Source organism: Vombatus ursinus, unplaced genomic scaffold (genome assembly GCF_900497805.2).
Source record: "Vombatus ursinus unplaced genomic scaffold, bare-nosed wombat genome assembly UNPS02007284.1, whole genome shotgun sequence".
Taxonomy (NCBI): Eukaryota; Metazoa; Chordata; class Mammalia; order Diprotodontia; family Vombatidae; genus Vombatus; species Vombatus ursinus.
In genome coordinates, this window is record NW_020947062.1 from 8,282,595 (window position 1) to 8,354,683 (window position 72,089).

Sequence of the window (72,089 nt, forward strand, 5' to 3'; positions counted from 1 at the left end):
AATGAGAAAATATTTGTAAAGCACTTAGTACAATGCCTAGTAGGCCCTAATAAATGCTTGTTCTTTCCTTCCTTCCTTCCCTTCATTCTCTTTTCTTTCCCTTCCTTTCTTTGTTCCTTCCTTCCTTCCTTCCTCCTTTCTTTCTTATATATTATAGATCTTAAGATCATAGACATAACTGAAAAGCACCTTAGATATCATTGAGTCCAATCTCCTTGTGTTAAAGATGAAGAAACTGAGGCCCAAAGAGGTTACGAGACTTCCTCAAGGACAGTAAGTAAGTGGCCGAGTTAGGGCTCTTTCTGCTACGCTACACCATGTTGCTCATCAAAAGATTAACATTGGGGGCAGCTAGGTGGCGCAGTGGATAGAGCACTGGCCCTGGAGTCAGGAGGACCTGAGTTCAAATCCAGCCTTAGACACATAACATTCACTAGCTGTGTGACTCTGGGCAAGTCACTTAACCACAGTTACCTCACCAAAAAAAAAAAATAATAATAATAACACTAATAACATTCTTCAGGTCTGGCCTCACAGTGGGAAAAGATCTCACAGGTCCTGGCAAATAGAAAACCAAGAGATTCCAGTGCTCTGAGAGTTTGAATAGAACCCTTGACCAATGAACATCAGAATAGAGAAGTATCCAGTATCTTACACTGGAAAAAATCCTGGATTTTGAGTATGAGGATCTGGGTTCAAGTTTCAACTCTGTCCCTTACTAGCTGGGTGACCCAAGTCACTTTTCCTCAAAGAACCTCTGTTTCTGCCTTTAAAATATAGGCATATGAGTTCCTGCATAAAATGTATTCTCTGTTTTATGATTGCTAGTCTCTTCTACTTCTCACATTCTAGGATTCTACATTCCAAAGTCTACAGAAATAGGACTGAAACAGAGGGTCAGCCTCATGGACCCTCACAGTCAAGGATTCTAGGGAGCATCAAAGGCTTGTGGAATAGCCTGGTTGTCCTCCTTTGTATCTGCTCCCATAGGCTAAGGTTAGACTCCCAAATCTTATTTTCCTAAAATGAATAGTTTAGACTCTCAGACAGGCTGAATTTAAACTATTCCAGAGAATTGCCTACCCTTTCCTTAAAAGCCTCTAAGGAAAGAGATTCCATAGCCTCCCTTGGCAGAGCATTTAAGCATTTTAAAGTACTCGAATTTGAAAAGAAACAGAACGTGGCTTCAAAGACACTCAGAAGCAAACATAAAACAACATGGCTTCGATAGCTCAAAAAAAAAAACTGTAGGGAAAGTGAACAGATCTGAAACAAACTGAGATAATATGATGTCAGGGGAGACAAAGAATTCAATCACTTAATCTCTTTGGGACTCAGTTTCCCCATCTATAAAATGAGGGAGTTGAAATAGATGATCTTTAAGGTCTTTCCCCAGTTCTGGAGCCTAAAGGTGCTCATCCAACTAAGAATGTGCACATAAAATCCCTCCAAGTACCCCTGACAATTGTGTCCTCCACTTAAAGACTTCTTGTGATGGGGAATTTATGACCTCCTGAAGCATTCCCTTCTATTGAACAACTCTGATTGTTAGTGAGTTCCCTTTTATATTGAGCTGAAATTTGCTTCTATTCATTGGCCTTACTTCTGCCTTCTGGGGCCAATGAGAACAGGTATAATGCTTCTTTCTTCAGAGAAGTAAAATTAGCACTCATGCTCCCCTTTGGTTTTCTCTTTTCCAAGCTGAACATTGATAGTTCCTTCAACTACTCCTCAGGTAGCATAATTTCAAGTCACTTCTATCTCAGACTTTCCCAGTTGTACTTATCAGAATCCTTCCTAAAATGTGATATCTAAAATAAAAGACAATATTTCAAATGTGGACCAATGAGGACAAACAACAGAGGGACCATGAAGTCCCTCAATTTAGAGATCATGGTTTTATTCATGAAATCTAAAATTACATTAACCTTCTGACTGTTATGTTATACAATTTAATAAGATTAAGCCTGTAGTCTGCTAAACCCCTACATCTTTTTTCACACCAGCTGTTATCTAGTCATGCTTCACCATTCTGTATTTGTGTAGTTAATATTTTTATTAACTCATTTACAAGATTTTAGATTTATCTGTATTAAAAGTTATATAAAAGCAAAAGCCATTTTACAATAAATAAGTGGCCAAAGGATAGGAAGAGTTCTCAAAAGAAGAATTGTAAACTATTAACAGTCATATGAAAGAAAGCTCAAAATCACTAAAAAGAAATGAATATCAAAACAACTGTGAAGTTTTACCTCACACACAGAAAACTTGCAAAGATAACAAAGAAAAGAATGGTCATTGATGGCAAGGTTACAGAAAGACAGGTGCACTAGCTGAGTGTTGATGGAGCTATGAATTGGTCCAACCATTTTGAAAAACAATTTTGGAATCATACAAAAAGAATGTTGAATATGTTCCTACTAAATAGAGATTCCACTAATAGACATATAACCCAAAGAAGGATGATGACAAAAAGAAAAGGCACATATACACCAAAGGATTTACGTTAGCACTTTTTGTAGTAGCAAAGAACTAGAAACAAAGTTGATTGGAGAATGACTGAACAAATGTCGGTACATGAATGTAATGGAATATTACTGTGCTGATGAAATGATAGATTTGATCACTATAGAGAAACAAGGGAGGGTTGGATGAAATGATTGTTGATGTTGTTTGTTCTTTGTTCTCGAAAAGGACCATGACATCAGGGAGATGATGCCATGACACGCAAGTGAATTGGATTTAAGTGAGGGAGGGCTGACTGTGCAAAGTCACCAACCTCACTCTGTCCTCTGGAGACATCTGGGTCCGGTGGCAAGATATAGATCAGGATGACTGGAGATGGCCCTGGATGCAGTGGGAGATCCTGACCTTTTTAATCTAACATCTTTAACAGGTCTCAACTTGACTGAGGCAATGCCCATTCAGTGATTAAGGCTTAGTAAGAAATGGGGCAGATGTAAAATGAAGAAAACAGAATGAAGAAAAATTACATATGCAGTGAATGTAACAACGTGAACGGAAAGGATGACAACAAAACCATTGACACTGAATTCTGTGAAAATACCCCAAGCTTGACCCCAAAGAAGAAATATGGGAGGGCACCTCCCCCAGTTTCTTTTCAGTTGTGGAATGTTATGGGTCCAGAACACTGTATTTAACTTTAGATTTCATCAACATTTTTGTTAGTTCTACTAAACTTACGTTGTTCTCTTTTTTATTCTTTGTTAAAAGTGATGACTCTCTGAGAAGGGCAAAGAGGTGGGACGCATTTGGAAATGTAAGTCATTTAAGTCATATAAAAATGAAAATTTATCAATAAAATTTATTTTTTAGAAAAAAGTATCTTATCATATTTGACCCCTTGTTCCAAGTTGTCTTGGTCTTTTTATGCAATGCTTCTGTACTCTAGCGTGTTAGTTCTCCTTCTGAACTTCAAGGGATCAACAAATTTGATGAACATGTCATCCATACCTTCATCTGACTCACTGATAAAAACACAACATAGGACACCGGAAGAATAGGATCTCATAGAAGAATAGGATCTCTAGCTAAAAGAGACCTCAGAAGCTGTCCAGCCCAACGCCTCCTGATATGGTGCCAGGAAGAGAACAATTATTTTGGACGTCAGCAGATGCGGGTCTTCATCTGGATTCTGCCGCTTAGCTGCTATATAACCTGTACAACTTATTTGCCTCAGCTCTTTGATATGCAAAATGAGTAGACTGGACTAGGTAGGCTCTAAGATCTCACCCAACTTTAAATATCCATTTTTCATGATTTAAAGCCCATTTAATTTTGATATTTCATGGTTAGGAAACAGCTGGGCATAGGGGGAAAAACAAACCTTGATTTTGTATTCAGAGCAAATTCAAACCCTACCTCTGATATGTACTATGGGAATGGCCATGAACAAGTCATTTAAACTCCCTCACCCTGTCCTCTTATCTGTAAACTGAGAGGTTGAACCAAGTCTCTCAGGCCCACTCCACGTCACTCATTCCAAATGCTCGAAAGCCATCTGTTCAATCATTCATTTTTTATCCTTTTTGCTTGTGTGTTGCTATTAAATTAGCAGGTCTCTAGTTTTTGTAATCTGCCTATTTTCCTTTTGGAAGTCAAGGAAATGTTTACTGGTATTCCTCTCTTTTGGCATCCTGCCCATTCTCCACCTCTTCTCAAAGGTAACAATGATCATATGTACATGCACCCACTTGGATACCAGCCAGGTCACCTAAACTCATTAAAAACTCTGAGATGCTTTTTTTTTTCTGTTTGTTTGTTTGTTTGTTTGTTTTTTGACAATCTCTTCACTCATCTTCTTCAGCTTTTTGCAGATTCTAAGATGACAAAGTGACTTCACCTGCAGTTCCAGTTGCTTTTAATTCAACAATTAAAGCCCTTTTGGTCAGGTTTACAGCTCTACAGGAAGACCAGTTCTGAGTCTTCAAGGGAGGCATTCTGCCTCTAGCCAAGAGCCCTTTGTTTCCATATCTTAAATTTGTTCTTTGAAACCATCCATGTGGCCAGCCACTGGCTTCCCATCTTGATAGCCAGCCAGGAGTTGGTATCAGAAATGATCAGATTCTGATTGTGGCTGTGCAGCTGGAATTTATCAGTGAACCTTCTCTGAGCTTCACTTTCCTCAAACGTAAAATAAATCAAAGTGTATATCTAACAACAACCTACAAAGTTGTAAATATGGGCTTTTGTTATCTTTATCTATCTCTTTCTTATCCTAAGTCACAACCTACAGCTGAGAGAAGCAATTAAATCATCACCCCCAAGTCTCCTAGTTTCTTCTTGAGGACTTTCAAGAAAGTAGAAACACATGCCAGGCTTCCTCCGGTAGAGTCATTATTTCCCACATGAATTGGCAGGAGTTAGTTGTGCTGGAAAGGTAGTGTGACACAATGGAGAGAGAGCTAGCCTCAGAGCCCAGGTAGACTTGGAGTCAAGTCTCACCTCTGATACATACTGGCTGTGTGACCCTCAGTGAGTCAGCCTCTCAGTGCTTTCTAGGCAACTTCTCAAGGTTATAGGTTGCAGAAAAGATGTTGACCTATTTTGGTGGGAGGTGTTTCCTCATCCTCATCTGTGTCAATGAAATCAAAGGTCCAAGCCCTACTCTTATCACAAAGTGGATAGTATTTTATGCATTTAAAATAATATGAAAGAATGAATAAATGACAAAAAATGAAGAAGCAGTTATTAAACTCTTACTCTGGGTTCAACACCATGCTAAGAACCAGGGATACAAATACAAAACCTGAAACTTTCCTTGCCCTTAAGTAGCTTATATTCTAATATATATGAGACAATATATATGGAGAAGTGATTGCCAAAGAAAGGAATTTTGCTCTAGGTTGTCATAGGAATGGTAATTGCTATCCTTTCCAAAAGCAGTGGTACTGTTGATGTGATCACTGCACCTAGAGCAAGATGTGGAAAGCATGGAGTATGATAACATGCAAGCATGTATGTGATATACATATTCTCCACTAAAGTTCATCTTCCATGCATCATAATAGCATAGGGGAGACCCTGAGCTATGCCAGCAGAACTTGAACCTTGGCAGTCCTAAGGTCCTACCAGTTTGGAAAGGTTTCAAGTATGAGTGCTGAGGAAGACTAAGTATTATCTAAAGACCAGTGTAGCTCGCTGCAGAGAGACTCATTCCTAGAGAGCTGGCCAACTACTAATGGATTCTTTGGCTAGAGAAACTCATTAAACTGCCCACTAAGGGACAGATGGGGTGTTCTCTATACCAGTGGTAGGAGGACCCAAATCAGTGAAATCAAAAGACTTCTGAAGTATTGGAAAAAGTATGCTTGTACTATGTTTTAGGAGATGACGCGGCTGCTGCAGTGGTAAGCATGAGAACAGCTCAATACTCTTAACCCGGAGGTGCGTTGAAGAGGCAGGAGACAGCAAGATAGCAGAAGCTCCGTTTATTAAGTGCTAGTAGCTTTCTTTTATTTCCCTAGTAATACATGATCAAAGCATGATCTCCATGTGATAGCCAATCATCAAGTCTGCTGGACACATGCAGCCCTCGTGTTCAGGGGTATGAGTAGGACTTTTCTCCCAATGAGAGGAGAGCCGAGCCAACCGTGGGAGCTGCATGTCAGCAAAGGAGAGGTCTTGTGAGACTTCCTTGTTTTTGCCACGCAACAGGTTGTGACCCTCACCTTCTGCTGAGAGAAGCTAGAACTCCCATGAGAAAATTACCCTAACAAGGATACTAGTAAGGTGAAGTATACTTAGAAGAAGACCAAGGCACAATAGTGAGATGGCTACAAGCATATTATGTGCAGAAAACTTGAGGTAACTGAGGATATTTGACTTGGGCAAGAGAAAACTCATAAGAGCCTGATAGAGGTCTTTAAGTATACGAATACTGTTACAGGGAAGAATTTGTTATGTAGAAATAAAATTAAACTTGTCTTGCAAACAGATAGAGTAGAACTAGGACTTAACCAATTTAAATCAACAGATAGTTATTAAGAACCTACTATGTGAAAATCACTGTATCATGTACTGCAGATACAAAGACAAAAAATAAAACACTAATATCCAACTTTATATAGTACTGTAAGGTGTGCAAACAATGGACATATATTCTCATTTGATCTTCATCTCATAACACTCCGATGCCTGCTGCCAAAGTGATTTTCCTATAGTGCAGGTCTGACTATGTTACTGCCATGCTCAATAAATTCCAGTAGCTCCCTATCAAATACAGAATTCTCCATTTGGTGTTTAAAGGCCTTTTTGACCTATCCTTCCCCTTTCCTTTTTCCTTTTATACCTCATACCTCTCCCACACAGTGTTTAATCCAGAGGCACAAGCCTTTTTGCTGTTACATGGGTAAGACGTTCCATCTCTTGACTCTCAACATTTTCTCTGGCTGTCCCTCATGCCCAGAATGTTCCTCCTTCTCATTTCTCCCTTCTGTTTCCCTGGATTCCTTCAAGTCCCAGCTAAAATCTTACTTTCTACAAGAATCCTTCCCTAATCCCTCTTAATTCTAGTGACTTCCCCTTGTTAATTATGTATATATATATATATATATATATACACACACATATATATAAAATGTGTATATATATATACACACACACACATATATATATACATATATATACACACACACATATATATGTGTGTCTTACTTTTACAATAGAAAGTAAAAGAACTAGAAGAATGCCTCTCCACTCTCCAGATGACAGATGATTAAGGAGTATTGAAACAAAACAAAACAAAAAAAACACAACAACAAAATAAAACAGTGAAAAGAGACCTGAGAATGCACACAGGAACTTGACCTATGTTAGGAAATTGGAGTTGGAAATACGTAACATAAATGCAGAAGAAGAACAGGACCAAGGATGTCTTGAAGTCATTAAATAGATATGAAGTTTGTTCTACAGATGGGAGAGCTAGACCCTTTAAGGGAGGAGTAGGTCCTTATGGTTAAAGGGATGTCAGTAAGAATCCACAGGTGGTGTCATATGTCATCCAGCAAGGGCCAGAGGAAGAAGAATATTACCTGTTGATGACTCCATGCTGAGGGGTACTAAAGCCGATATTTGTCAAAATGACATTAACAGTACAGAGAGAATGGAAAATGTGCCAGTACTTGCTCAAACCTGACAACTTCTGTCTGTTGTTTAGTCATGTCCAATTCTTAATGACCCTATTTAGGGCTTTCTTGGCAAAGATATTGGATTGGTTTGCCATTTAGCTCTTTTTACAGATGAGAAAACTGAGGTAAACAGGGTTAAGTGACTTGCTTAGTGTCACACAGCTAGTAAGTATCTGAAGTTGGATTTGAACTCAGGTCTACCCTGACTTTAGTCCCAGTGCTCTATTCACTGAACCTCTTAGCTGCTCCCTGATGACTTCTAGTAATTAATTAACACAGGCACAAAGATTACCCTTAAAAGAAATGTAGAAAATATTACTAAGAATTATTCAGTCATGGCCAAGAACAGAAGACTTTAGATACACAGGTGTTGAAGGCTTAAGAAGAAAAAGGTAAATGCGGAAAGTGGAAAAAGTAGTTTAGGGGCAGCTCGGAAGCACCAGTGGGTAAAAGCACTGGCCCTGAAGTCAAAAGGACCTGAGTTCAAATACAGCATCAGACACTTGATACTGACTAGCTGTGTGACCCTGGGCGAATCACTTAAACCCAATTGCCTTGCCAAAATAAAACAAAACAAAAAAATAGGAAAAAGTGGTTTAAAAATATGAACTGAAGATGGGAATCATCATTATTGGAAGATAGACATGCTAATGCAGTGTTGTTGAAGTTGTGAATTGATCTGACCATTCTGAAAAGCAATTTGGAATTATGCTAAGCAAATGACTAAAATGTGCATACCCTTTGACCTAGAGATCCTATTGCTCATTATATATCCCAAGGAGATCAAAGACAGAAAAAAAAGGGGCGGCTAGGTGACGCAGTGGATAGAGCACCATCCCTGGATTTAGGAGTACCTGAGTTCAAATCCAGCCTCAGACACATAATGTTTACTTAGCTGTGTGACCCTGGGCAAGTCACTTAACCCCATTGCCTAGCCAAATTTAAAAAAAAAAGGCCCTACATCCACCAAAATATTCACAAGAGTACTTTTGTAGTAATGAAGAACTAGAATTAATACGGATATCTATTAAATGGTGAATGCCTAATGGAATATGACTACAATGTAAGAAATAATGACTATGAAGGCTGCAAAGAAGCACAGAAAGACATAAAAATTATGCGAAGTGAAGAAAGCCCACCTGGGAAGTGATATACATGACTAAAATAACGTAAATGGAAAGAACAAAGCAGAACCGAAGGTTGTGCAATCATGATAACCAATCTTAACCATTAAGTAGAGACGTGAAAAGGCACCCTTCCTCTTTGCAGAAGTGAGGAATTACAGGTATGGAGCACTTCATATACTGTCACAGTGGATTGATGATTAAGGGATGTTTCTGCGGGTAGGGGAGGAGGAAGGATATATTCAGAAATGAAGGTAATGTAAAAACAAAATAATAGTCTTACGTGTATACAGTTTTTGGAGGGTAGATTTCAAAGGGTTTAGAGAAAAAATAAATAGGATATCACGGCCTAAAATTCTAAAGGAGAAGTGCCTGGAGGGTAGAAAATGCTTAAGAATAAAATGCTGAAGACACAAATAAATAATCCCAATAAGGTGGGAAAAAGGGACAGTTGCCTAAGAAACCAAAGCAGATATACCGGGAACTCATTAAGCAACTTGATTTAAAAGATAGATAATAAAAGAGTAGGGTGTTGTTGTTTTTCAGTTGTGTCTGACTCCCTGTGACCCCATTTAGGATTTTCTTAGCAAAGATACAAGAGTACTTTGCCACTTCCTTTTCCAGCACATTTTACAGTTGAGGAACTGAGGTAAAACAGGGTTAAGACACTTGCCCAGGATCACACAGTTAGTAAGTGCCTGAGGTCATTTTGATGATTCTTTCTAGTTCCAAGTAGAGTGATCTCTCTACTGCCACTTCTAGCCATCCTGAAAGAATAGGGTTCAGAGGGTGAATACAAAAACACGGTGAGTTGGAAAGAAATAGCGTTAAAGGTCAAAGTTCAGAATGAGTTGAGAAGGGTGAGGAATGATAGGTTCAATAAAAGTGTGTGTGTGTGTGTGTGTGTGTGTGTGTGTGTGTGTGTGTGTGTGTTTAACTAAATTGGAGAGGGTAGAAGAGTCTAACAAGGAATTGGACTGCTGCTCAAGGTCGATGTCATAATGACAACAGACAAGAGGGAAAAAAAGAAATATTCTATTTTGGTTCTATTTTCTCTACTAAAAAGAATAAACTTTGGATTGGAAATGACAAAAACAAGAATTACTAATAGGTGAAATCCAAGAGAAGGAGAGAGTTCCTCTGGTGAAACCTCTCTATTAAAAAAACAACATGATGAAATGCAAAGGATACTGGTTTTGAAGTCAGAAGTCCTGAATGGGGATTTACCTCCCCAGCTCTCTAGCTTTATGATGCTAGGCACATTACGTCTTCTCTAAGCCTCAGTTTTCTCCTCTGCAAAATGGAGTTAGTAACACTGGCACTAGCTACTTCCCTGTGTCCTTATGAAGAAAGACCTTTGTAAATCAGAGAACACTACAGAAATATCTACCATTACTGTTCATTCTGGGGATAATATAGCACTTCGAATGACCTTTGGATCATTCTTGATGTGCTAACCCCCCCAAATTCATGGTGGATTGGAAGGTGGGCTGTCCCCAGGGGAAAAAGACTCCTAAGATTTTCCTTTAGGACTAATATGCAGATTCTGAGAAAATCACTTCCCTTTCTGGCCAAGTGTTGTGGTTGTTAAGTCATTTTTTCAGTTGTGTCCAGTTCTCACTGATAGTGTTTGGAGTTTTCTTGGTACAGATACTGGAGTGGTTTGCCATTTCCTTCTCCAGCTAATTTTACAGATGAGGAGCTGAGGCAAAACAGGCTTAAGTGACTTGCCCAGGGTCACACGGCTAGTAAGTGTCTGAGGTCAGATTTGAACTCATGAAGATGTGTCTTCCTGTCTCTAGGCCCTGCACTCCAACCACCGCACTACCTAGCTGCCCTCTAGCTGCATGCCAGCGATGTAAAATTGGGAATCTGGGGAAAGATGCAGGAGTGTACTGGATCCAGCTCAAGCTGGTTCCAGATTATTAAATTTTCAGTATGAGATAAGCAAGTGTTACAAATCAGGCCTTGATTTATTGTTTTGTTAATTATCTAGACTTAAGAAAATAATGAAGACAAATGTAAATAATGCAAATTAAACTTAAAATTGTGTCTTGGTTCCCAAGAGAGATAGTTGTTAAAAATTTACCAGCACACTGCTGGAAGGAATTCTAAAGAACCTGTCCAATCCCTCCCAGTTCTAAATTCTATAATTTTGTGGTGCTATGTCTTCTCCAGGCTTCAGTTATATTTACTGCTGTAGATGTCAGTTTCCTTCTCTATAAAATGAGAGTAAGGCTATTTACACTCACCTATTCATCGAGTTATTGTGAAGAAAGTGTTTTGGGAATTATAAACCCTTTAATACTTCAATAGATTCATGATCACATTGAAGTAGGAATTCTCTATATTGATGCAAATCATGATCTGTCTAGGCTTTCTCATCCTAAAAGATTCATGTCCATGTTCTCCTATAGATGCTCCAGAGAAGACCTACCTATCATGCCAGAGCCTTTCCTATATGTCTTAATGTATTCCATGGATTTCTGCACAGAACTCAGGTTCTCTACTTGTTATTCTGCCATGACACACTTCACTTTCATATCTCAGTATGAGATATGAAACTCACAAAGGTGAGTAAGGGCATTGGGTATTTTACTGATGAAGAAACTGAAGCCTAGAGAGGTTAAGTGACTTTCCCAAGGTCATACTGGTAGAAAATATCAGAGGTAGGATTTGAATCCAGGTCCTCTGACTCCAAAGTAAATACTCTTTTTCCCATACTTTGTGCTGTCTTTCAGCCAATCAAATGGCATTTTCCAAGTACCAACTTTGTATTCAGCACTGTGCCCAACAGAATCCCAGATTTGGAAGCAACCTCAGAAGCCATTTAATGTGACTTATACCTGGACAGCATGGTCCAACATACCAAATGATGGAATGTTAAACTTTGCTTAAGGAACTCTAGTGAAAGGAAAGACTACTTACTGAGACAGTCATTTCACTTTGGATAGCTTTAATTCTCAGGAAGGCAGTAAGACTGAGGGAGCTCTGGAAAATTCTACCAGATTGTAAACTTCTTGGTACCTGGTATCTAGGTCTGGCTGGACTGTTTTTACACACTAGGGGAAGAAATGCCTCAAAGTAGAGTGTCAGACTTGGAGTCATGAGTCTTGAGTTGAAAATGTGGCTTTCACCCTTGCTAGTTATATGACCCTGGTCAATTTATTTAACCTCTCCAAGACACTGCTTGCTCATATGTAAAATGGGGGTATTAAGCACACACTGCCTAGCTCTTAATTTTGTTCAGTGAATTAATTTTTATTGAACAAGAATTTTTATTGTTACTGTTTTTTGTTTTTATATTTCTTACATATCTCAGCATCTTCCTCTCCCTTTTTTCTCCTTTATAATGAAGAATTTAAAAAAAAAGATGATTTAAAAAAATAATTGTTCAGCTGTGTGTGGTGATGCATTCCTGTAATCCTTGATACGGGAGAGCCTAAGGCTAATGGATTAGGGAGTTCTGAGTTGCAATAGGATGCCTTTACTACATCTGTTATCAATATGGAGATTCCCCCAATGCAGGATGCTACTAGGGGGTCTAAGGAGAAGCAAAGTTGCCCAGTTTGAAAATGGAAGAGATCAAAGGGACTGTGTCAATCAGTATTGGAATCAGGTCTGCAAATATCTGCTACACTTCTAATCTGAGCAAAACAAGAAAATTTAGAAACAAACAAACAACAGCAACAACAAAAACAGTTCAGCAAAACTAAACACATCAACTAAGAACAACATTATAAAAATATTCTATTCCCTCTGGTCCCTTACCTTTGCAAGAAAAGTAGGGAAATGCATTCTTACAGCTCTCCTTTGGAGCCAATCTTAGTCATTACAACTGATCCTGGGCCATCACCAGTTGTCTTGACCTTCTATCGACTTCAATGACTCTGGAGGACAGAGAGACTGATGACTTTGCAATTCTGCACCACTTATATCCAATTCACAAGAAAGTCAAGACATCACCCTTGTAATGTCATTGGTCCTCTTTGAGAACAAAGGATCGACAACAACAGTCGTAATAACTTCATGGCATCCAGTTTAGATTGTTCTTTCAACATTCATTTGTTAAGCAAGTGGTACAATAGATAGAGTGTCAGGCCTGGAGCCAGGAAGACCTAAGTTCAAATCCAGCCTTGGATACTTACTAGCTGTGTGACCCTGGGCAAGCCACTTAACCCTGTTTGCCTCAGTTTCCTCATCTGGAAAATGAACTGGAGAAGGAAATGGGAAACCACTCCAGTATCTTTGCCAAGAAAACCCCAAATGGGGTCACAAAGAGTCAGACATGATGGAATCTACTGAACAAGAAGGTACTGAAGATATAAAAGTAAAAGCAAAAAGTCTCTGCCTTTAAGGAATTTTCATCCTATTGCTGGGGAGGCGTATCAGGCATACAACATAGATGCTCTAAGTAAAGTATGATAGAGCAAAGGAAAGATAGAGGCTAAGGTCTCTAGGAAAATTCTAAGACAAAAGCTTTGTCTACCTTAGAAATGTGAGATATTGTTATTGTTATTATTATTATTATTATTAACAGACAGGGTATCTCAAGTCTAAGTTCTGGCCTGACCCAGAAAGTATTACTGTGGCCAATAGAGGGCAGGAAGCATAGATCCCAAGCAGAGAGCAGAGATGAGTGTTTTTGCAAATTCCCTTTGCTGGGATTTAATCTATAGAAGCCAGAGGGGAACCTCTATGCACGTGCACAAAGAAGAAGCCTGGGAGTCTGCACAGATTTTCTAAGCTCTAGGTGAGGACCAGAGGAGGGACACGAGAGCCAGAGGGAACAGTGAAATACAAGAAGCACTTATTATGTGCCAAGAATGTACCGGGCACTATGCTAGGATAGCCCATAGATTAGCTGCGGTAAAAATGCTTGTTTGCCCAAGGCCTCCTGGAATTATAGCATCATAGATTTGGAGCTAGAAGGGGCTCCAGAGATGGTTTATAACCTTCCCATATTGCAGATGAGGAAAATGAAGAACACAGAATTTAAGCAGCTTGTTTAGGGATCACAGAGATGGCAAGTGTCCGACATGGAATTCGGATCCATTCTGTCTCCAAATCCAGAGTTCTATCCACTACACCACACAGCACAGGCTGCTTTCCCATCCTATGCTGGCCCCGCATGGGACTGATAAGCTTCAAGTTACACTGATAGCAAACATTTCGATCTCATATTTAATTTCATGGGGCTAACGCAGGATGGAAAGGACCTTTAGAGACCATCAAGGCCAATCACCATAGGAGCATATATAGCACAGAGGGGACCCGACTTACCCTGGGCTATATTGCTATTGACCAAGGAAGGATTTCACTCAGGTCCTCTGATTCCAAGTCTGGTATTCTTTTCACTAAGCCACTCTGCCCACACGTGCACGTACGCACACACACACACACACCCCAAAGTGTACATTTCTTTCACTGAGTAGTAACATGCTGGCCTCCAGGAGATAGTTAAATAATTTGAACAAAAGAGCTATAGTGCCTTCCTTCAGTGAGTTTAGAGTCTGTTTATGGAAACACTAAATGAACCTGGATAATAAGACAAGGAGAGGCAATACATATATTACATATATATAATACGTATAGAGTACAGGGGAAAAGAGTTCTGAATTTGGAGACAAAAGATTCAAGTTAAAGTCCTGATCCTGTCACAGAAATGCAGAGTCTCTGAATAACTTTGGACAAGTCCTTTTCCCTTCCTTAATCTCAGTTTCTTTATCTGTCAAATAGGAATAATAGCCTCTGCCCTGGCCTTCCTCACAGGTCTGTTGTGAATGATAGAAATAACAGAAAAAACTGATGCTGAAGAGCTTTGCAAATGACAAAGTTCTTAAAAAAACCTAAAGCATTTTGGGGCACAGATGGCAAAGTGCTTTGTGAATGGTAAGCCCTTCCTAAAGTGGAAGCTGCTGAATGCATAGAATGGATTGCATTATTACCTGAAACCTGAGCAGTGAGGAGGAGGATGGCCTGCTCTCCATACCTAGTCCACATTTCCTCTTTAACACATATATCCCTAGGCCTCAAGCAAAGTATTTATGTTCACCAGAAGCTGTAAACTATTATCTGTGACAATGAGGTCAGTTTGAAAACAAACCTCCCTTCTATCGTGAAATCTTTACCATTATCACATGATGCACAGACCTTAAATCCATTGTCTGCTATGCGGTCAGAGTCTTGTGGGGTTTGGTGTGTGTTTGTGTTGTTTTCTTTTTTTTTTTTCTTTCTTGCCTCGAGGAAGTTAAACAAGGTCAAAAAATTCATAGGCAAGTTGGAATGTGTAATGCACAAAATTCTTCCAACCATTTTTTTTCCCCTGTTAGTAGCTAGAAACCAACTTACTACACTTAAGAATGAATGTACCCTCTGAAATCTTCCTGGAGGTACTCCCCCCGGCAGCCTCTTCCATTTTCCCCTCCCCATGTGAACACCTTGACTTGATCTAGCTGGCCCACTGAGGCATCTTAATAGTTCCTGACATACTTTGTAGAAGTCTTATATTTTGCATATAGTCAGTGCTTAATAACTGTATGTTGAATTTCATTGGATTTAAGATCACAGACCACAGACCAAATGACCTGGATGGGACCTTAGAATCATAGAAAATAGAATACCTGAGCTGGAAAAAATGTTAGAAATCATCGCTCCACTAACCTCATTTTGCAGAGAAAGAAACTGAAAGGTTAAGTCACTTGCCCAAGGTCACACAGCTAGAGAAATATTGACTTACTGGAAAAAAAAGTCATCATGACTATAAATTCACTATACTTTCTAGTATAATGTGTTATCAAACCAATTCTACTAAGCAATAAAAGTCTTAGGAGCAGAGAGCATGTCTTACTCCGTACATTTCCCAAAATTTACGGAATGCATTTAAATCAAAATTAGGTGGATATAAGTATCAGTGTGCAATAATAGAATGAGCATTGGGTCTGAAGTCAAGAGACTTGGGTTCCAATCCCCACCTGTGGCACTTACTGATTGGGTGACCTTGGACAATTAATTTAATTTCTCTTAGTCTCAGTTTTCTTCTCTATAAAATAAGGGGGTTAGATTAGATTGTTTCTAAAGCCCTCTGTAATGCTAATGTTGTATGTTCTATGATCCCAAGGCTCATTCCAGCTCTGACTGTCTATGCTCTAAGATTGTGAGGTTTCTTCCAGCTCTGACATTTTGTAACCTATGCTTCCAAAATCTTTATTGTATGATTCTAAGTCATCTTATATTCAAAAAGAATTTGAGATTTGATATTCTAGGACATTAAACCTTTTTCCTGTTACTCACGGTTTCTCATGCATCAGGCTCCTTGGGATAGAAGTGTTTGAGTAAAACACACTGATCTGTCAAAAAGTGTAAAGCAGATCTCAGTTGTATTTTCTTGTGCCTATATAAGTTTATTTAAGGAAGTCCCTGGAGATGGAAGGGGTACTATGGTATGAGGATAGCAGGTACCTCTGAGAAAATGGCCCAGCCATTGTTGGGAGTAGGACAATTGGTGACATGGAGGCCTGTCAAGCTACAAGAATCAAGCCATGGACCAGAAAATATCAGACAGGGTCATTCCCTCCTACTCCCTAGTGTGCTACCGACTGAACCATAGTAGGCATACAAAGGAGAAATGGCAAGAGGAGAGGTCTACATGGTCGAGGAGGGCAGATGATGGCTCAGATTGTTTCTGGCTGTGATATTCTATGTATTCTATGAGTATGAGTCTTTGAGAACCAAGCATGGACAAATTCCCTGACTACACAATCTAGAAGTCCCTTCATTGTACTGAATGCTTTTTTAGTACAAAAATGGGGTCACACTCCACTAGGGGGCAGAGTTAGCCAGACAAGGAGAGGCCCTGATCTTGAGTTTAAAGTGGGGGAGGGAGGAGTAGGGAAAAAAGTCCAGTCCAATTCTCCCCTGAAGCAACATTCACTTCAGGTCAGCTTGACCCTCCCTGAAGGCCTCCCCACTTAGCCAAAGAACTGTTGGATCCTACCTGTCTGGTAGGCAAACTTGGTTCCCAGTAAAAAGCAGATACTGTGACCAACTCATGGATACTATGCTTGGGAAGGGCCTGGACTATCTGGGAATGATGCCCACTGACTGGGAAAATCTGCAAGGGTTAAATCTTACATCTTCCTGAATTGTCACATTTTCTTCCAGCTGCCCTTAATAGAGAATAAAACCATCTTTATTGTATGTCAATAATAGAAAATAGTATAATGGTAGTAGTAATGGAGTTGAAGTCAAAAAAGGCCTGGGTATTTGTATCAGATCAGCCACTAACTTAGGGTGGTACAGAAAACCAGAATGTCAGAAAAGGAGAGTACTAAGGGTCATAAAACAAGAATGTCTTAGCTAAAAGGGACCTTCCTAATCATCTAGTCCAACTCCCTCATTGCATGTTTACCAGAGAAGCTCTGGCAGCCACCAGAAGATAAATAAGCCCTGCCTTCCTCTTGTGTCTCCTTGTCAAAGTAAGCATTCTGTAGGAAAAAAAAAAAGTTAAGTCCCCATGTCCTGAGTTTGGTCCCATTGATTTGATGAGTCCTTGATTATGGCATTGACTCAGGTTCGTGGCTAGTTCACACACCCAAGTCAGGCCATTGGGCTGGGTCTTTCAAAAGGGATTCAGACAGAGCTATCCGTAGCTAGAGAAGTCAATCAGAATAGAAAAGAGACACATACAGACCAATAGCCCACTAGGAAACCATGTTTACTGAGAAACTTGCAGAACACAGAGATACAGTTTGACAATGAAGGAGAAACTCCGACATGTCCCTTCACTTAAACTGTTAATTATGTGGATTGAAATGTTATTTGACTCACTACCAATCTGGTGGGCTGGCAACAGCCAGGGTATTACTGTGAAGATGGAGGACCGTACAGATTGGGGAGGGAGGGTGGTCATGGAGAGGATTCTTACCAAAGCAAGGGACTGGGGGAAGGACTAATTATTCTCATTGGTTAAAGGCTCAGGCACAAGTCTGTTACTCCCCACCCCCCCCCCCAGGTTAAATATACTGTAACCAGGGTTTTCTTAGCCTAAGGTCCTGAGGGAACCTTGCAGCAATGGTACCCTCCATCATCACAAAACCCTGGAAGGCAGAAGACCCAACCAACTAGTATCAAATGACTAAAAATCTGCACCTCTTTTCCCCTTAATCTAAGTAATCCAGACTCCCTGCTTCCTTAGATTTACTTGACCTTAGCCAACTATGAGAATAGTCTTGTCTTGCATTTCACCATCACCCACAACTGCCACTTCCATCATTTGAATTCAGGAATCCCCATCTTTGTTCATAATTTTCTTTCCTTTTATCTCTCCCTTCCAAATCTATGTTGTTGTTGTTGTTTTCATCCTTACTGTAACCTCCAGTCTCTTCATCACTCCCTGCTATCCCAACTTATCACTCCTATTCTGGCCTTACTTTCCTCTCTTCACAGTATTGACCAGTTGGCCAGTTCAATTATGCATTGTCCTCCACCCACAGCCTGCTGTCCTAATGACATTTAAACAAGCATCATGCAAACCCCAGAACCTGCCTTTTCTGCTCATGCTCTGTGGTGCTAAATGAGGCTGAAGGAAGCCACAACACTATATCCAGAGTCCACTAACGTTCAAGTTATCTAACTGGGCACTCACTGTAGCACAGCAAAATTCACACTCTTCTTTCTTTGACTCTATCTGACTTGCCTCAATAGTTGTTATAGACAGTATTTTCTCTCCTCAAGCAAGTAATGCCTACTCTACCTTCTCAGCCACACCCACAGGATAACTTTGCCTCCTACTTTTATAAGAAAAAAATGAAGATATCTTCTGAAACTTTCCTCTCTTCCTCACTCAATCAAAACTTGCCTTTTTTGTCATCCACTCTGTCCTCTCTTACTCCTGTCTGTGAGGAAAAGATGGCTTTTTTCTTTCTTCCAAGACCAAATCCTCTTTTTGCCCTTGATCTCATTCTTCCTTTTTTATTTCATGAGCGTAACCAACACATAGATCATTCCCTATCCCTCTCTCTTATTTTAATTTTTTTCCCCTACTTACTGCTTCTTTACCTGGCATCTACCCACATACCTTGGTCTATCTCTCTCATTTAAAAAAAAAGAGAGATTCCTTACTTAACCCATTATCCCTGGCAGCTATCCAACTCTATCTCTCCTTCCAATTAATGCTAATTCCTGTAAACTGGCTTCACTGCCTCACCACCCACTCACTTCTTAATTCCTTATAATCTGGTTTCTAGCCTCCTCACTCTACTAAAACTTTTCTCGAAGGTTCCCAACAGACTAAATCAGATCTGCTAAGTCAAATGACCACCAATTACCCACTTACCCAGGTTTAAAACCTCAAAGTCACTTTTGACTCTTCCCTCTTCTTCATCACCCTTATCAAATCAGTTGCCAAAACCAGCTGATCCTACCTCCACAATATCTCTTATCTCATACCCTTTTTCTTCACTCACACGTCTCCCACCTTAGTTCAGCTTTATTGCCTTTCATCTAGACTACTATAATAGACTCTTAACTTATTCTTCCTCTTCTAATTTCTCTCCTCTCAGTTGCTAAATAACACTCCAGAAGCATAGGTGTAAATTTGTTACTCCTGTGATGGGAATAAGAAAAAAGAAGGAAAAAAAATATTTCTGGGTTGTTGTCAATTAATCAGCATTTATTTTCTCTCCCTTCCTCTCTCTCTCGATTAAAAACAAACAAACAAAAAAGAACACACGTAACAAATATGCATAGTCAAGCAAAACAGATGTCCACACTGTCCACATCCAAAAGCATTATACTTCAGCCTAAATTTTTAATCTATCACCTCTCTGCCAGGAAGTGGGTAGGGTGGCATAGTACATCATCAATCCTTTGGATTCATGGTTGGTCATTATATTAATCAGAATGCTTAAATCTTTCCAAATTGTTTGTCTTGGTAATGCTGTGCTCACTTCACTCTCCATCAGTTCACTCAATTATTCCCAAATTTCTCCAAAGTTATCCCTTTCATCATTTCTTGTGGCACAGTGGTATTCTGTTGTAATCCCATATCATAAATTGTTTTGCCAATTCTCAATTGATGGGTACTTCCTTGGTCTCCAATTCTTTGCTACTATAAAATAAGAGCTAGTATAAATATAAATAGTTTTGAATGTATAGTCTCTTTTCCTCTTGCTTAGACCTCTTTGGTGTATAGTACTATTCATGGCTTTAATAAGTCAAAGGATATCTATAGTTTAGTGATTTGGGGTGCATAGTTCTCGAAATGGCTTTCCAAAATGGCTAGACCAATTCACATTTCTACAACAGAGCTTTAAGGTGACTGTTTTCCCAAAGCCCTTAATGCCTTCATTTACAGGCTACACATTGCCTCTAGGATAAAGTGTGAACTCCTTAGCTTAGTCATTTAAGGCCCTCCACAATGTAACTCCTACTTACCTTCAAGCCTTTGTTTCATATAATTCACCTTCACTAACTACATTTTGGTCAACCTGGTCTGGTAAGCATAATTCAATATTTCATCTCTGATTTTCCTGCATTTCCACAACATGCCCTTTGAGTTTTTAGGCTGGTACTTTAGGCCTTATCCAGGCTACGTTTAGCTTCTTCTAGATCCCAGTCATTCCACAGCCTTAGGCATGGTGACTGAAGGTCAACCCCTAGGGCAGAATTAGTCCTTTGCCTGAGGCCTCAGTCTTTCTGGCTTGAAGAAAAGGTTGGTAGAACCTGCATCAGGTCTTTGTTGAGATCTCTGGCTTTATGATGCTTGGCAAGATAAATGAAACATATGCAAGAATATTCAGGGAAGGAAAAAAAATATACTTGTTTTTTTTGTGTGTTTGTTTTGTTTAGTTTTTTGCCAAGCAGACTAATCTTTGGCCTGGAAAGAGCACAACAGAAATTGCTTGGAAGGAGTTAAAACCCAGGATAATTAAGGACTTGATGAATTGAAGTCACCAAGGCCCAAATGAACTATGCCCCAGCATACTGAAAGAACCAATAAATATGATCATTCAGTCACTGCCAGTGGTAGCAATGGTCTTTGAAAGTGTTGAAAATGAAGTGGAACTTAAGGACCTGTGAGGATCAAGTGTTGTCCTAACTATTTAACAATGAGAAGAGAATGGAGTTGGAATTCTAGTCCAAAAAGTTTGACTTTTAATACTGGCAAAATTTTAGACAGTTATGAAAAGGATGGACATTGAAATCTAGAAAAGGAAGCAATGAGCACAAAGACTCAATATGACTTCATCAGTAATAGGCCACGCTGAACTAGGCTGAAGTTCTTTGGATACATTTGCTGGAATAGAGCAGATGAGTGCTACAGACACAGTTTACCCAGATTTAGAAATGTATTTGACAAATAATTTATCCTATGCCTTTGGACAGGAAGGAAAGATAGAGACTTGCCTGCAGTAAACTAGGTGGGCTTGGGACTGGTCAAGTACAAAGCATAATAATTAGCAGTTTGATGTCAACCTGGTGTAGGTCTCTGGGGAAGTGCCCAGGGATCTTTGGTTGGCTCTCCACAGTTTAACATTTTTATCAGTGACCTGGATCAGGGCTTTAAGTCCATTTTGGAAGCTTTCTTGCCTTCTCCAGGTCAAAAACCAAAGTATTTTTAATCAGCTCATCAGTAACAAAAAGCCACTATCAACAATACAACAACAAAAATAAACTGTAATACACAAAAAAAAATCCTTCAACTACTGCACAATTAATGATGTATTTAAGGTTGAAAATTAAAATACTTGGGGCATTTTCTCATTTGTTTCCCTTCAAAGCTAAGCTTCACAGAAATTAAGGGTGTGATTGCACAACAACACAATGGCTAGTTAACTCAAAGAAAAATCAATTAAGCCAGTTTCAAAATAAAATTAGTGAAACTATAAAAGCTGTTGTTTGGTGTTATAAAGACAATATAATATATAAAGAGTAAGTGAATTTTCAAATTTATAGCTTCATTCTAGCATTGTATAGATAACAAAGTAATAGAATTCAGGTTATGTTTCTTATGCTCTTTTTTAAAAACTTTTTTTAAGTACCACTTTCTGGTTTTCAAGGCAAAGAGGGCATGATCAGCACATTTGCTGGTAACCCAAAGTTGGGAAGGAATAGCTAATGGCCTGGATAATAGTCTGGATTTTTAAAATTCTTGGCAGGCTTAGACATTGAGCTTAATCTAATAAGGTAGAATTTAATAGCAAAAATGTAAAGTCTTACACCTGGGTTCAAAAACGTAACTTCACAAATATAAAGTGGTGCAAGCATGGTTAGATGACAATTAATCTGATATATATATATATATACAGCTTTAGCAGTCTTCAAATTCAATATGACAGAATAAAGTGATATGGCAGCCAAAAATATTAAAAAACTATCTTAATCTTTGGTTATATTGAGAGTTCTGGTGTCCAGGATAAAAAAAAAAAAATGATGGTCTCATCATCCTCTGGCCTGGTTAAGCAAGATATGGAGTTTGGGGAATCTCATTTTAGAAAGGACATTGTAAAGTGTATCATAAGCACTTAAATGCTCGTAGACTTGATTTGACATTGATAAGCTAAAGAATGTCTAGGAAGAGCAATCAGAACGGTGAAGAGTCCTGCAATTATGACAAATGAGGATAGTTTTAAGGATAGCCTAAAGGAGAAAAAGTTTGGGATTAGTGGGACTGGAAACAGCTACCCTTAAATTGAGTTTGATACCAGCGGGCAGAACTAGGAACAACGGTGGGGTGGAGGTGGGGGTGGTTAGGGTGAGGAGGTTGTAAAGAAACAGATATAGGTCTGGTGTAAGGAAAAACTTGTTAACAATTAGAACTGCTCAAAGGTGGAATGAGATGCTTCAGAAGGTAGTGGGTCCTTGCTGGAGGTTCTTAAGAAAAGCCTTTTTGTTTGTTTGTTTCAGTCATTTTTCAGTCATGTCCTACTCTTCATGGCCCCATTGAGGGTTTTCTTGACAAAGATATTGGAATGGTTTGCCATTTCCTTCTCAGCTCATTTTACAGATGAGGAAGCTGAGGCAAACAAGGTTAAGTAACTTGCCCAGGGTCATATAGCTAAAAAGTGTGTGAGGCCAGATTTGAACTCATGAAGTTGATTCATCCTGACTCCAGGCCTGGTGCTTCATCCGCTATACCACCCAGCCGCCCATAAGCAAAGCCTAGATGAACATTTATCAAGTATGATATAGAGGGGGTTCTCATTCAAGCAGAAATTGAACTAGGTGGCCTCCCAACTACAAGATTCTGATTCATAAAATGGAGTACCCAGAAATAAGCACAGTACTCTAACTCAGTTCAATATATTCACATTTACTAAATGCCTAATATGTGCCAGGCATTTTACTATGCTCTGGGGAAATGCAGACAGAAACAAAAACATCTGGTCCAGTTGTGGTCTGACCAGTAAAAAGGACAGTGGGGCTATACCTTCCCTTGCTCTAGACACTAGATTTCTATTAGTTATCTTAAGTCCTCCTTTGTCCCTGTCACATTTTCCCATACATCACACTGTTTATGTTCATTTTCCATCCCCCATCAGATTAGAACTTCTTTTCCATGTGTATCATTGTGTAGCTATTCCTGGACTTCTGCAGGTGATCTTGTTAAACCAAGCGTAGGCCTTTACATTTATTGCTCTCAAATTGAATCTAATTTAGAATTATTCTAGGGTTGTTTCCTGTTAAAGATATTGCCTGCCTGCCTGCCTACCTGTCTGCCTGTAGTATTTCAACCCATAAAACTGAGAGTATGAAGTGCAGGACTCCAGCTCATGATGCCAGCATTGCAGATGGAGTGGATGAGAGCTTAATTTGAAGTCAGTGGACTTGGGATCAAATTCTAATTGTGCCACTTTCAACCTGTGTGATATCTTTTATGAACCTCAGTTTCTTTAGAGGCAGAGGAGCAGCTAAATGGTGCAGTGGACAGAGTGCCAGGCTTAGAGTCAAGAAGACTCATTTTTGTGAATTCAAATCCGGACTCAGACACTTACTAGCTGTGTGATCCTGGGCAAGTCTCTTAACCATGTTTGCCTCAGTTTCTTCATTTCATAAATGCACTGGAGAAAGAAATGGCAAAACACTCAAGAAAACCCCAATTGGAGTTACAAAGAGTCAGACATGACTGAAATTACTGAACAACGACAAAAATGAGTGGGGGGGGGGAGGGTGTTGTTATATTAGATGACATTGACTGTCCCTTCCAGCTCTAAATCTGTGATTTTGTGATCTCTAAGCTGGCTGTGTGCCAAAACCTGATGGATTAAACCACCGCTGCGTCTCTTTCATACATCCCTTTAAAGAGATTATAATGAAAGAAATATCTATATCCTCTAACCTTGGTGGAGCACATCTGTAATCTTGGCTACTAGAAGAGGCTGAGGCTGATGGATCCCTTGAATTCCAAGATGTCATAGAACTGAAGCCTATTAGTTGTTCATGCCAAGTCAGAAACCAATGTGGTGAGCCATTGGGAGCAGAGAGTCATCAGACTGCCTAAAAATGGGTAAACCTGCCCAGGTCAAAAAAAAAAAAACAGTAGGTTAAAACTTTTGTGCCAACCAGTATGGGGATCAGGCCCATGAGTGGACGCTGCACTTTCAGCTGGGTGAGGTAGGGAAAAGAAGGAAGGAAGGAAAGGAGGGAGGGAGGGAGGGAGAGAGGGAGGGAGGGAGGGAGGGAAAGAATTTCATATTTCTCAGTGAAAATAAATATACCATCTCTTTAAGCCTGTAGGTAACAGAGAAAGCTAAAACAACTCCATTTTGTTTGTAGTTCCTCTATCTTGCCTCTATTCTGTCTATGTTGCAGGCCCACCCCACACTGCTTAGGACAGTCCTGTCTATTATGCAGGCCTTTCCAATCAAAGGACACCATATCTCCTATTCCTACCCTGCAAGGCCCCAGAAACAGCCCTGTCCTCAGGTACCCCATACCAAATTCACCTCCTGTCTAAACTGAAACCTATGTAAGCTTTGTCCTTTTGTTCCTTTGGGGAGTGTCCCCCCCACCCCCTAGCAGTTGATGCTCCTTTGGTGATGAACTCAATAAACCCTCTTTGGTTCCTAAATTTTGTTTGGGGGTTTGGTTTGGTTTTGGTTCTGGTTGTGGTTTGTTCTGGCATCGACAATTTTAACCACAAGTCTAATTCTGGCTGTCATTTGGGGACAATTTGGGCTGAAGAACAGAAGAATCATAGATTTTTAGCTAAAATTCAGGTTCTGAGAGGTTGTGACTTGCTCAAGACTACAAAGCTAGGAAGCATCAGAAGTAGCATTTGAATCCAGTTCCCCCCACCCTAGAGCTAGTATTTTTTTCCACTGTATTACACTGCTTCCTAGGACTCCATTCTCTATGTGCTTCAGATGACTTGTACCCTTGCTCCCAGGCCAGGTTATTTCATCCTTCAGAGTGTCAGAGCCAAGGGACTAAGGAATGGAGGTGAACATCCACTGACTGACTGTGTAGACTGAAGTCAGAGAATGGAAGAATGGATAGATGACCAGAGAAGACTTCAGTTCTTACTGTATGGAAGCACACTCAAACCAGTGTTTTTGAATGGGTCCAGGAGCAAAATGGATTGTTGTCAAAGTCACCAGCTGTATTCAAATACCTTCGTTACTTGACTTGTTCTATGATTTTATCAATTTGGAGGTTCTCTTCTCTGATACAGAGGATAATCTGGAAGGAAATGTGGTACAGATGAAAGGGCCTTGACCCTAAAGTCAAAGATTCTGAGTCATCGATGCTCATATCTGTGCACTGATGCTTATATCTCATCTGTCCAATGAGGAGGCCGGGTTAGATTACCTCTGCCTTCCCTTTCATCACTCACCTTTGAGAGACCACGAGCTATACCTTCTGTCCAACACTCTGGATCTATGATCCTGTGATCTATCTGTGCCATTCTTGTCCATATGTTTCTACCAATCATCTGTAGAACATCTATCTCCTGATACCCACCTTCTGACTCTTAACATCTCTTAGATCATAGTGCACCCTCTGACATAATGAAATCACAGATCCAGAAAAACATTGAAGTCACAGAATGCAACCAGTTTCCTGCCTGAACTCATCCAAATAGACTTTTTTTTTGATATACTTCCATGGGGAAGGTCACACAGATCCCTGTGGTATCCTTCACTCTTGACATATGACCATCCCACCTCCTCTTCTGGACATGGGTGTACTCATTGGTGTGTTTCCGGTCATCTCCCACCTGACAATGTGGAATGGTAAGTAGAGGGTCGACCTTGGTTCAAGACCTGCTTTTGCATGTACTGCCTGTGACACGAGGAAAGTCACGTAAGCTCCTTTTTATGTGTTGTCTTCCTCTCATTAAAATGTAAGCTTCTCGAGGGCAGGGACTATTTTCTTTCTACTTGTATTTGTATTCCCAGTGCTTATTTAGCACACTACCTGGCACATAGTAACCACTTAACAATTGCCTGTTCCTTGTTTGCTCTCAGAACACTAGGAAACTCTCTAAGAATATAAATTGAAGAAAAATGTCAACCTACATTTGCCAACCTGCATTGAAAGAGGGGTCCCTTCACTGGGTGTTTCCTTGTTGTTGTTGTTTCTGAGTCGTGTCCTACTCTTCACGACCCCATTTGTTGTTTTCTCAGCAAAGATACTCGCATGGGTTTCCATTTCTTTCTCCAGCTCTTTTTACTGATGAGGAAGCTAAGGCAAACAGGGTTAAGTGACTTGCCCAAAGTCGCAAAGCTAATAAGTGTTTGAGGTCAGAGTTTTTCAGATTCCAGGCCTGGTGCTCTGTGCACTATGGCGCCACCTAGCCGCCCTGAGAATTTACATCAATGAAATCATACGTCCCAGTCCCTAGCCCCAGCGTCTCGCCTTTGAGAGACCATGAGCTATGCCTTCTGTCCAACACTCTGGGTCTTTACTTTGTTCTTGAGGTCACATGTGACAGCTTTGAAACTTCTGAAATCGTGGTGCTCTGTGATTTGCACACAATATCAGGAAAACATCTGTGTTAAGAGGATGGTCCTTTGCAGCAAGAAGCAGTTTGAAATCACTGAAAGTTCTACAAAATTTCTCAAGTGTGATCCCAAATGTGGTCTCTTAAATTCTGGGCCCCATTTATTTTTCCATCTTCTGGGCCTGATGGACTAATTCAATGAGCTTCCCATCCAACTTCATGTCATAATCTTAGCAACATGCATTTCTCATCTACTTTTCTTTTCCCGCATGGATGGTTAGACAATTTCTTTCGAGTGAATGTAGATCTCATTGAGGAGGCCCTGAAGTGTTCCAAGACTCAATGTAATCAGCACAATATTACCCACAAATAGAAGTATCTGGAGAACCAAAGATCAATTCCAACTACCTTATTTAACAGATTGGAAAACTGAATCACAGAGAAATTGGGAGACAATATAATAGAGGAAAAAGAACACTGGATTTGGAGTTGGAGGAACATTTTCAAATCTTGCTACTACTACTTACCAGCTGTGTAATTTAGGGCAAGTTAGTTGAACTCTCTGGGCCTCAATTTCCTCACCTGAAAAATGAGATTGAATGAGTTATTTTCTAAAAAGGATAGCATCAAGCTATAAATCCTGTGATGCTAGCAAATGACCTAGCCTTCATTAGTGAGTTAGTGGCAGAGCTCAGTCTAAAACTTATTCTCTTGACTCCCAACTCTAGATCATTCAATAAACAACTGTAAGTGAAGAACTACCAACCATCACTGCCAATAACCACAACAATTCACCTTTTTATAATGCCTTGATATTTGTAAAAGTACTTTCCCTTTCACCAACCATGAGAGGTAGGAATTACAAATGTTATATCTTTATTTTGCAGATAAGAAAATAGATCTGAAATGTTAAGTGATTTGCCTAATATCATCCAGTTAGGAAATACTTGAAGTAGGATTCAAACCTAATGGCCAGGCCTTATATTCTTTCTAAAGGGCTTTGTGTGTAGGCAAGTAATCTCTGACTTGCAAATAAGGGTCCAAAACACATCAGCCAGTAAAAATGCCTATTACTGGACCAATCTCACTCAACAGTCTGCAATTTTTATGTTACAGGATAAGGAAATGAGAGCTATAACTAGGGTAAATCATCCAGACTTTAGACTAAGGCTCTAAATTTTTTTAAAGAATTTGTATGATGTGTTTTGTTTTTATAAGATTATCATTTCCGAATCTTTCTCTTCCCCCTCCCCTATTCAATAAGCCATCAATAGTAACAAAGAGAAGGCAAATAGCTCTGCAAAGCCATGCAATATATTAACTGAGTCTGACAGCATATACAGTATCCCACCCCCAGGTAGGGTACTGGAATTTAAATGGCACTGACAGAATTTACACTCCTTCAGCAATTTATGAACAATTACAAAAATAGGGAATATTCTTCTTCCCCAATATGCCCAGTGGCTGAGCTCCTCCCTATCTCTGTATGTGACCTCACCAGAAGAGACATTAACATGTCCCAGGTTGTCAGTCTAGGGTGGGGTTGTTTTCCTGGGTTTCATAAGATCAAAGAATGATAGAAATAGAATTAGAAAGGACCTCAAAAGCAATCTAGTTCAACCTCCTCATTTTATAGATGGAGAAAATGAGGCCTAGGGAGGTTTCATGATTTGCAAAGGGTCACACAAATACTAAACATCAGAGATGGGGTTTGGATCCTCTCTGTCTTCCCCTTCATGAATCCTTGTCCTAGAATTTCTCCCTCCATAGGCCCTAGAATTCCAAGGTTTCTCCCTCCCCTAAACTGAATTTGTCTTAAAGAATTGTTTTGCAGTTAATGTTTTGTGTCACTCGCCCCAGGAGCATTTTAGGAAGCCTACCCTTGTGCCACGATGTAAAATATCTTTTCAGGTATACATTGTTCACAGCTGGCCTCATTCAGCCTCAGAGAGTCAGAAACACAAAGGGGTGATTCTCACTGAAGCAACCCTAATGAGCAGCAATTTCTGCACCCAAAGTAGCTGGAGAAAATTGTGGAGTTGGAAGGCACTCTAGAGAGCATCTGTCTTTCACTTTATAGGTGAAGAAACTGAGGCCCAGAGGTCACTTAGACCAATGGTCAATCTGCCTAGGGCAGATCCAGGACTCACACCCAGGGCCCCTGTTTCCTAGTCCTGTGTGGTTCCTACTCTCCCAGGCTACCTCCCAATTCAGAGCTACACTCCCCCCATCTCCATCCCAGCCAAAGCGAAGCTCATTAAAAAACAGAAGGTTGTTCCAGATCCAGAGTCCCCCATGCTTTACATGGGCTGCCTGGATGCTTTCCACAGATGACTCATGAGTTAAGAGAGGAAAGTAGGGTTTAGGGGCCTATTCCAAAGGAAGAAGGGAATAGTTATCCACCCCCATTCAATCCGCTTGGTCCCAACAAGTCCAGGAACTCCTGAACATGTTGCTTCTTCCAATAGAAACCTTAGCTCCTTGTGTCCCCAGGGCCTAGGGCAATGACTGGCATACAGCAGATGCTGAATAAATGCTTTTTGTAGATTGGACTTGGCTTCCTGTAGAAAGAACCAGCATTGGTAGAAGGCATCAATATGGCAATTGCTAATGACTGACTTGGGACCCTGCTTGGCAAGCTGACAGAATCAATCTCACTCACAATATTTAGACCATATCAAAACTGAAGTTTCTGTGGTGAAGCCCAGATCTGTTGAAATCATCACTGTTTTTCAAGGCATAGAATCCAAAAAATCTCAGAACTAGAAGGCAGCTCAGGAAACATCTGTTAACTTTAAACATGAATCCCCTTGAAAGCATAGCTGGTAAGTGGGCATCCAGTCTCTGATTCCAGGCCTCCCATGATAGGCTAGTTGATTGTAAGGAGCAACTGCCGACATTCAGATAAAATCATCTTCTTAATCACTTCTGCCTGCTGATCTTAGTCCTTTCCTGGGGTTGGGGGGAGGGCAAGTGGATTAAATCTAATAAAAATAATAATAATGATAATAATAATAATAATCTAATAAATCCAATCTCTCATCCACCTGACAGCCCTTCAGAGATTTGAAGACAAAGAAAGGGTTCTCACGAATTCATCTCTTCTTTGTCAGGATACACATTCCCCACTTCTTCAACTTATCTTTCTATATCCTGGCTTTGGGTCCTCTTCCCAGTCTGGTGGTGATTCTTCTGTGGACAAGTTTCTACTTTTCAGTTTCCACCCTAAATTATGGTGACCCAATCTAGACACAATTCTCCTGATGTAGTCTGACCAGGAGAAAGGACATGGGGCTACCTATTCTCCTCCCTCACTCCAGATATTAGATTTCTATTAATCCCATGCAAGTTTATATTAGGTTTCTTGACAGCCATATCACCAAATATTCAAAGCAGTATACTTAACGGTAACATTAAGAGCCCTGATGGATCCTGAAATATCACCTGCTAATCTGTTAGGCTCTGTATAGCCTCTTGTTCAGATGGGGCTAATGCTTATCAGACTTGAAAAACCATGAAATTCTCTGGTTTCAAGATATAATTGAATTCCCATTTTAAAAATTTGATTGCCTTTTATTAAAGAGAATTAAAAAGAATATTAAAGAGTGGGGTGCTTCAGTGAGTTGAAAAGAGGTCAATTCCTAACCTATTCCTCAATCAAAGATTTCAATTAGCCAACATTAATTGAATATCTGCTATGAACCTAGCTCAAGACTATGAGCTAATATTTTTATAGTTCTTCATGGATTATAAAATACATTTCATTTTTCATTTGATCTTCATAATCACCTGGGCAGTGAGGTAATATAAGTATTACATTGGGCTTAATATAGGCCACACTTTCCCCTCCCAAATCTGTCTAACAAAAACCTGAAAGGAAACAAGGAATAATAGTAACTAGAATGTGAGATATAGAATCAGAAGATCTCAGTTCATCTAGGCTCTACTATTTATTAGTTTTATATTTATTATATATTTATTATATATTATATTATATCAATTGGACTTCAGTTTCCCCAACTGTAAAATGGGGAAGTGAACTAGATGATCTTTTTTTTTTCATTTTCAATTCTCAATCTTATGATTCTGAGTGGGGTCAATGATTATAATCTTAAAGAAAGAATAACAAAAATGATAATGAAAGTAGTTATGAGTAAAAAAAATTAATCTGTTGGGTCAATATGAAGAAAAGAAAAAAGCAATAAATACATGTAATTAGCACTTATATCTATAATTTTATATTCAATGAAACTTCATTTTAGAAGTGATCTATAGATATGTATTTCAGCTGAGTGACATGAAGCAAAAATTTTGAAAAATATCAGTTGCTCATGGATAGGCTGAGCTAATATAGTAAAAATGAGAATTCTTCCTAAATTAGTTTATTTGTTCAGTGCCATATCAATCAAACTACCAAAAATATTTCATAGAGCTAGGAAAAAATAATAAAATTCATCTGGAAGAGCAAAATGTCCAGTATATCTGGGAAATAATTGAAAGAAATGCAAGAGAATGAGTCCTAGCCTTACCAGGTTTAAAACTGTATTATAAAGCAGCACTCATCAAAACTACTTGGTACCAGCTAAGAAGTAGAGTGGTGGATCAGTGGAATAGGTTAGGTACACAAGACACAGCAGTCAATGACTACAGTAATCTACTGTTTAAAAACCCAGAGACTCCAGCTTCTGGGATAAGAACTCACTATTTCACAAAAATTGCTGAGAAAACTGAAAAATAGTATGGCAGAAATTAGGCATAGACCAACATCTTACACTGTATACTAAGATAAGGTAAAAATGGAAAATGATTTAGACATAAAGGGTGAGACTATAAGCAAATTAGGAGAGCAAGGAACAGTTTACCTGTTAGATCTATGAAGAATAAAAGAATTTATGCCCAAACAAGACATAGAAAACATTATAAAATGCAAAATGGATAATTTTGATTACATTAAATTAAAATTTTTTTTCACAAACCAAGCCAAGCAACCCACATTAGAACAGCCAGTGCCTCTGATAAAGGCCTCATTTCTAAAGGATAGAGAACTGAGTCAAATTCGTAAGAACACAAGTCATCTACAATTGACAAATTGTCAAAGGATATGAACAGGCAGTTTTCAGAGGAAAAAATTAACGCTAACTATAGTCATATGAAAAAATAGTTTAAATCACTATTGATTAGAGAAATACAAATTGAAACAACTCTGAGATACCATATAACACCTATCACATTGGTTAACATGATAAAACAGGACAATGATAAATGTTTGAGAAGATGTGGGAAAATTGGAACATTAATGCATTATTGGTGGAGTTGTGAACTGATCTAACCATTCTGGAGAACAATTTGGAATTATATCTAAAGGGCTATAAAATTATGCACTCTTTGACCGAGCAATATCACTTCTAGGTCTGTATCCCAAAGAGATCGTATGAAAGGGAAAAGACCCACATATACAAAAATATTTATAACATCTCTTTTTGTGGTGATCAAGAATTAGAAATTGAGAGGATACCCATCAACTGGAGAATGGCTGAACAAGTTATGGTATATGAATGTAACGGAATACTATCGTTCCATAAGAAATGAGCAGGTGAACTTCAGAAAAACCTGGAAAGACTTACATGAACTGATACTGAGTGAAGTGAGCAGAATCAGGAGAACATTGTACACAGTACCAGCAACATTGTATGATGACCATCTGTGATAGATTTAACTCTTCTTAGCAATACAAGGATCTAAGACAATTCCAGAGGACTCATGATGGAAAATACTATCCACATCTGGAGAAAGAACTGTGGAGTCTGAATACATATCAAAGCATACTATTTTCTTTTTTTGTTTGTTTCTTCTTTCTCATGGTTTTTCCTTTGGTTCTAATTCTTCTTAACAACATGACTAATGTGGAAATACATTTAATATGATTGTACAGCTTTATACGAAGATTGCATGCTCTCTTGGGGATGGGTTAGTGGAGGCAGATGGATAAAATTTAGCGCTCAAAATCTTATAGAAGTGAATGTTGAAAACTAAAAACAAATAAATAAATGAAATTTTAAAAAATAAATTGGTTGGGCTGGATCATCTCTAAAGTCCCTTCTAGCTGCAGATTCCAGAGTCCTATGAACAGTTTACAATTATAAAGTCCTTTAAGATATATTATTTAATTTAACATGATTCAATTCAAAAAACATTTTTAAAGTACCTATAATGTGCAGGGCACTGTACTAGATGAGGCTATGAAGATGAAATAATAGACTTTATAGACCAGTAGGCTGAGGGGCAGCTAAGTGATGCAGTGGATAGAGCACCAGCCCTAGAGTCAGGAGGACCTTAGTTAAATCTAGCCTCAGACACTCACTAGCTGTGACTCTGGGCAAGTCACTTAAACCAGATTGCCTCAAAATAAAGATAATGATAATAATAATAAAATGATAATAATAATAAAACAGTAGGCTACTCACAACAACCCTTCTAGGTTGCCAGAGTACAACCTCTCTTCCAAAGAGGAAGAAATTGAGCCTCAGAGAAGCAAAGTTGCCTAAATAGTCATGTGAAATGATATCTTTGGATAACAAAGTTGAATCTTTAAAAAATCTCAATAGGCTAGAATGATGAACTAAATATAATAGGAGAGATAAAATTTAATAGGATCATTGCATGGTGGTAGGAATAGGTAGGCAATTGTCCTGTGAAAAGGATTTGGATGACAGCAGAATAATTCATTATAACCGAGTATAACCAAGTTGAATTCATACCAGAAATGCAAGGATGGTTAACATGGGATTGAAAAAATTCTGAAAGTTTAAATAGATTATTTTGACTGCATGAAACATTTTAATAATCTCTTTTAAAAAATTTATTTCTATTATTTGTTTTATATCAGCTTAATTTCCCAGTATGTTGTTGTTATCTTTACTCCATCCAGAGAATCATTTCTTTTTTCTTTTTTTTATTAATTTATTTTGATTTATCAATAATTACTTCCATATGCTTTTGAGTTTAAAATTTTTCTCCCCCTCCTCCGTCAGACCATACAAGTCTTCCCAGGTTTTTCTGAAGTCAGCCTGTTCATCATTGCTTATAGCACAATAGTATTCCATCACATTCATATACCACAACTTGCTCAACCATTCCCCAATTGATGGGCATCCTCTCAATTTCCAATTCTTTGCCACCACAAAAAGAGCTGCTATGAATATTTTTGTACATGTGGGTCCTTTTCCCATTTGTGTGATCTCTTTGGGATATAGCCCTAGAAGTGCTCTTGCTGGGTCAAAGGGTATGCACATTTTTATAGCCCTTTGGGCATAGTTCCAAACTGCTCTCCAAAATGGTCCGATCATTTCACAACTCCACCAACAATGCATTAGTGTTCCAATTTTCCCACATCTTCTCCAACATTTATCATTTTCCTGTTTTGTCATGTTGACCAATCTGATAGGTGTGATATGGTACCTCAGAGTTGTTTTGATTTGCATTTCTCTAATCAACAGTGATTTAGAGCATTTTTTCATATGACTATAGGTGGCTTTAATTTCTTCATCTGAGAACTGCCTGTTCATATCCTTTGACCATTTATCAATTGGAGAATGACTTGTATTCTTATAAATTTGACTTAATTCTCTATGTATTTTAGAAATGAGGCCTTTATCAGAGAGACTGGTTGTAAAAGTTCTTTCCCAATTTTCTACCTTTCTTCTAATCTTAGTTGCATTGTCTTTGTTTGTGCAAAAATTTTTCAATTTAATGTGATCAAAGTATCCATTTTGCTTTTCATAATGTTCTCTTTCACCTGTTTGGTTATGAATTCTTCTGTTCTCCATAGATCTGATAGGTTAACTAATCCTTGCTCTCCCAGTTTACTTATAGTATCAGCCTTTATATCTAAATCATGAACCCATTTTGACTTTATTTTGGTATATGGTTTGAGATTTTGGTCTATGCCTAGTTTCTGCCATACTCTTTTCCAGTTTTCCCAGCAGTTTTTTTTTTCAAAGAGTGGGTTCTTATCCCAGAAGCTGGGGTTGGGGGTTTATCAAATAATAGATTACTATAGTCATTGACTACTGTGTCTTGCATATTTAACCTATTCCACTGATCCACCATTGTATTTCTTAGCCAGTACCAAGCAGTTTTGATGATTGCTGCTTTATAATACAATTTAAGATCTGGAATTGCCAGGCCACCTTCCCCTGCATTTCTTTTCTTTAGTTTCCTTGATTTTCTGGACTTTTTGTCCTTCCAAATGTATCTTGTTATTATGAATCATTTCTTATAATGAGAAATAAAAAGAGAAAGTAAATAATCTAGATTTTAACTAGAGTTTTCATTGATGTCTTTTGTATTCACACCACCTAGAATTTCCCTTATATCCCTCTCCCAATTCCCTCCCTGGCAATCATCGTTAATAAAAAAGGAATTTTAAAGGGAAAAAAATGGAAAAAGAAAAAAATTTGTTCCCTAAAACCAATTGATACATTGAAAAAGTCTGATGTTCTAGGCAATGATTCACAACCATAGACCCAAACCTCTGCAATGTCTTCCCATGTCTCTTTTTGGGCACCAAACTTGATTTTTTAGAATTTTCCAATATTCAGTTTTGATCATTTTGTGATTGTTGTTCCATCCATTTACATTGTTGTGGTCATTGTGCATGTTGTTTCCCTGACTTCGCTTGTTTAATTTTGAATCAGTCTATATAAGTTTTTCCATGCTTTTCTGTATCCATCATGTTCATCATTTCTAGGCACAATAATACCCCACTATATTCACGTACCACAATTTGTTTAGCCATTCCACAATCAATGGGCATCTATTTTGCGTCCAATTCTTTTCTATCACAAACAATGTTGCCACAGATGATTTGTTCTCTCTAAAAATTTCTTTTTCCTCAATGCTCTCCTTGGCATACATACCTTGGAATGAAATCTCAGGGTCTATGGGTATATACAATTTAGCTATTTTATTTACATGATTTCAAATAGCTTCCCCAAATAGTTAGATTAATTTATAACTAAAACAAGAGTGTGTTCTTTTTTTTTAAATCTGTCTTACCACAATCCTTCCAAAATTGACTATCTCCATCTTTTCATTTTACTGGGTTTTGCTGAGATAAAAAATAAAATTTGTTTGATTTCATTTTTTTTAATTATGTGTGATTTAAAACAATCTTCCATGTTTGGTAATAGTTTGGGATTTTTCTTATGAAAAATGTTTGTTCATTTTCTTGGATCACTTGTCCATTAGGGAATGACTTTTGATCACAAATATTTTTGTTAGTTCCCTATTTTCTAGAGGTCTCAGACCTTTATCAAAGACATTCGATACTCATTTTTCCCAATTATCTTTCATTTCATATTTTCCTTCATATTTGTTTTGAGTTGATTTTGTTAGCACAAAAGCATCTGAATCTCCCACAATTAAAATTATACATTGTATCTTCTATGAACCCCTATATCTATTGTTTAGTTAAGAACATCCCCCCTAGTCATAACTGCAAGAGAAAGAGAGAGAGAGAGAAATACCTGATATGGATCTCTTTTAATCATTGTTTAGTGTTGTGATCTTTAATATTTAGGTCAGATCTATTTCATGCTTATTGTAATATGTGATGTAAGATGTTAGTCTAAAATTAATTTCTGTTAAACTACTTTCCAGGTTTTCTAGCTGCTCTTGTCAAAAAGGAAGTCTGTCTCCAAGTAATTTGTGTTCTCAAATTTACTGAACACTGGGTTATTAAGTTCAGGTTTTTTCCAAATCATCTTTATCTAGGCTGTCCTATTCACCTACTTTTTATGTGGTTTTGATGATTACTGCCTTATCATATAGCTTGATGTTTGAAGTGACATTCCTACATTATTTCCCTTGAGAACCTAGGCATTTTATTCTTCCAAATGAATTTTGCTATTATTTTGTTAATCTCTAAAGCATTCTCACAATAGTTACATTGATGTAGAAATGAATCTAAAAATTCATTTAAATAGCATCATCATTTTATTATTTTTGGTGGAGTCCATCCATGACCATCAAATATAACCAGCTATGTAAGTTACCTTTTATTTCTCTAAGAGCATTTTGGAATAACATTTATACATGTATGCCTTGGGACAGTAACTCTCAGATATATTATGCATATTCTAATTATTTTGAATGGGACTTCTATTTTTTCTTCTTTAGTATTGTTATTTGTATATGGAAATGCTATTGGTTTCTGTGGCTTTATTTTGCATCCTGTAATTTTCCCAACATTGTCAATTATCTCATTTTTTTTGCTCATTAGCTCATATTTTCTATTTAACATACAATATGATAAGCAAATAGAGATAAGTTTGCCTCCTCTTAGCCTAAGTTTAGGCCTTTCATTTAATTCTCTTCTGTTACTGCTATCACTAACATTTCTAGAAATATGTCAAATAACAGCAGTGAAAGAGGTCACCTTTGTTTTGCTACTATATTTATTAGGAAAGTTTTTAAAATTTTCCCATTGCATCTGATGCTACATTTTTTTTTATTTTAGATATACAGATTTTTTAACTCTCCTAACTGAATTTCCCCTTCCATTCTTCTTGCCTTCACATAGATGAAAAAAGTTAATGGCAAGATGGGAGGTTACAAAAAGAGCCATTTCTGCAGCAGGGGTTCATGTACTAAATAATCTCTGTAGGTATGGGGCTAGTCCCAGCTGGGTTTCTAATCATCTTTATTTTAGGACCAATGTAGCTTTTTGTTCTCATTCATTTTCAGCCCACTCAGGTTGTTCTTTTGTTGTCCTTCAATTCTTCATGTGACTGAGCAAAGTCAGTTTCTATTCCTTCTTGTAGGGTGGTGAAAAGAGGGAAACAAGAATGACTAGTGACTGATCCATTGTTAGCCTCTATTCCTCTACTTCCTCTACCCTTTCTTTACCTTTTACCCTATAAGTTCTAGCATTGTTTAGCCAGTTAGACAAGCTGAAACCATAAGCCAACTATTCAACTGATATACTGCCCCAATAATGTGGAGATTAACGTGTAATGTAAGTGTGGTTTCCATAACCCATCCTGCTGACCTATTGGGCCTACTATAAGAATAAAGGGGACATAACATACTCAACCAATGCTAAAAGCATTAGCTTAATATGTGACAGTGCAGTGTGTTAAGGATAGAAGAGGAGGGGAAGATCAGTGGCATTCTTCTGCTTTACCTCATGGGGGGAAGAAAGTAATTTCACATTTTACATCCCTCAATGGTAGAGGCTAAATCAAAGCAATAGTCAAACTGAACTTAAGAGGTAGGAATGGTTCCCTTCAAGAATAAATTCTCATAAATATATAAAGAGAAGATGTAATATGTGTTGCAAAGATTTTCATGTTCATAATTTTGAAGGCAAGATTTGAACTCAGATTTTCCTGATGCTGTTTAGCAGTATATTTTACCACTATTTTATAATAGTGGTATAAAATACCACTATTTTATAATAGTGGTGTAAAATACCACTATTTTATAATAGTGGTGTAAAATACCACTATTTTAAGGGGGGGCGGAGTCAAAACAAAGGAGTAAAACCAGGGACTTGCTTGAGCTCTCCCTCAAATTCCTCCAACTACCTGTAAAAATGACTCTAAAATTCTAGAGCAGCACAATCCACAAAAGGAGAGAGAAAAACAAATTTTCAGCCCAAGACAACCTGGATGGTCAACGAGAAAGGTCTATTGCGCCAGCCTTAGAGAGGAGCACAGTCCAGCGTGGGACACACTGGCATAGATGGGGCCCCAGCACACCTGGACCAGGCCTTAGAGGACTGAATCAGTGGCAGGTATGGTGGTTTCCAGACTTCTCAACCCACAAATACCAAAGACAACTTAGAAAGTTGATGGGAAAGGTCTGTAGGAACTGGATGAGAGAGCACTGCGGTCCAAACCTGACCTCAGTGTAGCCCTGGGGCAGTGGTGGCAAAAGTAGTAGCAGCAGCTGCTTCCAGAGCTGTCAGCCCACAGACAGGGGATTGAACAACTGATTAGAAGGAGATAACAGGGATCTCTTTGCTGGCACTGAGGCAGAATTCTGTTGCTTTACCTATACTTGTATCTGGGTCACAGTCCTCAGTGGCAGTCCTGGGGTGAGGAGGAGCACTGGCATAGCAGAGCTAGTGGCAGCAGTTGATAGAAAACCTTCCTCACAGTTACAGGGCAGAAAAGAGTGCTTGTGGTCACTTACAGACCAGAGCACAGGCCAGGAGAGGAGTAAACAACTCTCTTTAGATCATACTATCTTGGAAGAACTGAAAACTTACAGGTCCCTAGAAGTATCTCTGAAAACAGCTGCACAAAACCCCTGAAACTTGGGACAGTACACCCTTCACACTGGAAGTAGAACCTTACCTTAACAAAGAATTAAAAATTCAACTAATTGGCTGGGGAAATGAGCAAACAGCAAGAAAAAAACTCAGACTATAGAAACTTACTGTAGTGACAAGAATGATCAAAAAATACAATCAGAAGAAGACAGCAAAGTCAAAACTCCTATATCCAAAGCCTTCAAGAAAAATATAAATTGGTCTCAGGCCATGGAAGAGCTCAAAAAAGATTTTGAAAATCAAGCAAGAAAAGTAGAGGAAAAATGGGAAGAGAAATGAGAGTGATGCAAGAAAATAATGAAAAGCTAGTCAACAGCTTGCTAAAGGAGACCCAAAAAAATACTGAAGAAAATAACACCTTGAAAATAGACTAGACCAAATGACAAAAGAGGTCCAAAAAGCCAATGAGGAGAAAATGCCTTAAAAAGCAGAATTGGTCAATTGGAAAAGGAGGTCCAAAAGTTCACTGTTCCTTAAAAATTAGAATGGAGCAAATGGAAGCTAATGACTCTGTAAGAAATCAAGAAATTATAAAACAAAACCAAAAGAATGACAAAAATAGAAGAGAATGTGAAATATCTCATTGGAAAAACAACTGACCTGGAAAACAGATCCAGGAGAGAGAATTTAAAAATTATTGGACTACCTAAAAGCCATGATCCAAAAAAGAGCCTAGACATCATCTTTCAAGAAATTATCAAGGAAAACTGACCTGATATTCTAGAACCACAGGGTAAAATAGAAATTGAAAGAATCCACCAATCACTGAAAGAGATCCCCAAGGGAAAACTCCCAGAAATGTTAGAGCCAAATTCCAGAGTTCCCAGGTCTAGGAGAAAATATTGTAAGCAGCCAGAAAGAAACAATTCAAGTATTATGGAAGGGCAATTAGGATAACACGAGATTCAGCAGCTTCTACATTAAGGGACTGGAGGGCTTGGAATATGATATTCCCAAGGTTGAAGATATTCCCAAGAATCACCTATCCAGCGAAACTGAGTGTAATCAATCAGGGGGAAAAATTGATATTCAATGAGATAGAGGAATTTAATGCATTCTTGAGAAGCCAGAGTTAAATAGAAAAATTAACTTTAAAATACAAGACTCAAGAGAAGCATAAAAAGGTAAACAGGAAAGAGAAATCATAAGGGACTTATTAAAGTAGAACTGTTTACATTCCTACATGGAAAGAAGATATTTGTAACTCATGAGACCTTTCTCATTATTAGGGTAGTTGGAGGGAATATATATAGACAGAGGGACAGGGTGAGTTGAGTATGAAGGGGTGATATCTGGAGAATAAAATTAGAGGTGAGAGAATTATACTGGGAGAAGGAGAAAGGGAGAGGTAGAATGGGGTAAATTATCTCACATAAAAGAGGCAAGAAAAAGCTTTTACAGTGGAGGGGAAGAGGGGGGAGGTGAGAGGGAATGAGTGAACCTTACTCTCATTGGATTTGGCTTAAGGAAGGAATAACATACACACCCAATTGAGTATGGAAATCTATCTTACCCTACAAGAAAGTAAGGGGGAAGGGGATAAAAGGAGAAGTGTTAGAAGGGAGGACAGATTCGGGGAGGGGGTAATCAGAAGTAAATACTTTTGAGAAGGGATAGGGTCAAAGGAGAGAATAGAATAAATAGGGGCCAGATAAAATGAAGGGAAATATAGTTAGTCTTTTACAACATGACTATTATGGAAGAGTTTTGCATGACTACACATGTATAACCTATATTGAATTTCTTGCCTTCTCAATGAGGGTGTATGGGGAGAGATAGGGGAAGAGAATTTGGAACTCAAAGTTTTAAATATGAATTTTAAAAATTGTTTTTACATGTAACTGGGAAATAAAATACACAGGCAATGGGGTATATAATTCTATCTTACCCTACAGGAAAATAGAAGGGGAAGGAAATAAGGGGAGGTGGAGGGTGATAGAAGAGAGGGCAACTTAGGGGAAGGATAAATCAAAACACAGACTGTCATGGTGTGGGAGGAGGGGCGAGATGGGTCAGAAAATTTGAAACTCAATATATATATATATGTATATATATATATTTATTTTTGGTGAGACAATCGGGGATAAGTGACCTGCCCAAGGTCACACAGCTAGTACGTGTCAAGTGTTTGGTCTGAGGCTGGATTTGAACTCAGGTCCTCCTGACTTCAGGGCTGGTGCTCTATCCACTGTGCCACCTAGCTGCCCCTGAAACTCAAAATCTTGTGGAAGTAAATGTTGAAAACTAAAAATAAATAAATTGAAATGTGGGAAAAATAAAATTTAAAAAAAGGTTAAAAAAGAAAAGGTATTTTAAGAAAGGAGAGAAAACTCATAATAGTAATAAAAATATATATTATTGATAGAGTCTTTCAAAGTTTACAAAGATCTATATAAATGATATATATTTTCATTACTTTTATTCACTTTCTCTCCCCATTTAAAATACCGTTGCAAAATGGCATTAATTTTAGAGCAACATTTTGTGTCACATATCATAATAAGTACAAAATAGATGTGACCTGAATATTAAAGATTACACCACTAAAGTAATTAAAAGAGATCCAGACTAGGTACTTTTTCTTTTTCTTTCTTTTTAATGTTCTTAACTAAACAATGTAAAGAGGGATTCATAGAGGATAAAATATATGATTTTGATTGCAGGAGATTGAGATGCTATGGCACTAACAAAATCTACTCAAAATAGATACAAAGTGAAATGGCCAAATTGAAAAAAAAATGTGTATCAAATGTCCTTGATAAAGGTCTGAGATCCCAAGAAAACAGGGAACTAGCATAAATATTTGACATCAAGAGCCATTCCCTAATGGATAAGTGGTTCAAGTAAATGAGCAAACAATTTTGAAGAGAAGAATCCCAAACAATTATCAAACACATAGAAGATTGCTCTAAATTACACATAATAGAAGAAAAGGAAATAAATTCTCTCAATTCAAAAAGTCAAATCTTGAGAAGAATAAATCTCTAATACAAGTATAATGTGATCCTTTTTTTCTACTTTTGACTCCATCCTGCTGAGGATCTCATAATGGCTTTCCTCTGCTTTTACTGGAAAGCATCTCAGTTGTCTGCTGCTTCAGAGGAGCAAGAATCTCACAGGATGTTTAGCTTTTCATGTCATCCCAACTTCAAAGACACTACTGAGAAGACACAGGATTTTCCCATGGCCCACTGACACAGACAAAAGACTCCTACACATGTGTCCACAAACACACAGGCACACACGTATTAAACATGGAACAATAAATAATTAAAATATGTATTTTTTTTTCTGTAGGACAATGGCCCCTCAGACACTATGTAAGCCAAGAAGTTTAGCAAATATTTCTAGGCTTATGCCAGGTTTTTGATCCCCACAGTGTTCTCTTCCCTCTCAGTACTCTTTGAGGTAGGGGACATGTAGTTGAAACAAGGCAGAGCTGCAGTAAAGCTGCAAAGTGGAGTGAGGCAAATTTTATGTATTTATGTAGCACTTTTTTGCAAGCATTTTGCATTTCTCATTTCATTTGAGCCTCACAACAATCCTGTGAGGTAAGTATCACAGCTTAGTATCTCCCCCATTTTATAGATAAAGAAACTAAGGCTTAGAAAAATTAAATGATTTACCTAGAGTCTCACAGCTAGTAAATGATGATGATAGGATCTGAACCCAAGAATTCTTGCCTGCAAGAGCAGCTCATTATCTGCTATCATAATGTAATATCTCTCCACAATATCATTGCTTTTAAAAGTTGTCCTACCTGTTTCTCCTTAGGACCGTCTTGGCTTCTAAAACTAATTGATTCCTTTACTAAATTAGCTAGTGTGTGAACAACTTTTTTTTAATTTCCCTTACCTTGCTAAGGCTTTAGTCATGGCCCCTCCAAGGCATTCCCCTCTGTATATCATTATTCTTCCTTCTTTGTAATGACCAGGAAAAGGAGATCGTTTTCATATTACAGTATGCCAAACCCCTATGACCATATACTCCTTAATAGGGATGAACATGTTCCAGTCTCTTCTCTTGCTCCTGCCTTTTTTCTTTGCTTTCACATTCCCTAGTCCCCATTTATGTTCCTATGCTGAAACATCACTTCTAGTTACCAATGTGCCATATGATCTAACCAAGGATTGTGTCAGTTGTGTTTAGATGGAATGTTTTGTAACATCCCCTCTAAGTTTGATCGCAATCTCCCCAGGGACCAAAGCATATAGAAAGGGGAGAATAAACCTGGTTTGTGGATATTGTTTTTCTTTATCCTAACTATACTTTCTCAGTAAATAGGTTTTTGTAAAAACTAATTGATATTAATTGGTCAGTTGATATTATGGAAAACACACTAAATGGGGACTTATGAGTAATAGTATCATATCAGTCTAATTCCTCAGAGTTACCCATAGAGTCCAGAACCTTACTCTGGTGATACAATATGGTGGTATCAGTACAAAACAAAAGAGTGAGCACAGACAAGACAGAGCATGATTGTGGACTACACTTGAAATGTGCTCCCTCTTTTCCACCTCACAGAATACTTGTCTTCCTTCAAAAGACAAACAAGTATTATTTCTATAGCTGTTAGTGCCTTCCTCCCACACCACCTCGTATTTAACTATATTCTATGCATTTATATTATTCTCTTTATTTTAATTCTGTGTATGTATATATGTACATATATATGTGTGTGTGTGTGTGTGTGTGTGTGTGTGTCTGTGTGTGTACCACTGCTCTCAGTGTTCTAGGAAACTCTCTGAGACTATATAATACTCTAAATTGCAGAAAAGGTGTCCACCTAGATCACTTTCAAGGATTACCTATAACAATGATATCACCAGTGCAGTCCCTAATCCTATCTTTATACACTTATATATTTACTTGTCTCTTCCATTAGAATGTAAATTTCTTATCTGTAGAAATTGTTTCATTCATATATTTGTATCCCTAGCTTCTAGTACATTTAATGAATTACTTGCTGATTGAGTAACTTGATAATTGGGTCACTCAAATAAGGAATGTTCATACTTTAAACAAGCAAATAAATAAAGCAGACATGGATAGAACAGATATTATATCAAGTAGCATTAATCACACATCTGGAACAGATGTGCAATGCTCAAATCCTATATGGAATAGTAGAAATAACACTACATTTTAACTCAGGGGACCAGGTTCTAATCTCAGTTCTGCTACTATCTGTATGACTTTGGACAATTCACTTTACTTCTCTGGGAATCTATTTCTTCATGTATAGAACAACAGAATTAGAAGATATAACCTCTAAGATCTCTTCTAGCTCTAAATTTATGTACTTTTGACCCTGTCAAGCATAAAAAAGGAGAAATTTCAGGAAATGGCTCATATATTCAATATTCAATATGTATTTATTAGCACTTTACTATTAGCACTACGTTAAAGATCTGGTCCTAGCCCCACAGTACCATCGATAAGAGTTAGTCTGTTTGCCCCCCAAAAAAACCTAAAAAGTGAGATCCCAAACTCCTGCCCCCCTAAATATTCTTTCATCTCCACCTGGGTCCATGCTGCTGAATGCTCTGAGCTTCTGTCCTTCTCCATCATCTCCCCTACTGCTGCCTATCTTCCTTTACCAGCCTATCACCAACCCTACGGCACTTGCCTCTGTATCCCTCCCCAGCTTTTCACCACTTGTCTATGCTGTTTGCCCCTACATTCTCTGTTCTTTATTAGAGTGTGATTGCAGCCTCATTTCCTACCACCATTGTTGTCTTCCCAGAGAGTACCCAAAGAGCCAGGCATGCCTGCCACATTTCATAATTTTATATATTAATTAGCAATTCACCCATTGTACATAAAGAGTTGTAGAAAACTTATATATGCATTAGCCATTTTTTTTAAGGAAGAAGAATAAAGAAAGGGAAAATATGCTTTAATCTGTACTCTGAACGATCAGTTCTCCATCTGGAGTTAGGCAGTATTTTATATCCTGAGTCCTTTGGAGTTTTTGTGGGTCATTATATTAATGAGAGTTATTATGTCTTTCACAGTTGATTTTCCTTATAGTGTTGCTGTTACTGTGCAGATTGTTCTCCTAGTTCTGCTTACTTCACCTTGTATCATTTCATATAAGTCTCCTCAGAATTTTCTGAAACCATCCCCTTCATTATTTTCTTATATCACAATAGTATTCCATCACATTCATATACTATAACTTATCTAGCCATTCCCTGATTAATGGATATCCTTTCGGGTTATAATTCTTTTGCTACCACAAAAAGAGCTGCTAGAAGTATTTTTGTACAAATGGGTCCTTTTCTTTTTTTTAATATTCTTTAATAACATTAATACCTTTAATATCCTAGTAACAAGAACCACTGAAAATTCTTACATAAGGGAATGACATTATTAGACCTATGCTTTAGGAAAGTTGTTTTAACAGCTTTGTGAATTATGAATTAGAGAAAAATCAACCTGAAAGCAAGAAGATGAATTAGAAAACTATTAAAACTGTGCAGGTTAAAGGTGGTGAACTACGATGCTGGCTATTGGAATGGAAAGAAAAAGATAGATATGAAAGAGGTCATGGAAGTTAAATTGGTAAGACTGGTCAACTGATTAGGTATGGGGTAAGGGAAGATAAAGGGTCAAGGATGCCTCTGAGGTTGCAATCTTCAGTTATGGGAAGGTTAGAAGGGATCTCAACAGACATTAGGAATTTTTGGAGGAGAAATAGCTTTAGAGGGGAAGATAAGCTCTATTACATATTATAAGTTCTATTTTGGACATGCTGATTTTGGGAAGCTTTATGAGGCATCCAGGTGGAAGTATTCCATTGGCATTTGGAGACGCAGAACTGGTGTTCAGAAGAGAGCTAAGTCTGGATATATAGGTTTGGGAGTCTGGCATAGAGATGAAAATTAAATCCATGAGACCTGGTAAAATTACTGAGAGAAATTGTTAGAGAAAGGAGAGAAGAAGGTTAAAAATGGAGCCTCAGAGTCTCACAACAACCTGGGAACTAGGTACTGCAGGCATTATTATTCCCACTGGCAGAGGGTCCTCATGATCTTGTACAAAGAATTCTGGATTTGAAATTAGAGAATCTGCTGCTTATTACTAGTGTGACCGTAGGAAAGTAATTTCACCTCTGTCAGTTTCAGTTTCATAGAATCATAGATTTAGAGGTAGAAAGAACCTCAGAACTCATTTAGTCCAACTGCCTTCATTTTATAGACGAGGAAACATAAGTCCAAGAAAGTTTAATAACTTGCCCAAAGACACATAAGTAGTAGTCAGAGGTGAGATTTGAACCTAAGTTTTCTAACTCTGAATCCAGTACTTTTTTCACCATACCACACTGAGGAGGTTGGACTTAGTTCCCTTCCAGCCCCAAATATGTACTCCCTATCGAAAAGAGGTGCCCCTTTTTTGGATTTGGACACATTTATTTGGGAAAGGATTAGAAATATGGGGTGAGTTCTGAAAGAACCTTTCTGAAAGCAATCCCTCAGGAAAAAAAAAAAGTGCTTGGGGAAATACAAGTACTTTTGAGATAGCCAGACAGAAAGCATCCCTCAGTGAAGAAGAAAAAAAAAAGAAGAAGAATTTACTAAAGCAAAAGTGTCTTGTTTCACAGAAGCTAATTTACATGTGGCTATTATGAGGACTTTGAGGTTAATAGCTAGGAAACCATTAAACTTTGAATGTTTTGGTAATGGTGCAACAATTTTGCCAATTTGTGGTGTGTTTAACAGATAGGCAAATATATGAGTTTTTATTTCTTATCCTAAGTTGAAGATGAGTCACTTCACACAAAGAAACCCTTTCTGGAACAGAAGGAGAAACAGAGACCAAAGAAGACAAGACAGAGAAGAAGAGGAAGAGGATAGAAGCAAAGAGTAGTCAAAAAGAGAGGAAAGAGAGTGAAACAAAGTAAAACAGAGCAGAGGCCTCAGGACTGAGACTGCCCTTGTTACTTGAAATGAGCCAGACTTAGCCTAGCCCAGATGAGTGGGTTGTTCATAGAAAAGTAACCACACTGAGAGCTTCAAGATAAGCTCAGGGTCTGCATTGTTCCCCTGATGAACTGACTGGAGGAAGACAGGCTTTGTCTGTCTTTGCATGAACGGTCTTTGCATCTGTTGCTAAACCGATTAGGAGAAAGGCTTTACTGCTGAGAGATGATCAAAAGAACAGCTTTGCTGATTAGAACAGTAGTTTAGAGGAAAAAAGAATCTTCTGCCATTTTACAGAGCTCACCAGAGAAAGGAGAGGTTTGTCTGTCTTGCCCTCTGGGCAGGGAGACAGGAAAATCCTTTAGGATTTTGGTTACTTTGCTGTTTCCTGCCACCTACAGCCTGAGGGAGAAAGCTCTTCAGAGCCCAGCCAAGGGAATCAACCTGAGTAGCTCTGTAGATCCCAGGATTGAAGAACTGCTTTTCCAAAAGAAAAAAAAAAATAACACTTCCTTAGAACTCAGAAAAGGAGGAATTCAAGAGGGGCAGCCAGTGGAGAAGTGGCTTTCCTTAGTCGGTGACTTGTAGTGTCTATACTACTCCCTAAGGAAGCCAAAGACATTAAGACCTGCCTGTGGTCCAGAGTCTCTTATTGCTCCATGACTGTGGGTTTCCCCTACTCATGTGCCTCCCTTCCAAGGTTCTATAAATTTGTGCCCACTTTTCCACAAGGATAGTCTGCATTGGCAGGAGAGTATGTCTTAGGTTTATGGGTAGACCATTATCTTGTGATTCTTTTTGCTTTGCATTCTGTTTGGTAAATGTTTCATGATTCAAAGTTAATGGTGTAGTTTTAACTGAGTTGGTTAAATGGGAAGCACACTGGTAGGGTCTTGGTTGCACCTATTACCCCAAGAATTAGTTGTAACATTGTGACTACCCTCTCAGGAAGCCCCAAATTGTCAATACAAGTACAGGTTGGGTGAAAGGGCCAACCCAAACTTAGAGAAATGAGAGAGAGAAAGAGTAGGAATTAAGTGGCACACTAACTGTGTTACGCTATGATCCAGACGACAGGACATGGTCAATGACCCAGTAAAGGAATTCGATAAGGAGTCATCAGACAGGCAGAAGACAATGACTGGAGAGAAAGGTCACAGACACGAAGGGAAGAGAGAGAATGAAGGAGGAGAGAAGAGCAAAAAGCCTCAAAAACTGCAAAGAGTAAAGAAGGGTGAAAACTGAGACAAATTAACCATGTTTAACCATTAAGACAGTTTTGATAACTTTGGGAAGAGTAGTTTCCTTAGAGTTGTGGAGTTGGAATGCAGATTACAAGTGATTAAGAACTGTGTGGAAAGTAAAGACATAAAAGAAATGGCTAGAGATGTTTGGTTTTGTTTGTGTGCTTTTCCTAAGAGTTTGACTTTGAGATGGGGAGGACAGATAGAGGCCAATAAGTTGATGTGATAGGGTTAAGAAGGATTTTTTTTTCACAAAACTCCAAGATGAAAGTTTCATTTGCAGATGAAAGAGAACAAATGGAATCCATCATTGAGCCACTGAGGAAATAAGAATGCTGACCAATTAATACTTCCTCCCCAGACACCTATAGTTGGCAGTCTCTGACAAGGATGCTTCAGCTGGGCATCTGAGTACCACTTTTGGCTGGTCCTGGCTTCTCAATTTTCTGTAGCTCCCAGTAGATGTCATGGTGCAACTCCATGTGGTCGCACCTCCCAGTAGAAGACTTCTTAGGTGTCCCTAGCTTTTTGCCGGGGGAAACATTTCTCTGTCATGGGTTCCCTCCTGGCATAGTGGAGGAAATAATCCTAAGATTCTCTATCTTAGCAGGAAACTCAATTTTCTTTGCATATAGTATAAACACAGTGCCAGCTTGTTGGATAGAAGGTAGGTAGAAAGGAAAAGGCCAACTTGGGGTTAGCCTTTGTGTTATGGCTCCCACTGACCTCTAGCATCTAAATTAGTCCAGGAATCAGGAACACACTTTTCCCTTCTTATATATGAAATGGGCTCTGTCATTGACATCAACCAAATCTGTGAACAAAATGATTCCAAAGCCAGCTACTCTCTTATCCTATTTGCCTGGTTAGTGAATCTCCCACCTAAGTGGGTACTCCCCTGAGTCCAGAAGCTTGAGAAAAGATCTCAATTTCCTCTTGAATTTCTGTGAGTCCCTCTGGTGGCAAGCTCAGTGAAATTGTTCAAATTGCCTAGGGCTTCCTCCTAGAAGAGGGATAACAAGCAGGGGGTTATTTATGTTTTGAGAGAAGAATGAGGAAGAAGAAAATTAAGTAGGATCATCTATGGAAGCATCCACTCTGGATGGAGGGTGTGACAAAGTGTGACACTAGCAACATCCTCATTTCATGGATGGCCAAAAATGGTTTGGTTAGTGCTATTCCCCAACCACCTCAAGTTCAAAGCCAGGACCTGAAAAAGGAAAATTTCCAGCTTAAGAAGCAATAAATTGAACAATAAGGAGAAATAGGGGCTTTAGTGTTTGCATCCCAAGCATATAATCCATAGTTTTGCAATGGGAAGCCAAGTCTGGGATTTTGGGGGATTAATTAAATTTGTGATACAAGAATGAACTAATTTTGAGGATCTAGTCCCTGACTCCTTTAAGGATGTTAAATCAAAGCCTGTATAAACAATGTTGGACAAAACATGATGATTAACTTTCACCAAGTAGAGCCATTAATAATCTAACATATATCAGCAAATTCCTAGTTTTCTCTTTTAAAATAATAGTAATAACAATAATAACACTTTTGTTGCCAGTATCTTAATATGATCCTATTTCTGCTCAGGAGATTGAATTCAGAACATTGTTCTTTCCAGTAAAGCATTCAGAAAATTGCTTTTGGTAATAAGTCAGCCTAGGGTGGAGGAAAGGAGGGGGGGCAGGGGGAGTAGGGCTTATATTTGGAGGCAAAGGGCTGGCTCTATGCTATGTTCAAGCCAGAGGCATGCTCCATTACCTAATTTGACCTGAAGCTTGGCTTGCTCTGCTGAACACAGGGAGAGCCTGGTGGTTATAAGCAATAGTGGTTCCAGGACTACTTGTGAATGATTGCTATGAGAGGTAGAGCTATGTGACCTTGAACACAGTCACTGGCCCTTTCCTAGCCTCAGCTTCATCCACTATAAAATAAGGGTATTGGGTTAGAAGATCTCTAAGGTCCCTTCCAGTTTTGATAGTTTATGTTCTATGTCCAAAATCCCCTTTTAGTAACTGAAAATCCGTTACATGATTCTAAAGCCTTTTCTAGCTCTTATAGCCTATGCGTCTGTAAGTCATAGTCAATTATATGTTTATATCAATTGAGAATAGCTCTAACTCTGGCCACTGAGACTCAAATGTAAAACAGCCTGGCCTACCAGAAAGAGCCCTGGCACTTCTGATTCTGTGTGACCTTGGATAATTTATTTTTCCTCTTTGGGCCTCTATTTCCTCATTCATAAAATGGAGTTTTGGATAATTTTTATGATCTTTCTACCTCCATAGTCTAAGATTCTATGGCAATATTTTAGATGAAGCTATATTCTGGAAGTCTTTATTCTTAGTCTCTGTAACTGCAAGAATCTGTGACTCTGTGGCCTAAGATGGAGCCATTCTGAGGTTCTATCATTCTCTATCCTAAAATTCTTTTCTTCTCTCTTCTAATTCTGATTCAGTTCAACAAATACCCATTAAGTACCAACTTTGTACAAACTATGATAGATACTGGTATGCAAAAGCAATTACAAAAGAGGCAGCAAGGTATGGTATACCTGGGTTTTTGTCCTAACTTTAGCCATATGTCAATGGCCAAGTCAAATAAAAAATGGGGATAATAGTACACTCTCTACTTCACTGTTTTGTAAAGATGAAAAGTGCTATAAAGATGTAAACAATTATTTATTATGGTCTAAGAATCTATAAGATGCCTTACATATACCATTTCACTTCATCATCATGAGAGAAGTTAAGTGACTTGCCCACGGACACATAGCTGATAAGTGAAGGGTGGGAAATTCAAACCCAGGTCTCTTTTCACTCCAGAACCACTTCTCTTTCCATTACACTGAGAAGTTTCTTCTAAGCTCGGACGTAGGCTGCCTGTCAGAAATCGAGGCCAGTTGCAAAATGCCCAAACAGACAAACTTGCTGACTTTCTAGGTAGTAGAATAGTAGTGAATTGTCTTTCCTGCCAGAATCCCTGCGCTCACCTCCATTAATGAGGTGGCACTGGAGAGGCGTCTCTCACTGACGGGCTGGAAGCCGCCAGGCAGGCTGAACTCCCAAACAGATGACACATCTCTGGGTGGGAATCCAAAACTCCTGCCTGCCGTCTAAGTGCCCAAAAGGACTGAGCAAACTGTTCAGATGAGGAGGAGAAACCAGCCGTGACCTGGGAAAACAGAAGCATTTTGTCACGGAAAAAATATGTTGTTTATAGTTCTCAGGACACTGTTTTAGTGCCCATGTAAGACAAACAGACCGGGGATAAAGTTGCTCCGAGGGAGCCGTCTCCAGAGCATTAGGGAAGGTATGATACTGTGGTTAGAAGTTGGCACAAGTGAAAAATTACAGCAAGATTGACTTCTTGTGCTGGGAATTGGAAAATTTGTAGCAGTGTGGCATAGCAGAGGGGGCTAAGGGGGGCCTCGACTTCTAAATAAAATTTCCTTATTTTTCTAAAATCTGGAAACAACATCTTCGGGAATAACAAGTAGAGACAGAACATGATTGTGGCCTCAATATTTTCCTTCCATTTTGTCAGACTACAGACGGTTTTCATTTAGAAAGGGCTTTATAAAAATGATAAAAATGTAACAGTTTTCTAAATGAAGTCTGAAACTGCTCTATTTAATAATCTGGTGTATTGTACTCATTTTTTTTAGAAGGAAGGTCTAATGAAAAGCAATCCCAGCCTTGGGCAGCCTGACAAAAAGGAGCTCATATTCACAGAAGCAGCACTACCACCACCCCCTTCTATACCCCCATCCCCAGTTCTGGTCTGGTTTTATATGCATTTACTTAACTTAAGTTTGCTTGCCTAGATAAATCCTCAGGGCAGAAGGTGGGGGAAATACCAGCTATAGTAGGATTTGGTTTGCTATGACATATCTAATTAAAGTGGGCTCTGTGAGTGAATTTTTTTTTTAATGAGAACGTGAATAGAAATGGGAGATTGTCATTTTAAGACTAATCAATATCCTCTATCCTGCCATCCCCTTCCCCATATTAAATAACACTCAGTAAAACCAGAATAGGAGACAGAATGTGACAGAGAAGGCATAGAACACACATACACACACAAACACACACACACATACGCATACACATACACACAAGCATACAATGTAAAATTAATTTCAACTCAACAAATATTTAGTAAGTTCTTATCTTGTACAAAGCACTAATTATAGATCATAGAATGTAAGAGCTGGAATAGATCCTAGAATCATAGAATGTTAGACCCTGGAACCAAAGAACGTTAGATCTGATAGGCAACTTAGAATGTAGAATGTAGAATTTCCAAGCCAGAAAGAACTTTGGACTAGGGAACACCTAGAATATAGAACATCAGAAATAGAAAGAACCTTGGAATAAAAAACTATAGGATGAGAACTAGAACAGAATATCTGAAAATAAGAGTGATCTTATGATGGCAGAATATAGAATGTTGGACCTGAAAATGTTCTTAGGAAGGTAGATTATGAAATGTCTGAGCTGGAAGAAACCTTAGAACCTAGAATATAGGATGTCAGATATTAAAGGGTCTTTAGACTCACAGAACAAACAGCTGCAAGCTACCTTAAATCATGGAATATTAGAGCTTGAACGAACCTTAGTAATCATTCATCCAAACTTCACATTTTACAAAGGGGTAAACTAAGGCCTAGCAAAAGGAAGTGATTTGCTGAAATTCACATCATGTATTAGTGTAATCCCTTGGTTCTCAGACTGAAACCCTTTCTAATACACTGGATTGCATCTCCATAGGCTCTTCATGAGCACTGACAGTCCTAAACCAGATGGGAGGGATTCCTAAATATCCTCTTGAGATTCTGCTTCAAGAGAGATTTAGAAGAAAAGGACTGATGGCTTCCTTGTCACCGCTTGAAACATGGCCCCTGGGAAATGTTTCTCTCTGCACAGGGGGCTGGAACAGTCTTGGGCTATTCTCTGGAGTGCTCCTGGCAAAACTCTGCTCAAGGCCCAGCCAAACCCTGTCTTTGGCAAGTTAGAATAAAGAAACTTGGGTAAATAGTGGCATTAAGTGCACACAGAAACCCTTTTTGGAAAGGGCAAGCCCAAGTGGGCGTCATCTTGAAATCTGTAAGGCCTTTAATCATGTCAGTCCAGCCCCTCCCCCACTCCCAACAACATGTTTGATTCATGGGCAGTTCTTTTCTTTAAAAAAGCAGTTTTATTAAATATTACTTAACTGCAAAGCAAAACCAGCTCAGAGGATGTGACTCAACCTCCAAATGAAGTACAGCATGGCCTCTTTGACAGGAGGCTACCCAGGGAGGGGAGAAGTGACCGTTTTTATTAAGCTATAGTTATGTTGGGTCACTTCCATAATACAGTCAGAAAAGGACAAAGACCTGAGGTTATCAAGTCATGAAACCATTTGGTACTAGTCATATGGAGGCTCTTAGAAAAATAATATAGACTATGAGAGCTGGACAAAGCCTGTGAATCATAGAACATAAAATATCGTAGCTGTAAGGGAATTGAGGAACCATCTAATCCCATTTTACAGATAAATAAAATGAGAAATGGAGAGTGAAGTGACGTAGAACTATAGTGCACGTTTCTATGGCACTTAAAGTATAGATAAGTAAGATACACTTACTTTATAAGATAAGGTAAGGGTAAGATAAACAATGCAATATACTGAGCGTCCCAAAATTTTCAGAGGAAGAAGAAGCCTTAAAATCACAGAACCATAAAATGTCAGAGACGGAAAGGACTCTAAAATCATCCAATGTAAGGGCAGGAAGGTGGTCTTAGAACCCTAGAACAATGTATTATTACGATTAAAATATTAAACATAGAATGCCAGAGCTAGAAGGAACTTTAGAAATCATCAAATCCATTTCTCCCATTTTACAGATGTGGGAAGTTAGGTCCATAGAAACGGAATCATGTCAAGTCAACAAGCAACTCCTATGTGCCAAGCACTGAGCTAAGCACTAGAGGTGGTTTGCCCAGGTTCACAGAGTGTACTAGCAGCAGAGCCAAAAAAAGACTCCAGCTCTCCCGACGCCTCTGCCCAGGACTCTTTCCAAAATACTCTGCTGCTCCCATTTATGAGGTCAATTAAGTCCTAATTGGACAGTTCACAATAAGAGGAACATCATAATATGATAATATTTTAATATGATATCTGACAACTTTTTACATATCAACCTATTACTGTTATCTGTGATAACGGGTTCAGAGCTGAGGTAGCTATAGAGATAAGCACTATATGGTGCTTGGGCTCCAGGACTCAGTCTAAAGCTAGGTAGGGAAATTGGAACTGAAGGGGTAAAAATTTGTACATACATAACCACTATCCAAAAGAGAATCTGAAAACATTGTAAGAGGAATAGAAAGTAACTGTTACTGGATTTCAGGTATCAGAAGGTTCAACTTTAGCTCGGGGGTAAAGGGAGGAGGGAATCCTGCATTATTATTAAATTTATTGGCTAGGCAAGATGTTGCTAGGACCCACAAAAGCTTCACTCAGATTTAAGATTCTCCGATAAATAGGATCTTTCCCAGTCATTTTAACAAAGGGGAAACTGATCTGGAGAAAAAAATCAACATTTTCCAACAGCTCTGCATTAGAGTCAAGACAGTAATTCAAGACCCTGTCTCCCAAGCTAGTTCCCCTACTACTTGCTGTTTACATATCCCACCTCCTTAAACATCCGTGTTCTCTCTGTGATTTCTACCTGAAGTTAGATAGACTGCCAGAGTCCTAAGGCTTAAAGATGTGATGTTATTAAAACATTGTTAAAACAATAGCTAACATCTATTTGTTGTCTCCTATTACAAATCAGTGACTTTTCTCCTGTGACTAAATTGGCTGTTTCCAGAGTTAATGAAACTAATTGAAAAAGAAAAGAAAAGAAAAAAAAAAAGGAAAATGTCAACATCTCTCAAAGACATGTATTTCCCCAGAAGCCAGATCCATCTGCCAACATGATTTGTTTTTTCAACCACCCAAGAGAAAACCCATGGGGCCAAACCTTGAAGGCCATCTCAGAGTAAGAAGGGAGACACACAAAGTGAGGCAAACAGGGCTCAGGATCAGTCAAATAAAGCCAGAGGCTCACTTATAAGGCATCACATTTAAGATAGGCTTCATTAAACCCACAGCCCAATAAATTGTCTAGCATTGAGCTCCAGGGTTAAGCTGGTTTAGCACAGAAAAGGCACCTGATAAATTGTTATTTAAGAAATAATAACAATTTACATTTCTTCAGTGATTTAAATTCTACGAAGTGCTTTCCTCACAACATTCCTTGGAAATGGGTAGTATGATAATTTTTTTTTCATTGTGTAGATGAGGAAACTGAGGCTTAGAAAGATAAAGTGATTTGCCAGTCAGTGGTCACATAGGAGAGAGACAAGTCAGGATTTTGATTCTGACACATTCATGCGTCTGTCCCTCCTACTAACCAATACTTGGTCAATAAATATTCGTTCAATTTTTTTAAAATTGTCAAATGGTGGAAATCTAATTATTATCTGGAAACAGTACAACAGCACAGAAAGAATACTGAGCAGGTGGTCAAGGATACTGGGGTTCAAATCTTGGTTCCCATACTTGCCAACTTTCTAAGCATGAGCAAGTCTCTTAGTTTCCTCATCTGTAAAATGGGGATAATAATATTAGTACTCCCTACCTCGAAAAATTATTTTGAAAAAAAAAAACAACAGCTGTAAACCTGAAAGCTCAACAGAAAAGAGAGCTATTATTGTAACCCGGAATGACACAAATATCGGGGAACAATCAGTACTGGGCAGAGGCTTCATGGATTTGTTAATAACTACCTGATATGTTAATAAAGATATAAATACCATAAGTACAAGATGGGAACTGACTTTATTGTTCTGAAGTCGCACACTAAACTAAAAAGATATCTTCTCAAAGGCTCATTTGGAACTAGGGTTTCTTAAGGTCACAGTGGGAAACTGAGTGAAAAATGCTAATCTTGGAATTTAAAGTCCTAGGTTCAATTTCTGTCCTTGCTATTTGCTAACTATGACACTTGGAGCAAGACTCTTTGCCTCACTGGGTCTTGGTTTATTCAACTATAAAATGAGAATGAGAATATTGACTGTCTCAGAGAATCTTTGGAGTTAGAAGAGATTTCACATGTGCCTGAGCAGTAGCTGAGCAGGAATGTCTCTACACTACCCTGACATGTGGCCTTAAAGCCGTTGGTAAACATCTGCAATGATTGGGCCCCTTTTTGCCTTCTGAAGCATCCCATTCCATTTTGGGTTAATATGAAGAAGTAAATTTGAGCTATTATTATTATTACTTGCCTCATAAGGTTGCTGCAGAAATCAAATGAAATGCAGTACATAAATTGCTATAAACTATACAGATGAACTATTAATTTTATTATTTGATCCCCAGAAGCTGGAGCATGTTTCCATATAATAGTTAATGTACATTTCTCAACCAAACCATGTAATTTCCACTCAAAAGTGATGCCATCAATGTGGAATTTTCCTCCAATGATGTGAAATGCAGATTACAACACATCTATACCTGTCCATCCTGTGTCTATGTTCTCCAACAAATTAACTGCCTGGTGTGTAGGAGGCCTTCCTGACTTCTCTTCACCTTGCAAAGACACTAGCAGAGCACACAGACTCCACATTAATTACACTATTGTCTGATTTCCTTGTACAAACCCTCCAGGACATGACCAATTGCCTCAATGATGCAGGTCACTGGAAAAAAAAAAATCCCATTTTCTTTCCACCCCATGCCCAATTGTTATTCTTGATGACTTCTGCAGCTATGTAGTAAAATTGAATGATGGTCATGGAAGTGCAAATTCAATAGAGTGTTTTGTGAATAGAATCATCTGCTGAATCAACAAACCCTAGAAATAGATGATGTTGCAACTTCAGATGAATACCTTACTGTTTATGGCACTGGGATGATTAGTTGTCAGTCCTGTCTTTGCCAATCAAATTCCTTGATCGCTTTTAGACTACTTTTCTCTATATCTCTAGGATATTTTTGCTAATTAATATTAAGGTGCTTAGAAAGCTGAACCACAGTGATAACATATAATTATACTGAGAACAGAGAGTGTTTAGTGAGAGCTAACAAGTACAAGGACTAGTGGGGAAATTTCTAGTACCTTCGTGAACATAGAAAGCTATCAAAATACCTTTTTACACATAAATTCATGATGTAATTATTTTTTTCAAATCAAAGTTTGATTTATTGTTTTGGTGATTGCCTAGACTTTAAAAAGTGATAGATAAATTTTTAATACTGGAGATTTAAAGTGTTGTGGGTATTTTCCAGAATGGTGTTTTGTTTTGTTTTGGGTTTTTTTGTAATTTTTTTAAAATTTTAAACTTAAATACAAAATAAGAAAATAAAAAAGAAACAAACTTAAATACTAAAACTTAAATACAAAATAAGAAAAAAATATACAGCAGAACATAAGAGAGGATTCAAAATATAAAGCAATAAATTTCCATTTCAAGAAAGCCTATGTAAGAAATACTGCACAGTGTGTTCAGAGCTGTCCATCTTTTCTTTACTTCCTTATGGGTTTTATTTTGTTCTCTGCTATGCACTTTTTACTTTGTTCTTACCCTACCCCCGTATTCCCTCTCCTCTTCCCCCAAGAAGGCTACAATTAAGCATGGATATGTGTGTGTGTGAATGTATACACACACACACACACACACACACACACGTATGCACATATATACTCATTCACATATATACACACAAACATATGCACATACTTATAAACATACAAGCATAGATATACTTACATACACATATATATACTTGGATATCTATAATCCATATTCATATATAGTCATATACATTCATATGCATCCATGTAAGACTGTACTATACTTGTCTGTGCTCTGTTTCTCTGTGGATGGATAACATCTTCCTTCATAAGTTCAAGTCTTTCCATATTTTTCCAAATCCACCAACTTATCATTTCCTAGACCACAGCAATATTCCAACCTTATACTGTCTACTTATTTTAAATAGTCTAAAATAATATTGATTAATATGGCTAACATATAGTGTAGTTTCGCTATTTTCTCTTTTGTTTAAATCTATTTTAGCTCTAACTTCGTCTGAGATCAGGATTACTTCCCCTGTTTTTTTTCCAAATAAGTTCTACTCTTGATCATTATCATATGTTTGTGTGTATCTCTTATTTCCTATCCTTCCTGACTCCTCTACTTCCATCCACTGCCTTGCCCTCCTATTACTTAACCCACTCCCCCTCCAAAGATCCCTCCGTTATGCTCCTTGCCCCGACCTTTTCCCCTTGTCCTCTTGTTTTTATTTGAATTTAGAAGACTTTTATAGCCTTCCAAATATATATGTTATTCCCTCTTTATCCCATTCCCATTAATCTAGATACCTTATATACTCCCCTCCCCCTTATCTTATTCCCTCATCCTCAGATTTCTTTATAAATTTAGAAGGCTTTTATTCCCTTCTAAATGTATATATTATTCTCTCTTTAACCCAGATCTGATGTGGGTACAGGTTCTCTCTAAAAATCCTGCCCCACTACTTATCCCCTTAGCCTTTTATTTCTTTCTGAATTACGTATTTTCCCTTCTTTAACCCATTCCTGATGAGAGTAGGGTTCCAGAACTACCAGCCCTCCTCCCCCATCAAATTACTCTGTATCAGTCCTTCCTCTCACCCCTAATTTATACAAGATAATTACTTTTTGCACCTTTTCCTAAACAGTTTTACTTTTTAGAATCACATCACACTCAGGTCTACCTCAATCTTTCTTTTGAACTACCCAATTGCTATTAACAATCTTAGATATATGTTTTACATTTCCTCATATAAAAAGTAAACAGTTTACCCCTATTGAGTCCCTTGTAATTAATTTTTGATGTGTACCTTATATTTCTCTTGGATCCTGTATGTCAAATTTTCTAATTATTTCAGTTTTTTTGCAACAGAATCCTGAAAGTCTGGCAATTCATTGAATGTCCATTTTTTTCATTCAGGATTATGCTTAACTTTGCTGGATATGATATTTTCAGCCACTACTCCAGTTCTTTTGTTCTTTGATATATAGTGACCTGCAGTCTTTTAGTATCACCACCCCTATGTCTTTTGTGATTCTATTTGAATTGTTTTTTTTTCTTGCTGCTCATAATATTTTCTCCTTGAACTGAAGGTTTCAAAATCTAGCTATGATATTCCTGTAGGTTTTCCTTGTAGGATCTCTTTCAGGTGGTCGTCAGCGGATTTTTTCTATTTCTATTTTCTCCTTTTATTCTAACACTTCAGGACAATTTTCTTTAATTATTTCTTGTATTATTGTATCATGATTCTTTTTTTGATCATAGCTTCCAGGTAGTCTAATTATTCTTATATTTTCTCTTTTGATCTCTTCTCAAGACTAGTTCTTTTTCTTATGAGATTTTTCATATTCTCTCCTATTTTTTCATTCTTGATACTTTGTTTTATTATTTCTTTGTCTCTTATAACTGTACTGGCTTCCCCTTGCCCAATTCTAATTTTCCAAGAATCATTTCCTTCCTTAGGATTCTGTATCTCCTTTTCCAGTTGGTTGACTTTCTTTTCATAATTTTGTTTTTCTTCTTGGATTGTTCTTTTTTTTTCTTTTTTCTTTTTTTTTAGCTCTTAACAAAGGCATTTATTCAAATGGATAGGAAGAACAATAGTTACCAAATATCTCCCCTAGAAGCTGGGGCACATTGCCCAACAAATACACACCATGGCCATGGGAAGAGGTGGTTGAAATTTACAACACAGTGGGTGTTGAGGCTCTTTTTTAATGCAAAGGCAATTTATAACTTCTTGTACCATAGGGCTTGGGATTCTTTTATCTTTATAGATTTCTCCCATGGGGGCTCTTGATTATTAGGTGTCACACTTCTTGAAGTTCCTTCTTCCTTCAGGTCACTGTCTTTCCGTGTTTGTCTAGCATGTACATGGCTCCTTGCTGAATGCTGTGCCTGTTAGATCCCCTAGAGAGATAAAAAATGTCTTTCCCACAGATATTCTCTAATTTCAATTGCTCTGGGAACCTTGACTAGCTAGAACTCAGTTATTTGTGGCTCCCAGAGGGTTGGCTAATTTGTTTCCTCAATCAATTGCTTCCTTCTTTTTTTTATGGTAATTTTTTATTTATTTTTTTCTTTTCAACATTTATTTCCACAAGATTTTGAGTTCCAAATTTTCACCCCATCTTGCCCCTCCCCCACCCCAAGATGGCATGCATTCTGAATACCCCTTCCCTAATCTGCCTTCCCTTCTATCTCTCCCCCCCTTCTCTTATCCACTTCCCCTTCAATTTTCCTGTAGGGCAGGATGGATTTCTCTACCCCATTTCCTGTATTTCTTAGTTCCCAGTTGCATGTGAAAACTTTTTTTTAAACATGTGTTTTTAAAACTTTGGGTTCCAAATTTTCTCCCTTCCTCCCTCCCCACCTACCCTCATTGATAAGGCAAGCAACTAAATATAGGTTATATATGTGCAGTTATGCAAAACACTTCCATAGTAGATGTGCTGTGAAAAACTAACTCTATTTCCCTTAATCCTATCCCACCCATGCATTTATTCTATTCTTTCTTTTGACCCTGACCCTCCTAAGAAGTATTTGCTTCTGATTACTCCCTTTCCCCATCTGCCCTCCTCTCTATCATTCCCCTACTCTCTTGTCCCCTTCCCCCCCTATTTTCCTGTAGGGTAAGACAGATTTCCACACCCAATTGAGTGTGTATGTTATTCCCCCCTTAAGTCAAATCCTATGAGAATAAGATTGACTCATTCCCTCTCACCATCCCCCATTTCCCCTCCACTATAAGAGCCTTTTCTTTTCTGGTTTTTCTTGGTGAGATAATTTACCCCATTTTACCTCTCCCTTTCTCCTTCTCCTAGTATAATCCTCTCTCACACCTTAATTTCATTCTCCAGATATGACCCCTTCATTTTTAACTCACCCTGTGCCCTCTATCTATCTATCTTTATCTATATATACGTACATATAATTTTTTCCCCTCCAACTACCCTAATACTAATAAATTTATAACTCATGAGTTACAGATATCATCTTTCCATGCAGGAATGTAAACAGTTCAACCTTAATAAGTCTTTTATGATTTTCTCTTTCCTGTTTACCTCTTCATGTTCCACTTGAGTTTTGTATTTGAAAATCAAATTTTCTATTCAACTCTGGTCTTTTCATCATGAATGCTTGAAAGTCCTCTATTTCATTGAATGACCATTTTTTTTCCCCTGCAGGATTATACTCAGTTTTTCTGGGTAGGTGATTCTTGGTTGTAATCCTATCTCCTTTGCCCTCCAGAATATTATATTCCATGCCCTGCGGTCCCTTAATGTAGAAGCTGCTAAATCTTGTGTTATCCTGATTGTGTTTCCACAATACTTGAATTGTTTCTTTCTGGATGCTTGTAATATTTTCTCCTTGACCTGGGAACTCTGGAATTTGGCTACAATATTCCTAGGAGTTATCCTTTGGGGATCTCTTTCAGGAGGAGGTCAGTGGATTCTTTCAATTTCTATTTTGCCCTTTGGTTCTAAAACATCAAGGCAGTTTTCCTTGATAATTTCTTGAAAGATATGTCTAGGCTCTTTTTTTGATCATGGCTTTCAGATAGTCCAATGCTTTTTAAATTCTCTCTCCTGGATCTATTTTCCAGGTCAGTTGTTTTTCCAATGAGATATTTCACATTGTTTTCTAATATTCTATTCTTTTGTATTTGTTTTACAGTGTCTTTATTTCTCATAAAGTCACTAGCTTCTATTTGCTGTACTCTAATTTTTAAGGAAGTATTTTCTTCAGTAATCTTTTGGACTTCCTTTTCCATTTGGCCAATTTTGCTTTTGAGGGTATTCTTCTCCTCATTGGTTTTTGGATCTCTTTTGCCATTTGGGTTAGGCTAATTTTTAAGGTGTTATTTTCTTCAGTATTTTTTTGGGTCTCCTTTAGCAAGCTGTTGACTTGTTTTTCATGATTTTCTTGCATCACTCTCAGTTTTTCCTCTACTTCTCTTACTTGCTTCTCAAAATCCCTTTTGAGCTCTTCCAAGACATGGGACCGATTCATATTCTTCTTGGAGGCTTTGGGTGTAGGAGCTTTGGCTTTGTTGTCTTCTTCTGGTTGTATGTTTTGATCTTCTTTGTCACCAAAGTAAGATAATATAGTCTGACTCTTTGCGCTGCTTGCTCATGATCCTGGCCAATTACTTGAGTTTTAAACTCTTTGTTAAAGTAAAAGTCTGCTTCCAATGTGAAGAGTGTACTGTTCCAAGCTTCGGGGGTTTGTACAGATGTTTTCAGAGCTACTTCTAGGGACCTGTAAATTTTCAGTTCTTCCAAGGTGGTATGATAAGGGGCGAGGTGTTTTCTCTCCTCCACCACAACATGCTCCACCACACCAGTGTTCCTCATCTCCCCGGGACTGCCCCTCAGAACTTAGACCGAGATCCAAGCACCCGTAAAGCAGAGATTCCTGCTTCAACACTGGCAAAGAGATCCCTTCAATCCCCCTCTGATCAGCCACTCAATTCCCCCTCAGTCCGTGGGCCACAAGCTCAGGAAAAAGCCGCGGCCCCAGGCTGGGCTCGAGACTTGTGGCTGAAACCTAGCTCCTCTCTCACCGCAGTCACAGACTTTTCCCACTGACCTTCTAAGTTGTCTTTGGCATTCAGGGGTTAAGAAGTCTGGAAACCACCACAGCTGCCCGTGATTCAATCTTCTGAGGCCTGCTCCAGGGTCACTGTGGTCTGCATGCCCATGCCAAACTGTGCTCCTCTCCCTGCTCAGCGCGATTTACCTTTCTGATCAACCATCCAGGCTGCCTTTGGCTGGAAATTTGTTTCACTCTACCTTTTTGTGGGTTCTGCTGATTGTTCTTATTTTTTAAACTTTTCCTCAATCTCTCTCATTTGATTTTTAGTCTTATTTAAGTTATATGAGTTCTCTTTGGGCAGGTGACCATTTGATGTTACTCTTTGGGGTAGGAGAGGCTTGTTTTGCTTCAGTATCCTCCTCTGAAGATGAACCCCAGTCTTCTCTATTCCCATAGTAACTTTTTATGATTTGGTTCTTTCTCCTCTGCCTGCTCCTTTTATTTTTTAAATTCATAGCAACTTCTTATAATCCCCTCTAGTGCTGAGGTATGGGGGATAGTGCCTCTCACCTCAGGTTCTCCTTCAGTTCTCCCCTCTAGCCTGGAACTGAAGCCAAGATCTCTGCCTTCCTGTAAGTGTCCATAGTCAGCGGTGACCCTGTCCCACTGCTTCTGCACTCACTGGGCATGTGCTCACTCCTTCTCTCCCAAGGCCCCATCTATCCAGCACAGCTGGGCCTGGTGTCCCTTATCAGCAAAGGTTCCCTTAATCTTCCCCTGCTCAGATGCCTTACTTCCCACACTGTCTGGGAGGTGAAAATTCCTGTGGCTCTGGATGAGTTTACTTCCCAGCCCGGTTTGTCCCAGGGCTCACCACTTGATGTTTCAGTGGAACTAGCCAGGAGGTATTTACACTTCATAGGGACCAAACCTCAGTTCTGGGATTTTTCTTCCATTTTTCTCTTTTTTCTTCTGTTCTTCTCTAGTTGTCCCAGGAGGACCACTGTTCTGCCCCAACTCTTGTTTATTTTTTATCTCTCTATATTTGCCCTGAGGTGCTATTTTGTCTTATTTGTGGAGGAAATCTGAAGAGCTTGGAACATTCTGACCTACTCTGCCATCTTCCCAGAATCCTCTCCTATAATATAATTTAAACAATAACTTTGAAGTTATGAGACACACACATATATAAAAGGAGGGTGGAAACAGATTACTTTTCCTAGACCAAGAATGGCCTGCCTTGACATAAGGCCACACAGAGAACCCAACTCCTAGCAGAGGGAGAGAAAGTAAGATTAAAGAAACAAAGAGAGAAAAAGGCTCCTGGTCACTTCTCTGATAATTGGGTGGAGAGAGGAGCACTTCTATGCGCTGTTGCCTAGAAATGAGGTACAGTCACAATGATCCCTTATTGCTCCGTCAATCTTATAGACAGACCATGACGGCACTGTCTTCTGCAATGTCGTCAATCAAGAAAAAGTGAGAAACAAGAGGAGAGAAGAGTACTATTTATCCCTGTGCTTAACAGGAAAGAAAGAGAGCAAGAGGTCAGAAGACTATTCTTAAGTTGAGCCACTAATTCTATCCTACTCAAGTGTCTTCTTACTAGGATTTAGATCTAGTCAGCTTTTTCTTCTTTAGGACTATAGTAAATACCCTATCTTTTGCATCTTAAGTTCTGCCAGATACGAAGATGGTATCTTTTTCCAGTGCTTGAGTCTATTTAGAGTTAAGAGGACTTTGCTCTGCTAATAACAGAAAGCTGTCTCCTTAATGCTGTCAACCTGATTTTGTTGGGTTTGGTTATTGTACTGACTTGAATTGGGCCAACTCATAGGAGCTGGGGTCAAAGCTGGTTTGAGGAGAGGTTCGTAGGGCACCAGACATGCTTCAGGAGAGATATGATGAGAAAGGAACAGCAGATATGTAGGACATGGTGGTTCCTCAATATGATCCTGATGTCCAGCCTACCTCCCGAGAGACTGCTAGTCTTTCTTGGGTGACATCTGTATCTTTCTCTTGGTTTCTAGTTTCTCATGGTTTAAACTGAGGCATTATCTATGAGGTGCAAAGTTGATTCATTCTTGAATATTTTTTTAGTATATTCTAATACATAGTTTTTTTCCAAATTCTATTTGCTATTTTTCTTGGTTAAATGGGTTTACTCACTATTTGATATTTGCAATAATAGTTTTTTGTGTAATTCGTATTAAATAGATAGGAAGAAACTAAGTTGCAAAGTATAAGGTAAGGTCTACCTACTCCCTTAGGAGTGACCACAAAAGCAGGTTTCCTCCTGAACCCGTAAACAATGTACTCCTAGACCAGAGACATTTGAGGGAAATATGTAGACATAATTCTAGCCAAATAGCCCACTAAGAGACTGAAGAAAGAGTACACAGCTTCATGGAGCTGCTAGGGCCTTCTTGCTCCTTTCCCTTGGGGCTAGCATGCCGATGATATGAAGATGAACTGTGGCTCTTCTTTTCTCTACAAAGATGAACCAGGTCTTAGATCATATCTAGCCATACAACCCACAAGTCCTATTTAGATATTTAGACAACCCATATGGACATACCAATCTTACATAGATGTATATTATCTTACATATTTACACAGATAGCTAAATAGACCTATCTATCTATCTCAAAATAAGAGATTTAAGAGTTATAAAGAGCTTCCTTAATGATCTAAGGAAGGTGGAGAAAATAGTATATTCCCATTTTATAGATGGGGAAACCTAAATGAAATTATTTTCCACCCAGTATTAAACTAGGAATTAATAGAACCAGAATCTGAACTAATGCCTTTAGACTTCAAACCCACTTTTTTTTCCTCTAAGTTAGGCTCCCCGTTCTAGTTTCCCTTATGCTAAACCAGACTGTATAACACCTAGTAGATTTCAGGAATTCAAAAACATTCCTAATCAGCAATAGCTGTACATTTAGAAAAGAAAAATTTGTCCTCTTTCTAAATTGTCGATCTTGAGAGAAAGTTGCACCTAATTCATAGTTACTTATTTTACACACTAGTTGGAGGCCTGAGAAAATGTTTTGTAATCAATTTTGTGTAAATTAAATCACATTCAAAGGAATCATTTTGTAAAGTGAATAATTACCCCTCAAATGTTCCATTTGGTAAATATGGCTTTTCTTTGCTAAGTATGGGTTTTCATAATGAAGTGCCCATGTGGTATCAACTATGATTATTTTGCTGCCTTGACCTTAGTGTGCAGGTAAATGTGTATATATGTACACATGTAATAAATATGCATATAAACATATACATACATATGTGTGTTTATATAAGAATAAGGACTGGATCTGTGATTTCATTTGTAAAGAGAACTAATGAATAAACAAAATCCCTCTACCAATATGTATTAGCACCTGTTTAGTAGTTGCTTGAGGAGCTTAGCTTAGGAGTTAGGTAGCAACTTGGCAGTTAAGTGTGCTGGGTGTGAAGTCAAGAAGACCTGAGTTCAAATCCAGCCTTAGATACTTATGAGTTCTGTGACCTTGGACAGATAAAGTATCCTTTGCCTCAATTTCCTTAACTGTAAAGTGGGAGTAATAATCATCTACCTTCCAGGACTGTTGGGAGGATCAAATGAGATATTTATAAATTACTTAGCACAGTCCCTGGCATATAATAAGTGCTATATAAACACTAGCTGTTATTAATATTAATTTTTACGGCACTGAGAAGTTAAGTGACTTAATGATTTATCCAGGAAAATAGAGCCAGAATGTGTCAAAGGCATGACTAGAACCCAATTCTTCCTGACTGCAAGTATAGCTCTCCAGCTACTATATACAGCTGCCTCTCAGATTTGTGTATTTTTATATATGTAAATACATGTCATTTCTGTGGTTTATTTATACATGTACATATATCTGTTTATTTTATCTTTTGCCTCCATCTCACTGAAAGATTGAGGAAACAACCCAACTTATTATAAAGGAAACATAAGCAGCTTGTTAGGAAGTTTTTTTAAGATGTCACAGAAATAATGAATGGTTATTATGCCTTAAACTCACAAGACCTCACCCAGTGCATGTGGTTACATAAATGTCTTTTACCTAAATAGCATTAGACTGTTATTATTACTACTGCCATGCACTCAGCCCCTGGCTCTGACTCTAAAGCTTTCAAAACTGCATTCATTAAAATGAAACTCCTCAAAGGCCCAGGGAAGTGGTAATCATCTCATCTGCTTGTTAGATAGTGTGATGGAGCGGAAAGAACATTGGTCTGGAAGTCAGGAGACCAGAGTTCCAGTACCAGCTCTGCTACTGACTCATTGGATGACCCTGGAAAATTTGCTTGAACCTTAGTTTCTTTATCCATAAAGTCAAGAGAACTTCATGGACTGAATGATCTCTAAGATTCCTCCTAGTTGTAACATTTTGTGGTCTGGAATTTTAAGACCATTTCCAGTTTGTGACTGATGCATGTAAGTACACTTCCAACTGTGATGGCCCTGTGGTATGTTACTAGATTACTGAGGCATCATTGTGTAATCAAAATATCAGTAGATTTAGTATCAGAAGCCTGGCCCACTTCTCCATAGTTACTCGATCTTAGGCAGGCCACTTTACTGTTGGGAGTTTTAACTATCTCAAGGAGACAGAAGGAGGGAGAGGGAAAAGGAGAGAGAGAGAGAGAGAGAGAGAGAGAGAGAGAGAGAGAGAGAGAGAGAGAGAGAGAAACCTCATTCCTCTCCAGGCTGCACTCCAGACTTCCTCCACCATGCCCCAACTCTTCATCCTGAAGCCTCATTCTATCCCTGGAATTCACACATTGGAAATACCCTTCTGCACTCAAGGTCTCTCCCTCCTATTGAATAGTCCCACATAGAATCTCCATTTAATGGTGGTGCTCAGGCCAGCCAAGCTTCATTCCTTTCCAGGCTACATACACTTGGACTTCCTCTACCAAGTCCATTTGATGGTTACTTCTATTCCCTCTCCTTTAAAAGATTCCTTTAGTGTATTGGCTTCTCCCATTATAATGTAAGGTCCCTAAGGGCAGGGATTGTCTATTTGTATTTGTATTACCAAATTTAGCATGTAACTACTTAATAAATGCCTATTGATTAGTGAAGCATCTAGAGAGGAAACACCTGAGAGATCATCTAGAACCACTCCCTTATTTTACAGATGAGGAAATTCATGTGTCCAAAGGGTAATAAAGATTGAAACTCAGGCATTTTGACTCCAAATTCAGCACTCTTCCCCTTAATTATGTAAGGTCTTCTTACCAACTAAGAGTTACATATCATAAGCTATTATTATTCTTATTACTAAGGTGTGGGCCAACGGACAACCCATGGGTTGTCCAAGCATCCATGCAACCATCTAATAAGTATATCTTCATGGGGGTGGGGAGTGCCCACATAGATGAACTTATAGATCCTCGAAATACTGATCATCATTGTTATTATTGTTATTGTTATAGCACCAATCAATTGGCAAAGGATCTCAGCATTAGGAGGAACTGCAAAGGCATCCTGAACAAAAATTCCCTCTCCAATATACCAAAGAATGATTATCCAGTCTCTACTTAGAGTCTTCCAGTGAGAAAGAATCCATCAAATTTTCTCAAAAAAGCCTGTTCCATTCATGGATACTTCCAATAGGTAACTTTTCCTTCCTTTTGCTGTTGTGAAGTCATTTTTCATTCATGCCCAACTCACCATGACCCTATTTAGGGTTTTCTTGACAGAGATACTGGAATGGTTTGCCATTTCCTTCTCCAGCTCATTTTACAGATGAGGAAACTGAGGCAAACAGAGTTAAGTGACTTGCCCAGGATCACCTATAAATAGCTATCCTATAGCCCTGGAATTGCTTCAGATTTCATTTGGAAATGGTGAAAAAAATTTATCAAGGACTTCTAAGTGCTGTTTTATGATGACTGAATTTATCTTACGTTTTAGCTATTAGTCACTTTAGTTCTAGCCATATCAATCCAAAGATTATTCTCCTTGGCAGAGAAAACAGAAACAAAATAATAATGCAGGGAGCTAGGTAGGTAGATGATACAGTGCTTGGAGATCTGGATCTGGAGTCAGTAAGACCTTAGTGAAAATCTGGCCTCAGACATAAGCTGTGTGACATTGGCAGGTCACTTGACCTTTGTCTGTCTCAGTTTCCTCATCAGTAAAGTGTGAATAATGATCATCTCTATGTCCTAGGGTTATTGTTAGAATCAAATGAAATAAGAATTTAAAGTGGTTTGCAAGCATTAAAGCTATATATGTTAGATACTGTGATAATATACATTTTTATAATGATTTGAATTTTAGAAAACACTTTTTTTTTCATGAGAACCTGAGGAATAAGGAGTTCAAATATTATTGTTTGCATTTTACAGATGAGGAAACTGGGGTTGAAGGAATTTACCATAACCATATATCTAGTAAGTATTTCAAGCTGAAAGCGATTCTGCTTTCCTAATTTCAGGTCTGATAACCTATCCACAACAATTCCTCTCAAAAAAGAATCAAATAGTTTTTTTATTCTTTCTATTAGGATTGCTTCATGCACTACCAATTTGCCTAGTCTCTTGTTTGATCCTTATTTCTCCAATATTGGTTAAAAAAATCCCCAACAGGGCAGGTTGGTGGTGCTCAGGAGGACCTGAGTTTGGATCTAGCCTCAGATATTTAACACTTGCTGGCTGTGTGAGCCTGGGCAGGTTGCTTGGCCCCAGTTGGCTGACAAAAAAAAAAAATCCCCAAACCCACTTTGTCTGTTCTCTTTGGTATATCTGGCACTCCTGATGGTTAGACTCTACCTTAAGGGGTAAGCAAAATATCAGTAAGAGGCAACGTGGAGGGAGGGCATTTACCTCAAGGAGAACTATGAGAAAAGGCTTGGAGGTGGGAAATCTCAGGGTGCGTTCAGAGCACAGTCCTTTAGTATGGTTGGAAGATATGAAATGGAAGGAATATGAGATAAGGTTAAGAAGGTCATTTTGAGGTGGGGAGTGTCAGGGTAAAGAGATAGTAAGGGTTTATGGTGAAGGACTGGTATCTAAAGAGATAGCCTTAAAGATCTGTGTTCCTGGGGCCTCAGTCACTCAGGATCCAAAGTTCCAAAAAACACACCTGCCGCACTGCCAGTTTTCTTGTCTCAGAAGGTTTCACAGATATTCAGTTCACAGAATATGTCTGTCCAACCCAAGACAGTCTGATACACTTGTTTATCTGTTGTGTTTTTCGTTTGAAAAGCTCTTGGCTTATACCTACCATTAGCCGGAGGAATAGGCCTCCTTCTCATTGTCTCCTGCTAACTGTTTTCATTACACATAATGAGCACATCTTAGACCCGGACAAGGAAATTATAAATGCCAGACTTTCTCACAAATGCTACTTAGGCAACACCAGGCATGTACTACCACCACCGCCACTGCCATGCTCTTAGAGACATCATAATAAAAGCACAAAAGCAGAGAATTAATCACAGGTTGTCAGGTAATTGCCAGCTTCCTTTCCCTTGGGGGAGGTGAGGTGTTCACTGAAGAGTTGGTAGCCACATAGGGAAATATGGTCAGAAATTATCATTAACCCATTATGTTATGGAATTCAGTTTACAGGATCGTGGGATTTGAAGACTGGAAGGGACTTTAAGAATCACCTAGTCCTGTTCCTTCCTGTTACAAATGAGACACTTGAAACCCAGAGAGAACAACTGTCTTGACCAAAGTTTCACAGATCTTATAAATAGCAGAGATGGGGTTAAAACGTACATTCTTTGATTCCAAATATGGTGCTCTTTTCACCCTGCTATATTACTTCCTTCAATTCATTTCAAACTGCGGGTATTGTGCAGTTGTTTAGTCATTTAAGTCATGTTCAACTCTTCATGACCCCATTTGGGGTTTTCTTGGCAAAGATACTAGAGTGGTTTGTCAATTCTCCTCCAACAGACAGGCAGACAGGGTTAAGTGACTTGCTCAGGGTCACACGGCTAGTAAGTGCCTGAAGCTAAATTTGAACTCAGGAAGAAGAGTCTTCCTGATTCCAGGCCTAGCACTCTATTCACTGCTCCACCTATCTGCCCACCCACATGCAGTAAGTGCCCACTAAGTATGAGTTCTAAAGCAGGTACTCAGGATAAAAATGAAATAACCAAGTCAGTCCTATGGTCAAAGACCTTGCAGTCTAATAAAGAAGATAAAAATGTACATAAATAAGATGGCACACATGCAAAAAAGGGACTCAAAGTGCTCTCAGAAAGTTTGAAAAGGAGAGACTATATTTGACAGGATTATGGAAGGCTTCATGGAGGGAGGAGGAAGTTCTAACTAGGTCTTGAAGTGGAAAAAATATTTTTTTCAGGTATAAATGAGTGTGACTCAAGTATAGAGTCTTGAATTGTAAAGAGATCAAGAATGATGAATATTCACATTTGATAGGAGAGTACACTGAGGCCCAGATAGATCCAAAGACTAGCATGAGGTCACACAATGAGGCAGTAGCAGAACCAAGACTTGAACCTTTGTCTTTTGAATCCATCCTCAGAACTCCTCCCTCTTCACTACCTCTTAATTCCAAATTGGTACCATCGAAGTACCATAGCCCATGCCCCCATCCTACAGTACTCTGATTGTCTGGACTGTGTACAGGGGATAAGAGGAAGCAATACATTGACTGAGAAGGGTGTAGTGGAGGAGAAGAAGAGGAGAAATTCGGCATCACTCTGACCTGAAATACCCCAGAGAGCCTTGAAACCTAGAGAGTTCCACATTAAGTAGCAAGAAGCTACATGTGGTTGGACAGGAAAGCCAAGGGGAGGGGAGTATCAGAAACCCTCTGAACTCTGACATCTCTGATTATGAACATGGAGCAGGGGAAGGTAGCACTCTGTGATTGGGATATGGGGAAGAGGTGGAAGTCAGCAGCAATCTGACCAGAGACAATCCAAATGGCTCTGGAACTGGACAATTGGGGGTGGGGGACCTAAAATTTATGAGCATTGATCAGACACACCAGAGAAGGTATGTTAGAGTCAGAATCAAAGGTGGAAGCCCAGGTAATAGGTAAATAAGGTCAAGATGAAACAGGACATGATAATCTCATTTAAGAGTACAGCAAGAAATAGAGTGTAGCCCTGCCATAAAGTCCCAAACCAAAAACATAATGTATATTTGAGTAAATGGAAGAAGACATTAAACAAAATGAAGAAATATTATTGGTTAAGAGA